At 34.9% G+C, this 72,089-nt stretch overlaps 3 protein-coding genes, 1 non-coding gene and 5 pseudogenes across 5 annotated transcripts; 4 read left to right on the top strand and 5 right to left on the bottom strand.

Moving 5' to 3' along the window:
• Positions 1-7,487: 7,487 nt before the first annotated feature.
• LOC120117568 lies at positions 7,488-9,399 on the bottom strand (annotated as a pseudogene).
• Positions 9,400-12,080: 2,681 nt separating this feature from the next.
• Positions 12,081-13,285, top strand: LOC120117566 (E3 ubiquitin-protein ligase SIRP1-like). Its single transcript, XM_039137828.1, has one exon. It carries the CDS (start codon positions 12,130-12,132, stop codon positions 13,159-13,161), a length of 1,032 nt encoding a protein of 343 aa, XP_038993759.1. The 5' UTR covers positions 12,081-12,129; the 3' UTR covers positions 13,162-13,285.
• Positions 13,286-13,433: 148 nt separating this feature from the next.
• Positions 13,434-27,009, bottom strand: LOC120117763 (annotated as a pseudogene).
• Positions 27,010-27,631: 622 nt separating this feature from the next.
• Positions 27,632-33,125, bottom strand: LOC120117567 (glucosidase 2 subunit beta-like). Its single transcript, XM_039137829.1, has 17 exons — positions 32,854-33,125; positions 32,642-32,761; positions 32,458-32,553; positions 32,103-32,341; position 31,416; positions 31,186-31,385; positions 30,987-31,085; positions 30,761-30,880; positions 29,641-29,941; positions 29,450-29,554; positions 29,259-29,360; positions 29,111-29,168; positions 28,938-29,006; positions 28,246-28,333; positions 27,978-28,039; positions 27,841-27,892; positions 27,632-27,754 (listed from the first exon to the last, which is right to left on the bottom strand). Exons 1-17 carry the CDS (start codon positions 32,957-32,959, stop codon positions 27,692-27,694), a joined length of 1,881 nt encoding a protein of 626 aa, XP_038993760.1. The 5' UTR covers positions 32,960-33,125; the 3' UTR covers positions 27,632-27,691.
• A 4,042-nt stretch (positions 33,126-37,167) lies between these two features.
• LOC120117569 (diacylglycerol kinase 4-like) lies at positions 37,168-42,361 on the top strand. 2 transcript variants are annotated; one of them, XM_039137830.1, is made up of 12 exons: positions 37,168-37,597; positions 37,686-37,808; positions 38,168-38,305; positions 38,394-38,479; positions 38,701-38,788; positions 39,231-39,306; positions 39,604-39,686; positions 40,297-40,367; positions 40,846-40,923; positions 41,196-41,283; positions 41,776-41,892; positions 42,030-42,361. In XM_039137830.1, the coding sequence occupies exons 1-12, from the start codon at positions 37,259-37,261 to the stop codon at positions 42,216-42,218; spliced, it is 1,476 nt and encodes a 491-aa protein (XP_038993761.1). In that variant the 5' UTR covers positions 37,168-37,258; the 3' UTR covers positions 42,219-42,361. The 2 variants fall into 2 exon arrangements, with proteins under 2 accessions (XP_038993761.1, XP_038993762.1); XM_039137831.1 differs by having other exon boundaries at positions 37,171-37,597; positions 42,045-42,361.
• An 8,631-nt stretch (positions 42,362-50,992) lies between these two features.
• LOC120117713 lies at positions 50,993-51,829 on the top strand (annotated as a pseudogene).
• Positions 51,830-56,703: 4,874 nt separating this feature from the next.
• Positions 56,704-56,831, bottom strand: LOC120117887. The gene has a single exon (XR_005515699.1). It is a non-coding gene; the product is annotated as a small nucleolar RNA snoR77 (small nucleolar RNA).
• A 1,404-nt stretch (positions 56,832-58,235) lies between these two features.
• Positions 58,236-58,813, bottom strand: LOC120117557 (annotated as a pseudogene).
• Positions 58,814-59,141: 328 nt separating this feature from the next.
• Positions 59,142-68,699, top strand: LOC120117764 (annotated as a pseudogene).
• Positions 68,700-72,089: the final 3,390 nt, after the last annotated feature.

Genomic DNA, 72,089 nt, shown 5'->3' on the forward strand with positions numbered 1-72,089 from the left:
AGACACCAGCTTATTTAACAGGGAAGAGAAAAGCAAGATAGTGGACACCCATCGTACAAAATTGCCAAAGAATCCTGAGCAGATCTACTAACAACAACAACAAAAATTGCCAACGACATCATCTAACCCCCTTCAATGCCCGCAGAAAACCACATTTTATTGCACTTCCAATTTGCATGTCCTACATCTTTAAATAATTTATTTGATAACTTTCCACAAGTAAAGAAGCTAGATTTGAAAAATTACAGCAAGCTTATAAAAGGCATTTTTTCAATACAGTCAAAGGAAATCACAAAAATCCGTGGATGGAATTTGTTATTCAGATCAGTCAGTCATCATATGTCTCATTGACATAGTTAAACATTATAGTTATGCCACAAGAGAATGATTATGTTTAAAAATCATTTAAGTTCAAAACCATGCATGCATAAACTAAATGAGCAACCAAATAATCAAAAACAAAATCATTTACTGTTTTTACTATTTTTCCTTGCCTTGACATTACATCATTTTCAACATTAAAAATCTGTTTTTTTGCCACTGTATTTCCATTTGCTACACCATCAGACCATCAATCCATATTCATCAACATACACTCTCCATTAACGTGACATTTGTATATCAACACTAACTATACTTAGATAGAGCAGTGCTTTGCTTTGGTTAGACTTTTATAATTTCAACCAATCCCTGAGGATACGATACTCACTCATCACTTTATTACTTGAGCGATTGTGTATACTTGCACATTATTTGCATATAATTTTATAGTACTCACAACACGCAACAAGTATCGATATTGTTCATCTAGTATCGATACCCAAACTCAAACATCACCTATATTTACTTTGAAGTATCAGTACTGTTCATACAGTACCGATACCCCTTACCTATAAATCACCTCTCCATTTTGAAATTTTACCAAACCCATCCATAACTCTTACTTTTAACCACTTTCAAACCTTTAAACCATAGCATAGTTATTAAGACTAACTTACAACTCTTTAACACACTTAAACATCCAAAATTCTCAAAGAACACTTAGAACCAAAAATCATACCAATTATTCAAATTGGTTTTTAATCCTTTCTAACCACTTAAATCTCTTATTCTAAATGATGACAAGTCAAATATGACTTTTAATTACATTTATAAACTCTCTCTCAACAATTCACTTAAAAACCCTTTATAATCAATCTCTCATAACTCATCTATCTTTGAGTTTTTAGTAACCATAAGCTTTCCTTAAATTTATGAAACACCCAAAGACCAAGAACCAAACTTAAAATTAAAGAAACAATTAACTTGTACGAAACTCACCTTTGAAATGAGCTCATGACTTAGCTAAAGGAAGAGGAAGAAGAAAATATTTCCAAATACTTCTTCTTTTCCTATTCCCTCATATATACTCCACTTAGGATATTTTCAATTCATTTTCTTATATAATGACCATTATACCCTTCCAACTTTCCTTCTTTTCTATTCAATTATGCACAAAAATATTCTAATTAAGTCCCTAAACTTTTCAATTTATCTAATTTGATAATGAAATTCTGAAATCTTGCAATTTGGTCACTAACTCGGTATTTGGGATGTTATATTAAGCTTAGAGGTTACTCATTTGTTTTCAAGTATGGCTAGAGCATTTGAATATCTTCACTTTCATCACCATTGCTCCCACACACCTACAAGAGACATTTAAGTAGATTTTGGTATCCAAATTGCTTTGGATCCATGAATGTTAGTATCAATGCCCCTTGTTCCCTTAGGAACCCATACTTGTCTAATTTTAAAATGTTTTCATTTCTTCAAAGGACAAATATGTTCTAGATGATCATGAAAATGGCAATGTGAGCATTTTGCCATTTTTAAACATAATGAGTTGCTTTTAGAAATTAATTCTTTTTCTTTTGTTAAGCTTTCAAGCTTAACTTTCAAATCAATTTTTTTTTCTAAATCATTGATTTTGACTTTTGAAAGCTCTAAATCATTTTTTAAAAATTTCATGTTGATTTTCAAAATCAACTTTTTCTTTCAAAACCAAATCATTTTTAACTTTAAGTTTTGAAATTAATTTCTTATATTTGGAATTCATGGTCTCAAATTCCAAATACAACTCATTATAAGCATCTTGTAACTCATCAAAAGAATGTGAATTTAATTAATTTGAGTTAGAAGATACCATTGAATCTTCTCTGATGGCAATGAGCATAGGTTGGCTACTTTATCTTCATCATTTGAGTCATCTTCATCACTCTAAGCTGCCACAAATGTCTTTTTCTTGCTTGATCCTTCTTCTTAAGGAGAGGACATTCATACTTGACATACCCCGTTCTTTGACAATTGAAGTACACTGAGGGACTCTTCTTCTTGGTCGATTCATGCTTCACTTCCTTAAAGTCAAATCTCTTGAACTTTTTGAAGAGCTTGGCCATCTCTTCTTCTTCTTCTTCATCATCATCTTCATCCACCTCTTCATTTGAATCTTGATAGCTCTCATTGGTGGACTTGAAGGCGATGTCTACCTCCTTTTTCTTGTTTTGTTTCTCTTCATCTTCTTCCTCTTCATTCACCATCAACTCATGAGTGAGAAGAGAACCAAACAGCTCGTCAAGAGTGAGAGACTTTAGGTTTTTAGTTTTGATAATCATCATCTTCTTCGATTGCCAAGAATTTGGAAGAGATTAGATCATCTTCCTCACAAGCATCTCATTAGGGATTACTTCTTCAAATCCCTTGAGACTGTTGACAATCACGTACAATTTATTCACCATAGCTTTGATGTCTTCATCGGGTTTCATCTTGAAATTCTTGTAGCTATGGTTGAGAAAACTTATCTTGTTTCCCTCACTTCATCGGTTCCTTCATGAGTGACTTGGAGCTTATCCCACATCTCCTTGGCATTGGAACAAGAGGAGACTCTTCCATATTCATCCGAAACTAATGCACAAAAGAGGATGTGTATAGCCTTAGCATTAAGTTGGAACTTCTTCTTATCTCCATCACTCCAATCATCCATCTCATCGGGTGGAGTGGAGTAACCCTTCATGATTGAGTTCCAAGGTCCTAGATCATTTGCTTGAATGAAGAGCACCATTTTATTCTTCTAATAGGCATAATTTGCTCCGTTGAAGTAGGGTGGCTTGTTGACCGATTGAGAATCTTCCATGTAACAAGCACCGAAGGTTGAAGCCATCTCTTTATCGGCTGTGTCGGGAATCCGCAGAGCTTCTTCGAGGATCGTCTCAAGGATCTGAAACATTCTAACTAGTTATGCTCTGATATCAATTGTTAGGATCGAAAAGGCTAAAATGAACAATCGAAAAGTGTGAAAGAGGGGTGAATAGGTAAAAATTTATTTAGGGAGTAAGGAGAATAAAAGATAGAAAAATTGACACATCGATTTATAGTGGTTCAACTTCTCAACTAAGTCTACCTCACACCTTAGCTCCTCACCAAGGATTTTCTAACAAATTCACTAATTTGTTGTTTTCTTTATACAGGATCAAGAGATAACCTTTACACTCCCTAGTTTTTCAATTGGCTAAACTAGAACCAAACCCCTTTTTACAAAAAGAAAACAAATATAAACAAGAAAACCCTTACAATGTAGGTGTTTACAATTTGAAGCTCACTAAAACACAATATTTACAAGAGAACAGAAAAATAAGAATGGAAAATTCTTTTCTTGTGTTTGATTGCTTGGATAGGTGTTATAACCCTTCTTCAAGTGTCTTGAACTTGTATTACTATGTTAGAATGAAGTTATGGTCGTTTCTAATCGTTGGGAGTCTTTTAGAGCCGTTGGGGATGTTTTCCTCTGCAAAACAAAATGCCCAGAACAGAGGGTATCAGTACTCCTATAGGGAGTATAGGTACATCATTTATATTTTTAAATAAAACTACTTGTTGGCCTAACGGTATCGATACTACTATGTAAAGTAGTATCGGTACCCCTTTGGGTATCAGTATCATTTTTGCATTATGGAATTTGACCAAAGCTGGTAGTATCAATACTACCTAGTGAGTATTGATACTTCCCTTACCTTTGATATCGATACCATATGAACAATATCGGTACTGTTAATGAGGTATCGATACTGTAAGAACAGTATCAGTACTGCTTGTCTAGAAAATTATGTTGTGCTCAATTCCAAGTTAAATGGACTTTGAATTATTTTCGAAAACTTTGAATAAATTCAATTCAAGTCCAAAAACATTTTGCTTTAATTGTTATATCAAAATATATTTCAACAAAACCTCACATCATGATTTCTAAATTATGAAGGCAATGTCAATTTATTGTGATTGGTAATGAAGCTTCCTCTTTTTCTTGGGGGTGGTCATTATTAGTCGTGGTAAATCGACATCCTTTTTTAAAATATGCATACATAGTGGATTTTAAATTAAAATAAATGTTTAAACTCAAAATTTCCAATTTCAAAATAGAGGGTAATTGACTAGGTATCAATTTTGGACGTTGTGGAGGTACTAATCCTTTCCCACATAACTGACTCTCAAACCGATTTCTGATTTCGCAGACCAAAATGTGATGTTTTTGATAAAATAAAATTGTTTTATTAAATTTACTTGATTTTAGGTGTTCTAATCTCACCTTAAAAATGATTGGTGGTGACTCCCAACTTTTCATAACTTATATTTATTTTCCAAAATGTCGAATCAGTCTTCCAGCCAAAAACTGGTTACAATACAATCGAACATTCACCCTAGTTGACAAAACAAGCTGTCAAAACAAAACGTTTCCAAGATAATAAATTTAACTATTCACTATAACCCACTCACAAATTAAATGAAAGGTTTAATATAAAAATAAGTGCTCAAATTATACCACTTTTCCTAAAGTGATTCCTAAACTTTAAGTTAATTTAGGTGTCTAACGTTACAAACGTTACCACTTTAGGTGTCTCGACCGTAACGGTCGTTGAAAAATTTTGTTACACGTTGTCGTAATTTTGATTTTTTTTAAAATAAAAAAATATTATATTAAAAAATCATAATTGTTACACGTTATCGTAATTTTGATTTTTTTTAAAATAAAAAATATTATATTAAAAAATCATAATTTCTCTTAAATTACAAAAAAACACCAAATCCCTAAAAATCCTCAATTCCTAACCCTAACCCTCCAACATCGTCCTTATCAACCGTGATCACTGCCATCAATGTCGTCCTTGACATCTCCATAGTCATGCGTCGTCATTATTGTTATCAATTGGCGGTCAAGATCACGTGGGATTACAATTTGCAACATTGGGGGTTCCGTCGATTGGGTGGCGATGGGCTCAAGTTCCATTGGGTTTTTGTGGGTTTTTTAAAAATAATTTTATTTTTTTTATTTTAAATAAAATTTTCAAAATTACCAAAACGTGACACGTGTAACTTAATGGGAGGGTTTTAACGGCTGTTACGGACAAGACACCTAAAGTGATAACGTTTGCAACGTTAGGCACCTGGATTGACCGAAAAAGTTTAGGCATCACTTAGAGAAAAATGTATAGTTTGGGCACTTGTTTTTATATTAATCCTAAATGAAAAGACAAAAACATTAAAATACAACCAAACAACCGGCCCATTGTCTCCCCTGCCCATGATGAAACACATATCGAACACTAGGGAAAACAAAAAAATCATATAGAACCTAAGAAACAAGTTCAAACGTCGTCGGCAAACCCAACTAAGAGGGATCAAACCACCCCTATCCTCCGTCGCTTGAAACATCACTCGACAATGAGCCTCTTCAACCTAAAATCGATCTTCATTTAAACAAAGATTTCTTTGCAAGAAGGTGAGCCACAATATTTCCAGTGACGGATAGATCCATTCATGTCATCATGCCCTGAAGTTAAATGGTATTTGATTTAGCTTACCCTTTTATTTAAAAAATTGACGTTAACCCTATGGAATTTTAGAGGTTCGGGCTCAATTTTAAATTTTGGGTTATTTTCTTCTTAAATAGTCTTAATTTCATACCTTGTTCAAAAAAGTCTTTAGACTTTCAGTTGAGTTTATTATATGTTATTATTATTCAATTTAATCCTATTTTAAACCGGTTCAAGCTTAACCAATCTAAAGCACTAATTAAATTTTTTTAATTTTATTCACTCACTCCCAAAATATGACAGTCCTTGGAGTGTTACATTAATAAATTTGAATCTATTGATTGTCAGATTTAATAATATATTATAATTATACCTCAAATTAAATATTTATTTGATAATATTAAATTAATTTATTCAAAATTTAATGTTTATAATCTATTGAAATAGTATATAACATGGGATTTAGAAGATATGAATTTTGATAAAGCCAATTCAATCAATGAACTCCAGTGTAGTACTTCTTGATACTTTAATTTTATTTTGAAATTAAATATTATTTACCTTTGTTACTCAATGATACTTGAACAAAATGTTAATGAAAAAATATGTAAATACTTGGGAAAAACTATATTAAAAATTATTCGGAATTTGTTAAAGTATTCTTAAATATCAAATAATACTATAAAATATTAAAATTAAATAACAAACTTGAACATACCAGATAATAATAAAAATATAATTTTTTTCATGATGGGAAAAACACACGTCAAATGATAGTAAAAGTTGAATTTTTGAATGATTTTTCTCTGATATTATTTGATTTAAAATGATTAATTATTTGATACTAATGTATTTATTTATAATGTTAAAACTTTTAACTTTAGTTGATATATAGTTATTATGTTAATTAATTAATAATTAATCTAAAATAATAATTGTATGATTTGAATGAAGAGTCGTGATTAGTGAGGGTATAATCATTGGTAATGTTTTTTCTGTGAAAGAAGTGAAAATATAAGGAAAATGAGAGAAATTATGTGTGTATTATAGACGGTATCATGTGTACGTATTTGAAGTTTTGTTCCTATATCGTGATTGACTTAGAGATTAATGTTTGGAGAATGTGAGCTCTTGGGAGGAGACTGGTAAACAGTGAAGTCTATCTAGAAGTCTTGTCTAAAATTCTAACCGGCCAAAATTATGGCAGTTTCTAAAGGTTATTATGCAAAGGCATAATAACTATAATTTAATACGGATGCATAATCCATCGTAATATATTAAAGTAGAAATTTTATGAAAAAAATAATTTGAATTAAGTATCAATCTATTCATCGTCTAATTCAGATTGAGTATTGCAGAAACAAGGGTGATCCTCCCAATCCAATTTATATCATCCACAAACGCCAGGATTTAAATCATTGACATTGTTTAAAGATTCTAGTGACTCATCCCACTAAATTAACTGGTTATTGGTAAATTTTATGCAAATTTAATAACGTAATGAAACATGAATTATATTTTCAGCGATCTAAAAAATTTTCCACTCATTTAAACATAAATTATTTGACCATAAATAAAGTTCATATAAACAACAGCATTAGCAATTACAAATGCTGTTTGGAACTCAAACCTTCCCATACTCTCTAATTCCCCCAGCTTGTATTTGAACCGAAATTAGAGATACATAAATCAGCTTAATTTAACTGCTAAATGGTGGAGGCCTTGGCATGCCTTCGACGACGCCACAAGTCATTACGTCCTCGGGCAAGTTGTACTCGTCCCTCACAGAACGATTAGGGGAAAGAAGACTAATATAAAGTTGTTGTCCAAGGTAATGTCTGTCCCATATCTCGGACCTGATGTTCCACATTCCGCAGTTGTCGAGTGATATAAGGATAGCAGCCCATGAATGTGGGAATACCTGAATGGTGTGTCTGCTCACCGCGTCTAGAAGATTGTAGTTCATCCTCTTTTCTGGACTCCATTTCCCTATCTCTACGCTGCAAACAATGATTATAAAAGCAAGTCACTATTATTCACACCAAATGACCATATTTTATTAGTTAGATTAATTAGTGGTTCCAACACTTACGCCACAGCGAAGAATGCATAGCCATCCACGTGCCAAGATTGAATGGCCGTTTCACTATTCTCAAATATAATTTCGATAAAGCTTTTTGTGTGTCATGTTGAGGACAATAGGTTCTAGAGTTACTTTTGAGATCTTAGTCGGTGGCTCATCTGGAATATTATCATACTTGAAAATCTTGTTTGCAACGCCGTAATATTCCGCAAGTTTCAACGGAGTTGTTGGCTCGACAAATGAGACTCCATTAATTGCATATCGAAGCTTTCCATCTACCTTTTCAGCGGTGTTAGCCAGCGTGATGGTACGGGTAATGTTAATGCCACCATATTTGTAGGATCCTTGAGGATTAGGCCTAGCAGCACTAGCAGTAAGGTTCCAACGGAAGGTACGAAATTGATTGAGTGACCAAGCCCATCCAACTGGTGGCTTTGGAATGTCAGATGAGGGTCCTCCCTTACCATTCTGGTAGCGGATGATGCCCATGGCTGTAGCCTCTCGTTTGGTAAAACGAGTAGAGGCAACAACATAGTAATCCCTCGGTTCCTTGTCGGCTGTGACAAGCACAGTGTAGCATTGTCCCACATGCACATCAAGCGACTCATAGTCATTCTGCACTGTGTGAGAACCTTCCATCTCAACCAGCTTCATGGGGTGGCCTTGAAACCTGAAGTTGAGAGATGTCTTTAATCCAGCATTGCAAATCCTATATCTGTAGGTTTTTCCAGCTTCCATGGTGAAGAGAGGTTCGTCTTTACCATCACCTTTGGCCACTTTGCCATTAATGTGGACACCGTCAGCTCTACCGAGGTTGCGACCACTGTCAAGAATTTTTTTGAGAGCCACATGTCCTTTGTTAAACCAATCTCCAATCATTATGGTATAGTCATCAGCAGGTGGATCGTATGGGACAGGAATTTGAGGACGGCTGTTAATACGAAGGCCGCCGAAACCACCAACGGCCTTATGCATAGAGGTGACAGGATAGTACATGTAGCTGCCAATCTGATCCTTCACCTGGAAGTGATAAGTGTAATTCGTCCCAGGTGGGATAGGACAGTTAGTTCCCAAAACACCATCTTGCCAAGAGTTCTTCCTATGTTGGATACCGTGCCTGCAACACATCCCATTCCGAAAATAACTCAATCATTGATTACAATAATCAAACGGAAAACCATCCTTTGTTCATGAATCGTAAGTTACTTACCATGTTATAAGGAATGGCTCGTCAAGGTTATTAAACACATTGACCACGACGTTATTGTTGGTGGTAGAGTTTATATTTGGTCCGGGGAATTCATTATTAATAAGAATACCTTTCACTGGAACTCCCAAAGGAGAAATAGTGCCATAAGTAACATGCCATTCGAAAAAAATATAAGGATCTCCACATTCAACCATCAATATTGATCCAGCCCAAAAACATAATAGCATCGATATGAACATCAACGGACCCATCTCTTGCTATGCAAATTATTAACGTACAACTCTTTATCCCCTGCTAAAGGAAGATATTGCTTGAGTTGGTTTCAGATTGCATATAGGATTGTCTTTTTATAGAAGAAATTTACATCTTCCACTATCATTCTTCACCATTGATAGCTTCTCTCCGTACCCGTACATTACGCTTTTCTTATATTGAACTATTCTCTTGTATCAGAACAAGAAATTTGCATATCAAGTATATGTACAGTACCATTATTTTTAGGAAAATAGTTGTTTTTTTATAATAAACAAGCATAGTTTTATTATTTTATTATAAATATTAATGACTATTAGGAAAATGTATTAAAGAGACGTTAACTTCCTTTATTCAATAATCATAGTTTTTTTAATAGTCAATAATAATAGTTAATTAGACTACACTATAACAAGACAATTGATATTATTTGTATAAATTATTTTTAATTTTTCCTAGTTACTTGAAATTAGTTAAAAGAAATAAATGAAACAAAGATGAGCAAACTTATATTTATATAATGATACATTAATCAATGTCTTTGAAAGGATTATTCATATACGCAATTAACATTCTATGTTCAGAAGCAGAAGGTGGTGAATTATTGAGCTTCTCTTGAACGGGGCTTGCATTTGTCGAATGTATTGCAACTCGATTAGTATAGTTGGATTTCTCAGTAATTTTTTTTCCTAATAATTAGTAACAGTTAGTATAGTTCGATTGAAACCGTGCGATCAAGCTATGTGACGGGAATGAGTAAGCTTAATTTATATATGAATCTCAGTTAAATTTATTGATTAGATTCAAATCCTTTTAATTTATGAGGATATTAAAGAATTAAATTTTTAAAACGTCTCTAATTGTTCGACTGACAAGAGTTAGTTGATAGGTTTTTTCCATGGTTAATTTACAATTAACGAAAACCCGAAGAAAAATAATTAAATAAACTGAGTTGTGTTAGATAAAAAGAAATTTGAAGAATACTATAAGGCGATGGAATCAGATATTGGATGATCGAAAATAGAGCAACAAACAAGTGAAATTGGACGGTCAAAACTGGAGATTGGATGACCTAATTGTAGTATAAAATGGGGGCAACATGGCAGTGTGGAAGAAGCAAAGCAAAGCATCTTCTCACATATACATAGGTTTAGGGTTTGATACATTTATTATAACAACGGCACCATCTCTCCGTTGGGAGTTCCTCAACAAGTGATTCTCATAAATGGCGAATTCCCAGGGCCCAATATTAACTCCACTACTACTAATAATAATAATATTGTGATCAATGTGTTTAACCATCTTGATGAGCCCTTCCTTTTCACATGGAGCGGAATCCAACAGAGGAAAATTTCTTGGCAAGATGGAGTGCTCGGAACTAATTGTCCGATTGCCCCACGAACCAACTTCACATATCATTTCCAGGTGAAGGACCAGATTGGTAGCTACATCTACTATCCGTCCACGGCAATGCATAGGGCAGCTGGTGGTTTTGTTGGTCTTAAGGTGCACAGTCGTGCGCTCATTCCTATCCCTTATGATGAACCTGCCGGTGATTATACTGTACCGAGAGCCACAAGGAACTGGGGGGCTTCTTAGATAGAGGTCGTCCCTTGGGCAGGCATGATGGTGTCCTTATTAACGGTAAAGCTGGCAAAGTTGAAGCCAAGCAAGAAGCATTGTTCACCATGGAGTCTGGCAAGACATACAGGTATAGGATCTGCAATGTAGGACTCAAAGCCTCCATTAACAAATCAATCATTCTTCATTAACAAATGTTATTGGAGTAATAGAATTTCGATGTTTCATGTTAAATCGATTGAATGTATTATTTTGTCAAACGAAATAATTAGTTTGGCCAACTGTTTGACTCATTTTTCTTGTGATTTTTTTCTTTTTTGCTTTCTTCCTCATTTATTTTTCCTTACATATGGTTGATTTATATACAAGTAAAATATCTTTTAATATTTTATTATAATTTGTTACATTAGTATTTCGTTAACTCAATAATAATTATTAATAATGAAATACTGATTTATTATAAATCGATAATGTCAATGATTAAATCGTTACGTTAAAAATATCAATAAAGAAAAATATATATTCAAACATAAGTGACCATTTATAGAATTTACCCTTAAAAATTTACACATTTTTACACGATGAAATTTGATATGTTTTTTACCTTCACCTACAAAGCTAGAGATTAGAGGGGAATCAAATAAAGTTAAATCTAAATATAGTAAACTAATTGTCAAAGTCAAACCCCAATTATCCATTTAAAACTAATCTAAACATTCTAAGACTTAAACTGACCCTTGATAAAATTATCCAATCCACTTAGGTTAGTTAATAATGGAGATGGATTGTCCTATATCGAGGAAGAAAAAAATTAGAGTTTCAGCCATTTCTTCCTAGTTTCTTCAACCCAGAGTTGTTCTTCTTCCCATCTTTTTGTTTCTTTCTTGTTCAATCTCTCACTGCCACCAACAATCAAGAAGAAAAAAAAACAAGACGGTAGGAGGTAAAAGAAAATCTGGGACATGTTTCTCTCTATGAAATATGTACTTCGTTTCTAACATTCTGTGGTTGTTCTGATCATAGATTTCTATTTTTTATAAGGGTTTAGAACATGAATTTAATTGTGGAATTGGTGTTCTTAACGTTATTTGGTGCTGTTGCTTATGACAGAATCCCTGAACAGGAAAGAAGAAAAAGAAATTTAAGTGAGGAAGGAGAAAGCTATGGCAGAAAATTATTGGTGTTACCAATGCTCTCAAATGGTGACTCCCGTTATGGAAATTGAGATTAAATGCCCGTTTTGTCAAGGCGGGTTTATCGAACAAATGAGTGGTGGTACAAGGGACGGTGCCGACATGGATTCCGACGTGGGATCTGACCGAGCACTTTCCTTGTGGGCACCTATCTTGTTAGGTATGATGAGCAATCCCCGCCGTCGTCGAAGATTCAATCCTATCGACATTGAAGAAGAGAATAATGGTAATGGTGAAGCTCGCAATGACGGAAATAATGATTTGAACCGTGAACTTGAATCCATCATCAGGAGGAGGAGGAGGAGGAGCTCTGCAACGATTTTACAGTTTCTTCAAGGCGTCAGAGATGGAATTGCATCTGAGGTGGAGAATTCCGAGACTGATCGGTCGGATACGAGTGCAATCAGGGATCGAGAGAGGGAACAGGAGCGAGTGATTTTGATCAATCCTTTCAATCAGACTATCATCGTCCAAGGTTCTTATGATTCCAATCAGACTGGTCTAAACTCAAACTCCAATCATACAAGGTCTTTAGGCGATTATTTTATGAGTCCTGGTCTAGACTTATTGTTGCAGCATTTGGCAGAGAATGAATCGAACAGATACGGCACTCCACCGGCACAAAAAGAGGCGATCGAAGCCTTGCCCACTGTGAAAGTCGAGGACGCATTGCAATGCTCTGTATGTTTGGATGATCTCGAGGCTGGTATGGAAGCAAAGGAAATGCCTTGTAAACACAAGTTTCACTCCCAGTGTATATTGCCATGGTTGGAGCTTCATAGTTCTTGTCCAGTCTGTCGGTATCAAATGCCTGCTGATGAATCGAAACTTGATTCGGAGAGGCCAAGGGCTAATACCAACCAAACAGAAAACGGAAACAATGTTCATGGAATCAGTGAAGGGAGTGAAAGCGATGGGAGAAGCGAGAATGGGAGAAGGTTCACAATACCATGGCCGTTCAATGGTTTGTTCTCGTCAGGGTCTCAATCCCACGGCCGTTAATGATTATGTTGTATTAGCATAGCTTCCTCCAGTTCCACCATGCTGCCTCAATATCCTGCCTTGCCTATCATGTAGATAGTTGTTTTGGATTGAATTTGAGAAACCTTGGAAGAATTTGTGCTTCTGTTGTCAGTTTTTCTGCATCTGATATATGTAATTTTCATTTTTTTGCTAAAAGAAAAATGCAATCTCCATTCATTTGTTGATATATGTAATTTGGTGTATGTTCCGATTGGACAAATTAAATAACATTCAATATGGACTAAATTTCATCAGACATGAGCATCATAGTCCATGGGCGAGGCTTTCAGAATGTTAGAAAATTACAATGTAATAAGTATTAAAAAGAAAAGAACACGGAGTTCATTACGAAAATACCCAAAAAAATACAGTTGGCAGACAAGATTTTGATTACAGATGCAGTTTCAATCCGATGCAGAGCAACAACAGAATCCCCTTGCTGGCAGAATCCCAGTGACTTGGCATGCTTTATAGCAAACCCCAAAGCTTCCTCTGTTGTCTCTTCATGAGATGCTCTTGCAGATCCGGCGTATAACACCGGGACCAAACCGCGGAATATTAAGCTGTGCCTCACTGGCGTTTCATCGCTGCACGACCAGTCGAAAGAGTCCGTCTTTACCTCTGACTACCACAGATAAAATCGGCTTCCCTGCCCTGTACTTGGCCACCAGCTTTGCCGTACTTTCCCTCGTTAACACCAATATAACGGCTGCACTTGCTGAATTCGCTGTTCTAACAGCAGTGGCAGCCAAGCTCTACAAGGGACTCATCGGCACCGGTGAGTGTTTCAAGATCCTTTTGACCACATCTTCATAATCTATCGTGCTTTCAGCTTCTAAGCATATTTTAGCCATCGTCCGGACCGTGAATTCCGGGTAAGCTCCAGCAGCAGTTTCGCCACTTAACATCACGCAGTCCGTTCCATCGAGAACTGCATTGGCAACATCGGTGGCTTCGGCTCTGGTTGGCCGGGGAGACTTTATCATGGACTCCAACATCTGCGTCGCGGTGACAACAAGTTTGCCTTGGATGTTGCACTTGTAAACCGTCACTTTCTGTGCTAGAAATATCTTTTCAATCGGAATCTCCATTCCAAGATCACCTCGAGCCACCATAAATGCATCCGAATGTGTAATGATTTCATCAAAATTCGCAACCCCTTCTTGATTTTCAACCTACCACAAATTTTCAAGGGAAAACAATATAAACAACTACACATCACATCATATATGAACTTCTTGAGACAAGCACACCTTGGACATGAGGAGAATGTTCTAAGCATGATCTTCGAGCAGCTTCCGAACCTCGATCAAATCCGAGCCTTTTCGAATGACGAAAGAGCAATCATATCAATTTTGTTGGGAACTCCCCATCCCATGATATCTTCCTTGTCTTTCTCTGTCAAGGTCGGAGGTCAACAATGACCCCTTGATACATGCATCACAAGGCTCACATCAAAGGAAGAAGTAATAACTCTTCCAAATGATCCACTCGTCCAAGCATTGGAAAAGAAGACCAGAACAATAGCAGACTTGAGACGACTTTTTGAATGGGATCCTGATCTTATTTGGTCAACATGTCTTCTGGACATACAACGTCTGTCTCTTATCTTTTCAACGATTCTTGAATCGCATCAATCCGATATCGGGAACTCAAGATATGACCATTTTACTGAAGATGGTGCATGCAGGAAATCCTATACGGAATTAATACGTTATTTTGTAAATATTACGAATTTTCAATATTTATATTGATTATTTGTAATATAATTTAATATAGGATGATTAATTATCTTTTAGGATCAGATTTATTATTTTATTAGGAATTAAGGTTGGGTTAAAACAATATTTTTAGTTATTCTTATTTTATTAGGAATTAGAGTTAAAACATGTTTAGTTTATTATTATTTTATTCTTTAGTTATTTAGGACCTTTAGAATTCAGCCCCTATATAAAGGAGGCTTCATTCAACTTTGTAATTCAGATTTCTTTGATCAATAATACAACGAGAGTTTGTTTTTGCAAGTGCTTATTTCCTTGTGCCTTCGAAGCTTCTTCTCCTGGAGTTCTTTCAAGTTCTTGTGAGGGAGATTAATCTTCACACTCCAATTTGCCTTTTCATCGCGACTAGGAGGGTTGGTTAGAGCCATATTATCGTGTTTCCTTTCCATTGTGACTAGGAGGGCTCGATAGGACACTTATCCATCTATTATCCACAAATCCATTCGCACCATCAATCATCTTTACCGTTCACCTTCATAAAGGAGATCTTCTGATTTCTTTATTATCTTATTTCATCTTTCGTTTATTTATTTTTGTTTATTTTATTCTAATCTTATTGCCTTGATTCCAACACATAAAAGAAACCCTAAAGAATCCTAGCTGCTTGCCGCCACCTTCCCCTATTCATCCCCTTTGTTCTTCATCGAGTCTAGAGCTTTCTAGGTTTGATTCTTCAACAAGAGCAACGTTCATCAACCCGCCACCGCTTCCCTATCAATTGGTATCAGAGCTGGGCCGATTCTTGGAAAGAAACAAGCAATCTTGCTTGTTCTTGCACATAAAACCGTCAAGGTACCCCAACGGAGCTAGTTCACAAAAGATTCAGCGTTTCAGATTCGGTTTAGAATCTTGTCGAATTTCTTGAAAATTTTACAGGAGGAATTTCGTGGTGAAAATTTCCAGATTGAAAATTCATATATTGAAGATCATTCAAACAAAAAATCAGAATTTTTGGAGATCAACAACACCTTCGATCAAAGCGATCAAGAAAAACATATTGTTTGAGGACTCACCATTCAACAGAGTCTACTGGATACTACTGAAGGTATTTGGTTCTGAAATTTTACAGGTGGTTTCTTGACACATCAAAAGACATTCAAGAATTTTCCAGAATTTTTTGACACCGGTAACCCCCTCAAAAACGTTGCTCAAATTGATCCAGTGTTTTCCAGGTTTCTGGGTTGGTTCTTTTTTTTCTTTGACTCTTAGTGCTTTAGGTTCTTTTGTTTTTCCTTGTTATTGTTCTTTTGCATTATCTAACACATTATCTTCATTGTGTTAGTAGGACTAAAGAGTTTGCATACTTCTTCCTTCTTCGCATTCTTGTTCTCTTGGAGTCTAACCCTTGTTTGGCCTCTTAGAACTTTTAGGTTTTTCTTATCGCCTTTGCTAGTAATCAAACTCCGATACGAACTGTGGAAGACTACTTGGTAAAGTGAGTTTTAAAGAGTACAAGATCGGCTTACTTGCCTCTCGTTGTGTTACTTTTTTTGGAGTGACTTGTGAGGTTTCTTGCTTTGTTGAATTTTCTTTCTTTTATTTTTATTTTACTTTAAAATTTTCTTTTGAGTGTTATGATTTCAGGATGGGCGACAATAACAACAAGACACTTATGGCTATCTTAGCCACACTTTCCTGACTCACGACTCAAGTTGAAAGATTTGATGAAACCGTGAGAAAACGATAAGAACCACAACTGGATCTACCAAACCAAAATCCAAGACCAAACAATGTTGAACTTTTGGTACCCAGGCGAGAACAACCACGTTTACAAGCACCCGAACTCTTTGCAAAACCAAAGTTCACGATCCCGTCTTTCAAAGGAGACAACGATCCAGACAGGTACATCGATTGGGAAGGAAAAGTTGATCTCATGTTCGCATACCATGATTGCCCCCAAGCTAAACAAGTTCACCTCATCACCATGCAATTCGAAGGATATGCTCGAACTTGGTGGATGAAGAAAAAAGATCCAGAACTTCCAAATTCCAACAATCACTTCTTGGACCGACCTCAAACAAACCATGAGGAAGCGATTCCTATCGACACATTATACACGAGAAGTTAAACTACGACTACACCAACTTCGACAAGGTAGAAGTTCAGTTGAAGACTACTACAAGGAGATGCAGTCCTTACTCAATAGGGCTAACATAACCGAAAAAGAAGAGGTAACCGTGTCAAGATTCGTCGTCGGCTTAAACTCAAACATCACTGATCTTCTTGATCTCCATGAGTACGAAAACCTCGAAGATACACTAAAGAAAGCAATGACAATCGAAACACAAATACAAAGGAGATTCCGATTCAGAGAATATTAACAAGGTATTTCATCCTCTTACCAAGGTAATCCTTCAAATCCTTCCTCATCTTCTACTCCATCTTCTCTGAAAAAGCCAAGAGATGACAAACCTGACAAGGAGAAAGAACGACCAGCAAAGAATGACACACTTCCAACCCCTAAAGATCAAATGATAATTTGTGAGGAGGTAGAGAAAGTAAAAAAAGAAAAAGCTGAGAAAGAGGCAAAAGAAAAAGAGGACACTAGTTTCAAAAACCAAAAGAATAATGACCCATGGGAGGTGAGTGAACCTAATTGTGAGAAGAAAAGAGTGACTCAAAATCTATGTGTGAGCACAAAAGAATTGAGAGAGAACCTTCTTTACAAACAACCTTCCATCCTTGTTCACTTTAGGGAATCAATTATTTCGATTTCTAACATTAACAAGGATTTGCCTAGTGTGTTTTCATCTTTGTTACAGGATTTTCTCGAGAAGTGTTAGGTGATCCACCCAACGAATTACCACCGAAAAGACGAAAACAACACCAAACCAATCTAATTCAAGGTTGCATCATACCTCGTCAAACATACAATCTCGAAGAAACCAAAGAGTTAGATTTGTTACAAAAAGGCTACATCCAGGAAAGCCTTAGTCGTGACGCCATCTTAATGACGAAACATGACTTGAAAAACTCCACATGCTTTATAGTTCATGCACAGAGAATCCATGTAAATGATGAGAAAGTAAAAGCAACACGAGACTGGACCACACCATCTTCCATCGCCAAGAGTTGTCGAATAGTGCTAGGTGACCCTCCTGACGGGTTACCACCTGAAAGCCCTAATCACTATGCCATATCAATTAAGAGTCACGATTTACGGGAGTCCAAAGACTGAGGTAAGCAAAACACAATAGACGATACACTACCATGAAGGTATACTCTTACCTATCAAACGCATACTACTATTCCGAGAATTGAACATATCAAAGATGTATATCACAATAACTCAGATATTTCTGATAATTCTACCCATACTTTTAAAAGTGCTTCTAATGAGCTTTATCTTGTATATGAGTTTCCTTGCCAACTAAACAGGTTTTACAGTCCACAAATCTCCTCCCGAGAATTCTTAATTCATGAACCACACTTAGGACTTAAGGGATTACTTTAACAAACCAGTTAACATGGTTTTTAAACACTCATTCTCGCCACACAAGAATAAAACCATGGAGAAATTATCTGAAGCAATCATACAGAAAGCCAACAGAGGTCGACGCCATGTTGAATTTCAACCAAAACATCATATTACAAGACTTGTATGCAAAAGAGGATTTCAAGACTACAAGAAATCAGTTCCTATAAAGAAGAAACCTCGACTAAAAAGCATAAAGACGTATCATATTGATCCTGGTAAATGTTTCATAAGTTTTCCGTTCAACACATCTAATTCTTTTTCTTTTGGATTTTCATATTCGAGGACGAATCCTTTTGAGGAGTGGGGGAATGATACATGCACCAGAGTCCAGAATACATGCTTATTTGGACTAATGTTTCTACTCGAACCTATTAGAAGAACAAAGTCTCGAAGATTCAAAGCATATCTATTCGGTAAGAATAATGTGAATGAATCATTAAACGATTCTAATGTTGCTCCCTTTAATGTTTCAGATTCGAGGTCGAATCTTTTTGAAGAAAGGGAGGATGATACATGCATCACAAGGCTCACATCAAAGGAAGAAGTAATAACTCTTCCAAATGATCCACTCGTCCAAGCATTAGAAAAGAAGACCAGAACAATAGCAGACTTGAGACGACTTTTTGAATGGGATCCTGATATTATTTGGTCAACATGTCTATGGAAATACAACCTTCTGTCTCTTATTTTTTTCAACGATTCTTGAATCGCATCAATCCGATATCGGGAACTCAAGATATGACCATTTTACTGAAGATGGTGCATGCAGGAAATCCTATAGGGATTAATACGTTATTTTGTAAATATTACGAATTTTCAATATTTATATTGATTATTTGTAATATAATTTAATATAGGATGATTAATTATCTTTTAGGATCAGATTTATTATTTTATTAGGAATTAAGGTTGGGTTAAAACAATTTTTAGTTATTATTATTTATTAGGAATTAGAGTTAAAACATGTTTAGTTTATTATTATTTTATTCTTTAGTTATTTAGGACCTTTAGAATTCAGCCTCTGTATAAAGGAGGCTTCATTCAACTTTGTAATTCATATTTCTTTGATCAATAATATAACGAGAGTTTGTTTTTGCAAGTGCTGATTGCCTTGTGCCTTCGAAGCTTCTTCTCCTGGAGTTCTTTCAAGTTCTTGTGAGGGAGATTAATCTTCACACTCCAATTTGCCTTTTCATCACGACTAGGAGGGTTGGTTAGAGCCATATTATCGTGTTTGCCTTTTCATTGCGACTAGGAGGGCTCGATAGGACACTTATCTATCTATTATCCATAAATCCATTCGCACCATCAATCATCTTTACCGTTCACCTTCATAAGGGAGATCTTCTGATTTCTTTATTATCTTATTTCATCTTTCGTTTATTTATATTTTGTTTATTTTATTCTAATCTTATTGCCTTGATTCCAGCACATAAAAGAAACCCTAAAGAATCCTAGCTGCTGCCGCCACCTTCCCCTATTCATCCCCTTTGTTCTTCATTGAGTCTAGAGCTTTCTAGGTTTGATTCTTCAACAAGAGAAACGTTCATCAACCCGCCACCGCTTCCCTATCACCCCTGGGAGATTAACATTCTTCCTCTCACCAAGAACCGTGGAGTTTTCGCATCGACAGTGGACCAAACCTTGTCTGTGTCGCAAGACAAGACCGTGAACGAGATTGTCCCATCCAAACAGAGTATGACCATCCCGGGTTTCACGTCATGGGCCAGCTTTTTGTAACTCATGCTTATTAGTTTCGCATCACCTTTGATTTCATAGTCGGTGGTGATGGTGATTTCTTCGCCCTATTTCAGCTAAACTTTACCATGTTGGTCAAAGCAGCACATGGGCTGCAAAATTATTAGCAGCCGGCGGCTGCTTGAAAATAATAATAATAGGGGGCTAAATTTTTTATTATTTTGTAATAGGATAATTACAAATTTGAGTCATTGAACTTTAGGTATTTACAAAGATTAGTCCCTAAGTTTCAACTATAAATACCCTAGCTCATTTAGCTTCAAAATCATCCCAAAACATTTCTTTCTTCCTATACTAGAGAGTTTTCTTGTGAGTAGTGAGTGTTTTGTAAATACCTGTAAATTTTCTCTCTTAGTAAAAGATCTGCAGCAGCCGGAGAAGTAAGCACAATTGGTTGAACTCCGTTATCAATTTTCGGGTATTATTTTCCGCTTTTATTTCACATTCTCACTAATCTGGTTATAGGGAAATTACTTGTACTCAGTTTATTTCCTAATAACTGGTATCAGAGCTTTTGGTTGTGAATTTTGTCAATTTTTCTGCAAGATTACTATTCATTAATATTCACGTGAATAGTGAATTTCATGAATAGTAAAATTTGGTCAGCGATACGAGTTTGTCGACGGTGGTGTTATAATACACGGTGGTTCGCAAGAATTGTCAGAAACGATCCAAAAGAAGCCAGATTCGAGAGGAAGCGATGGCTGCAGACGAAGGGAAGGTGAAAATTGAAAAGTTCGATGGTACGGACTTTGGCTTTTGGAAGATGCAGATTGAAGATTTTCTGTACCAGAAAAATCTTTATCAACCTCTCTCAGGAAAGCAACCAGAGGGCATGAAGAATGAAGACTGGGCTCTTCTCGACCGACAAGCCCTCGGAGTCATCCGACTGACGTTGTCCCGAAATGTTGCTTTCAACATAGCAAAGGAAAAGACCACGGCGGGTCTTATGACGGCTCTCTCCAGTATGTATGAGAAGCCATCGGCCTCAAACAAAGTTCATTTGATGAGGCGATTATTCAATTTACGGATGACGGAAGGGGCATCGGTGGCACAACACCTAAATGAACTCAACACAATCACAACCTAGTTGAGTTCAGTGGAAATTGAATTCGATGATGAAGTTCGAGCTTTAATTCTCTTATCATCTCTACCAGACAGTTGGAATGCTACTGTTACAGCAGTCAGCAGTTCTTCGGGAAACAGCAAATTAAAATTCGACGATGTTCGTGACCTAGTATTGAGTGAAGAAATTCGAAGGAGAGAATGGGGTGATGCATCAACCTCCTCAGCCTTGCACACGGAGTCTAGAGGGAGAACTTCATAAAGAAATTCAAATCGTGGCAGATCGAAATCCAGAAGGGAAAAATCAAGAACAGAAATAAAGATTTTACCTGTTATAATTGCGGTAAGAAGGGTCACTTCAAAAGAGATTATCGAGCACTGAAGAAAAATACCGGCGTACAAGAATCTACCAACATGACAGAGGAGACAGGTGCTGCCATGATTCTAAGTGTCAATAGTCCGATTGAATCATGGATCTTGGATTCAGGAGCATCTTTCCACTCCACCCCGTGCCAAGAAATCATGGAGAACTATGTCAGTGGAGATTTTGGGAAGGTTCATCTAGCTGATGATGAAACCTTGAAGATCGTGGAAAAGGAGACATTCGACTAAAGTTGCCAAACCAGACCACCTGGAAGCTGACAGGAGTGAGACATATTCCTGGCCTCAAAAGAAATCTGATTTCTGTTGGACAGCTTGATGGAGAAGGATACAGTACAACTTTTTCAGGCTGTGAATGGAAGATTACCAAAGGAGCACTCGTCATTGCTCATGGTAAGAAGACTGGTACTCTCTATGTAACCTCAAATTTAGAGAATATCATTGCAGTATCATATGTTGATGGAAAATCAAACCTATGGCACCAAAGGCTTGGCCATATGAGCGAGAAAGGGATGAAGACACTTTTGTCAAAAGGAAAGCTGCCGGATCTAAAGAATGTAGATGTCGGACTATGCGAGGATTGCATCTTTGGCAAACAAAAGAAAGTCAATTTTGCAAAGATTGGCAAGACACCCAAGGCAGAAAGGTTAGAATTGGTTCATACTGATGTATGGGGACCATCTCTAGTTCTATCTCTTGCAGGCTCACTATATTATGTCACCTTCATCGACGATTCAACAAGGAAGGTGTGGGTTTATTTTCTGAAAAGAAATCAGAAGTCTTTGATACCTTCAGAAAATGGAAGGCCATGGTGGAAAATGAGACTGATTTGAAAGTCAAGCAGTTGAGGTCTGACAATGGAGGAGAGTACAGAGATAATAGATTCAGAGATTTCTGCGCAAACAATGGGATCAAGATGGAGACAACAGTTCCCAAGACACCGCAACAAAATGGAGTAGCAGAGCGCATGAACAGAACTCTGAATGAACGTGCCAAAAGCATGATGATACATGCCGGATTGCCCAAATTTCTATGGGTTGAAGCTATCAACACTGCAGCTTACCTGATCAAACGTGGGCCCTCAGTTCCTTTGGATGGTCGAATACCAGAGGAAGCTTGGAGCAAGAAAGAAATAAACCTTTCACACTTAAGAGTGTTTGGTTGTATTTCTTACGTACACATAAACTCTGCTGAAAGAAGTAAACTTAATGCCAAGTCCAACAAATGCGTCTTTGTTGGTTACGGTGGTGATGAATTCGGTTACCGGTTTTGGGACTACGAAAATCGAAAGATCATCAGAAGCAGAGACGTTATTTTCAATGAAAATGTGATGTACAAAGACAGATCAACCGCAGAATCAAGTAATACCGAAGCTGAAACAAAGAAATTTGCTGAGTTCGAGGAGATTTTTGGAAATGATGTTCAGATCAGTCCTGAAGCAGTTCAAGAGGAAGAACCAGGCACACCAGAACTGAGACACTCCTCCAGAATTCCTAAACCAACCCAACGGTATTCGCCTTCTTTGCACTACTTGTTGCTGACTGACAATGGTGAACCAGAGTGCTATGATGAAGCGATGCAGGTGGATGATTCAGTCAAGTGAGAGTCTTCCATGAAAGATGAGATGGACTCGCTTATGTCAAATCAGACGTGGGAATTAGCTGAATTACCACCAGGCAAGAGAGCGCTCCATAACAAGTGGATTTACAAGATCAAAGAAGAGCACGATGAGAGCAAACGCTACAAAGCAAGATTGGTAGTCAAAGGTTTTCAGCAAAAAGAAGGTATTGACTACAATGAAATTTTCTCTCCAGTCGTGAAACTGTCTATAATCAGACTGGTGTTGAAAATTGTAGCTGTAGAAAATTTACATCTTGAACATTTAGATGTAAAGACAGCTTTCCTTCATGGTGATTTGGAGTAAGAAATCTATATGAGGCAGCCAGAAGGTTTCATAGAGGCAGGCAAGAAAAACCTGGTATGCAGGTTGAAGAAGAGCTTGTATGGTTTAAAACAAGCTCCCAGACAGTGGTACAAGAAGTTCGATAGCTTCATGGGTAGCAGTGGTTTTACCAGATGCCAAGCAGATCATTGTTGCTACATCAAGAGGTTCGACAACAGCTTCATTATTTTATTGTTGTACGTTGATGACATGCTCGTTGCAGGTTCAGACATGCAAGAGATTATAAACTTGAAGCAAAAATTGTCGAAGCAGTTTGCTATGAAGGATCTGGGTGCTGCAAAGCAGATTCTTGGGATGAGGATCAAGAGAGACACAAAGTCGGGGACTTTGATGTTATCACTGGCTGAGTACATCAACAAAGTACTCTCCAGGTTCAACATGCAAGATGCTAAATCAGTAAGTACACCTTTAGGTGTTCATTTCAGACTCTCCAAAGACCAATCACCAAAGACGGAGGAAGAACGTGCACACATGGTGAAGGTGCCGTATGCCTCAGCAATTGGAAGTCTGATGTATGCCATGGTTTGTACCAGACCAGATATTGCTCATGCAGTGGGAGTTGTTAGCAGGTACATGAATAATCCGGGCAAGGTACACTGGGAAGCAGTCAAATGGATCCTCAGATATCTGCGGGGTACCACAGACAAAGCACTTTGTTTCAAAGGTGGAGATACAATACTGACAGGCTATGTAGATGCTGACTTAGCCGGAAATGTTGACATCAGAAGGAGAACTACAGGTATGTCTATACTCTAGGAGGAACTGCAGTGAGTTGGGTTTCTCAACTACAGAAGATAGTTGCTCTCTCCACAACTGAAGCAGAATATGTCACTATTACGGAAGCCAGCAAGGAGATGGTTTGGCTCCAAAGTTTCTTGGAAGAGTTAGGCAAGAAACAAGAAAACAATATCTTGTATTGCGATAGTCAAAGTGCTATCCATCTAGCAAAGAATCCGTCTTTTCATTCCAGGACGAAGCATATACAATTGCGATATCATTTTATCCGGTCTCTTCTGGAAGATGGGATTTTGAAACTTGAAAAGATCAGTGGAGCTCAAAATCCAGCAGACATGTTAACAAAGACGGTGACTACGGACAAACTGAAGTTGTGTTCACTTCATTGGCATGCTAGAATAAAAGACCAGAAATACTGCTGCATCGATCGAGGTGTGAAGACATATTAAAATAAGTCTTCAAGTGGGAGATTGTTGGTCAAAGCAGCACATGGGCTGCAAAATTATTAGTAGCTGGCGGCTGCTTGAAAATAATAATAATAGGGGGCTAAATTTTTTATTATTTTGTAATAGGGATAATTACAAAATTGAGTCATTGAACTTTAGGGTATTTACAAAGATTAGTCCCTAAGTTTCAACTATAAATACCCTAGCTCATTTAGCTTCAAAATCATCCCAAAACATTTCTTTCTTCTTATACAGAGAGTTTTCTTGTGAGTGGTGAGTGTTTTGTAAACACCTGTAAATTTTCTCTCTTAGTAAAAGATCTGCAGCAGCCGGAGACGTAAGCACAATTGGCTGAACTCCGTTATCAATTTTCGTGTATTATTTTTTCGCTTTTATTTCGCATTCTCACTAATCTGGTTATAGGGGAATTACTTGTACTCGGTTTATTTCCTAATATACCATCCTTGAGAAAACCTGTTCGAATCTCAGGACCCTGGGTGGAGTTTTCACGTATGAATAAATAGTTGGGTTCTATCAGCTCAGCTTTATACCAGTGAAGAAGAATATTACGTAACTAGCATCAAATCAAGTTTATATAACATACGAGTTACGAAGATTTTTACGTTTCAGCCATTGCTGGTTCTATAACACAAACATACAGTAGCTATACAACGGTAGATCCAGAAATATTTTTAAGGTGAACACACATGTTAAAAATATAAAATTTTTAAATAAGTGGGCAAATAAAATTCAGGTGTACACCATCAGTAAAATATGTAATTTATCAAAAAATTCAATTACAAATAAGCACGTGCCCACCTTCTGGAAGCTCTAATCCCCACCACTGTGTATATATCAGCATATATCTCCTCTTTCTTCTACTCAAGGATGGATTGAAGAGGGAAAGTAGGGGCAGTATCTCTGAAAATTTAAAATTATGATATATTTTAAATTTTTTATGAATTTTAATTAAAAATATTTTTATTCCTTAAAATTTATAAATACATTTTCTCCTAAAATTTTAAAAATTCTTCCACAAACATAAAATTATTCATCCCTTCTCTCTATCAACCCTCCGGCCATGCTTAAGTCACTCTAATCAACTAACGGTACTCGCTCCATTAAGTGAACCACTCAAAACCACCTCATCTCACTTTGTTCATTAATATTACTAATTTAATTGATTCGAACTAAGGATGATGAGAATGATGTTAGGATAACAATTAAATTTTCAATCAAATTATAATTTCGGTCCCTTTACTATGCTTAAATGCAGTATTTAGTTCTCCGCACATTATTATTTTTTTGAACAGCAGTTCTCTATACATTAATCTAAAATAATCTGGTCCTTTTATATTTATTTTTGTTCAGAATTCATTCTATTTTATAATATCATTAATTAATTCAAATAATTAATTGCTTTGACTATTTTGATTAAAAAGATTTTCTTAAAGCACCTCTCCCGACACGCACAAAAATACTTGTTAATATGATGAGTTGAGTGTCTTTAATAAAATATCCATGTTAACATTTCAATAGGAATAATTAATATAATTAATTATTTGAATTAACTAATGGTCTAGTAACATTATAAAAGTGTGCCCCAAAGGTTAAATGGTATTGGTATCGTCTTATCAAGGTTTGAACTCTTCACCTCCCCCAATGATCAAATTATGCCAAATTATAATAAAAGGGCTCAATTTTAAATTCAAATATAGTAAGAGGATCGAAACTAAAATTTGACCGAGATATACTACGTATATGCTAGTAATCTGAAATGTAGGAGATAGAAGATTAGGGAAGGAACATATTTCTTGAAAGTTCTGATTGTTCAAAATTATTAATACGTAATGCTAAAACACTACGATTTGGATCTGATTAATGTTGATGTTGAAAGACAAAAAAGAGAGATTAATTAGAAGCGGATAAAAGTTGAAAAGATGATATCGGAAATACGTACGCACCTTGGTATCGAGCATGACGGCGCAGATGATACCGGTACTGATCATGGCAGCCCTGAGATTATCAAGAGTCTCTTGATGGTAGGCGTGAGATCCATGAGAGAAATTGAAACGAGCGACGTTCAACCCAGCTCTCAACAGCTTCTCGATCATAGGGACGGACCTGCATGAAGGCCCCAGCGTGCATACGATCTTCGTCTTCGGCTTGTTCTCCATTCCAGGTCCTGTACTTGCAGTATTATTCATTTTTCTTCTCCTTTTTTTGTATTTATTTAATTATTTTTATATTGAAGCAAAGTATAAGTATTTGTATGAGGAAATCAAAACTGAAGCAGACCCCGTTTTCGTCTCCCTATTTCCCGGTGTAGAACTACTAGCACAAGTGTAGAACAAATCAAATGAAGTTTGATCTTTCCTCCAGGAATTCAGTTTATACACGAAAGGACGACCACTTGATTTATCTATTTATTTGTAAAATAATATATATGTAATATGACGAAGTAATTATGGATTAATTGAAACTATCATCTTTATTTTTTATTTACGTTTTTTGTTATGATGATAAACAATTGACGAGAGAGAATTTTATTATATTAAAATCCTATTCGTTTAGATTAATTTATACTTAAATCATTAAATATATTTTAAAATTTCCAATGAGGTTGTGTTTTCAATCATAAATAAAATTGTCCCATTCACAGTAAATCATATATGCTCATTTCACTTTTAAAAATAACAAATATTTGATTTGAGTTTAACTCGATTTAGCATTGTTGTTGATGTAATGTATAAGAGGACATGAAATCGATCATGTTTAATCGTTCAATATCCATAATGCTTGAGATCCTTTACTCTACCAGTTCAAAAAAAGGCAACATTTCGCATTTCCTCAACATCTTCTATCCGAGCGGATGGCATGTCAAAATTAGTATCGAGGCTGGTCAAAGTTCATCATGTCCCTGAGATTGTTCTTGGTTCATCACATCTAGTTTATGTTGCAACTCCTAACACAAATAAGATTTGCCGACCTTTTTAGAAATTACAGAGCAGAACTGACATCAATAAATTCATTGTCGTATCGGCAGATTACCTTTAGCTTATCTTCCACGCAAACAGCCGGGGTAGACAGTGAAGCTACGTATCTGCCGTACAAACCAAGTGTTAGGACGAAGACACGACCATGCATGCACGGGCAACAGAGAGAGAGAGAGAGAGAGAGAATCTTACTCGCAACGGCTGGGTTCATTGACATTAGTTATCTCATTTTTCAAACCGCATCTCAATTTCACCTGGAAGGATGAAGAACGTGTGTAGAATAACAATATTATTCATTATTTTTGTTTAACCCAAAACTCACTCCGGCAGAAGTCTACAATAAAATTTAAAGACAACCATTTCGAAATTGAACAGCCCACTTAGTCGAAGAAATACTTGTGGAGATGAGTTCCTCTAGTAACAACAAACCAGGACATGAAATCACATAACGCAACAGTACCTTCATACTTCTATCAGGGCCATTCCAGCACCCATCTCCATTAGAAAATACCATCATCCTGTATGAGTTCTCGAATTTGTCCCAACTCCTAGTAATAACATATGGATAGGAAAATTATAAATATTCAGTTTGAAGAAAATCCACATGCTCAAAGGCTTAAAAACCTACAAGCCTCCATCCATGAATGCAACAAAGAAGCATATTACTCCTTGATTATATAGTCCTATGTAACTCAAGTTCAAAGGCAGAGACGGATGCAGGATTTTATGTTAGGGGCGAAAGCATATTACAATAGAAAATACAAAGAAAATATCTAAAATATACGAGGATGTTCAATACGTGCCCGATACAGATAAGTTCATCTTTCTTTTTTTCCATATATCTCAAAGGGGATGGACCACCACTCCCATGTTTATTACATGTTGGACATGTGTTCTCCAAAGCATATACAACAAACATGGACGAATAGTCCAAAGTTTCTCCAAATAATGGTTGATTGGAAAGCTAAGATATCCAACTCTAAACAATTTTCCATCGGCAAGAATTAAATAATTGTTGATCTCAAAATTAAGAAAGATTTCAGGTAACATATCCTATCCCCATTATCATTCAAATGACATCACAAGTTTTCACTGTGCAGAAAGGACAAGAAGGATCCAATCAAAGAGAGAACATAACTGCAATAAACCTACCCCAAACGAGTTGTTGTGTAGCCCTCTTCCTGAGAAGCTTGTTTGTATGGACAAACTTTGTAAACATACCTGAAGCCAAAAGTCTTAAGTCGTTAAAGGTGAAACAAATGGAAATACAATCTATATTACAGAGTAAGTAATAACTAAACAAACTACTACAACAAGATCGCAACTTATTCTGCTTGATCTCAAAACAGTGACCATAGAATGCATAGAACTCCTTCTCAGGTCCTGTAATTTTAAACCGAAGTTCAGTTTCTAGAGGCCAAAGCAACAAATTCAATGTTCACTGCTTAGACATTGAAACAATATATTACATACCAAAATCATGTTTTAGCTTTTGTGTCAAACTTGATATCCTTGATTGTATTTTAGATAACTTGGCACTGGATTCATCGTATTCCTTGCATACACTAGCAGCCTCTGAACAAGACAGAATGGCTTTCTCATTTCATACACTCACTTAAATTTTCAGTAAACAGCAGTAGGAGTTCAGATTCTTCAGAATATACCTGATATGTTCACTGGAGTTTGAAACAAATTAAAGGTCTTTAGAATGTTCCAAAATGTTTGCTGTATCTTCTCCAACCAAGATGAGTTATACGAGGAAGTTGTATCTAACAACATAAATAAAAGTAATTAAGCCTAGGGATTGAATTTGCCCAGCTTAAAATGAAATATCGACTGGAAAAGAACAGCACACCTGACAAGTCAGGTTCATCATAGTTGTATGGAGTCGTGTCATCATGACTCTCCTCTTCATAACTTTCATCTAGTTCATCATCTATATTATCATATTTTCCGGTGGCTTCATCAGCATCGGAAGCATAGTGATCATATTGCTCATCATGTGTGTCCTTGGGCATCTCTTCATGGCTGTCATTGGCTTGATCTTTTTTGCTACCTTGATTCTCGGTACTATCCCCAGTCCAACGGGAAGCAACAATGCGACCTAGCTCTTCCCTCGACAATCCCTCAGAAATTTCAGATGATGCTTCACTCTCCTGCAATAATATAGACAAACAAAGATGAGATACAAGAAACTTATCAAGCCACGCATGACAAAATATTTGTGCTGTTTCTTGTTCATAAAAATATACCCAAATGGAGTAGAATGTAATAAAGTAAAAGCTTCATACATTTAAAGCTGCAAATAGAATACAACCAAAGGTTCCTTTTTCCCTTTCATTTACATACCCTTTCTTATACCTCATAACAGAAAATTACTGAAGTTGTTCCAAGAGAATACAAAACCAGAAAAGAGATAGCTTTACGTCAATGCAGGATAAAGTTTGATAATTAAAACCAAAAGCACCAGCTTAACCTCTTTCCATAAACCTTTCTTTGAAGAACCAGGCTACTTGCCCCACCAGTTTTGTCTCAAATAATTGTACTCCATGACACGGCAGATAGTTACTGGACAAATTCAACTGTGGGATCTATAAATTCATTGGCAAGTCACAAAAAGATTATTGCCACATCAGGAGTGATGAAGGAGAGGGACAAAGTATTTTTCCTTTGTTAAAACCTTACTTCATGATTTGATCTCTTTCTTCTTTCTAAGCTATTCATGAGACCTTAATTTCTTTATTATAATACATTTTGTTATATTTTTTAATCAGTGTAACCATGATCATTGGGTTAAATTAGCTATTCTACCAAACTTGTCCAGCAACATTTTTCAACATCTTATTTCCAAAGAGCAACTTAATGGAGCTTATCTCCCTAGTCCAATTTGATAACAATTTCTTTATCAAATTATAGCATGGCATCATATAGAAGCTTCTTCAGAACAGGGAAATATGGTGAGTAAAGAAACTTACTGCTTTCTTGTCTCCATCAGGTGATATTTTGCTTCCAGCATCATGAGCAATTTCACTTGCAACAGAAGAAACATCTGTGTGTGTTGGTGAAGCAATTTCATGCTTATTTTCCAAGACATGCTACATAAGAAAGTTCAATTGCGTCATGGTCCAGCATAGAACTATGGTAGACAAACATTTGGAGATTCTATGAGGAAGAATAGGCCATTATAATGTCTCAGCTTACCTCCTCTACCATACCAACTGGAGCGACTTCAATTTTGGAAGAAGAACTATTTTCAACTTCTGCTGCCAGATCAGCATCACTGTGTTCTCCTTTGACAGCCTGCCAAAGGGATGATAGTGACAGACAATAAAATCACAACCAGAAGAAACAAAATGTTCAATGTGACACCTAAAGGGACAATTAAAACAACCAGTCTGACCTCATTTGAAGAAGAATCCTCCACATTACCAATTATATCATCAAGTTTACTTTCTGTGGGTTTGTTTTCACTGCTAGTTTCTTCCTCATCAGCTTTCCCTTTTTCCTTTGACGCTTCCTCTGCTTCTCTTTTTTCTTTTTCTTCCTTCTCTTTCTGCAACCTTGCTTTCTCCTCTGCTTTCTCTATCTGTTCTTTACGTTCTGCACAAGTAAAAGATAAAGAAAATGGACCCTTAGGTCAATCTTTATAACAACATTGGATGAAAATTTGATCATTTGAAGCCCATGTATACGCAATATGGGTACTATACGGAAAAATAAAATATCTAATGCTGAAAATTGTATTGTGAATTCTTGATACCTGGCTTAGAATTAAGTTCAATAAAATTCTACTTGGCTTTATGCCAAAGGGATACTTCATTTCTATATAGAGAGTAATCACAACAAATCAAATAACAAAGCATAGAAGAAACTTTAGTGTGTACAATAAACTAGCCAATAGTGAAAATGAATAATAAATCATAATGAAGAAAGAAAATCTCCTAAACATTTTTCTTTTCAATGCATTAGCACCATATTTGTAACGAAAAATAACAAAGAAGGGGGGGAAATCACATATAAAGAATGGATAATGTATTTTGAACAAAGGAATTTGTCATAAAATGGAAGGGCAAAGAGACTATAAGTTAGTCAGCCGCTTTCTTCTTTTTATTCTTTTTAAAAAAACAAATCCATTGGTCAGTTTATGAAACAAAATGGGAAGTCTTTTTCTGCTACACCTGCATAATGACTAGATTAGATAACAACAGTGCTTTGAAGTCATAACAAATACCTATTGAGTTAGATGAAAGTACAACATTGGTACAATCACAATGAAAATAGGATGAACATCACGTAATCTTCAGAATAAAGTGTTACCTTTAAGCTCTTTACACGGCCCTTCAATATCTTCTCCTCATTTTTAAGCTTTGTTAGTTCAGCTGCATCTTTGGCTATGGTTAATTTAGCCTTTTCAATTTCCACCTTTCGCAGAGTAGCCCCTTCCTTATATATAGCAATTTTCTTGACCAACCTATCTCTAGCCACTTTGCCATCTTCCCAACACGTATTGGGGCACTTCACTTTACCATCATACTCGTCACTCCCATCACAACAATCTGGGTATTCGAAACCAGTGAAGAGCAGTTCAATATAAACAGAGAGTATGCGAGGATCAAATACCCGCCATTTCCATGGAAATGCAGTGAGGTTAGAACAGAGTAAGAACACTTACCACAAACACCATCATTCACTCTCGAAGAAAACAAGAGTTGCGGAATGTGTCCAGCGTTTTTACAATAGAACTTTGCAGCCGGGCAGGCCGATGTACCTAAGACATCAAATGAGAGTTAATAACGAGATGCCCCATAGCATAAATACCCATTAAAACAAAAAGGAAAACCGAAGGGAGAGAATACCAGGCTCATCGGTGCCGTCATGGCAGTCGCAGAAATCATCATTGAGCTGAGATTTGGAGAATTTCTTGGATCCATCTTTGCAGCTAATTCTATCCGATGATGACTTGTAGTACTTCTCATCTAAATATCATTGGTAACAGATAGTGTCAACTCAGAGCATAATTACAAGAATCAACAAATTGATTTGAATATTGAAAGAAAGATGGAAAGACCTTGGGGAGAAATTCCGAGAAATGGGTCTTTGGGAGCAGAAGAAGATGATGGAAGAACTAAAGCAATGAAGAAGAGAATAAGAATGAAAATGAAATGTACTCTCATCTTCTACAATCCGATCGAATCGAAACCTAAACAAAATCACTCAGAGAGAGGCAGCGAGATACAAGCCTGCAACTGGGTCTGGACTCTGGAAGGAACGAGCGAGGCCGGAGCAGGCGTTTCGGGACTTCAATCAAAACGACTTGCCGATTTCTTAACATAGAAACGGCGTCGTTCGCGGTCGTTTGGCTTCAACTCTCTCTGCAAACTGAAATCTTTCTTGAATGGAAAATAAAATGGGCTCCAGATGCCCTCAAATTTTCGAAATAAAATGATTCTAAAACTTTTAGCACTTAATTAAATCTTTAGATTTTATTTTAACAATAACAAATCAATTTAATTAATCAATTTAATGGAATATATTAGAATTATAACGTATTTAAAAATATAGAGAAAATGAAACAGTAATTACTAAAAATATTAAACATAAATGTATAAAGAGAAACAAAACATTCCCCTAAGAATAATGTCTTTTATTTAAAGAGTTGATTAACTTTTATAAAAAACTCTTTGTTTCTATCGAATGAAATATTTTATGAAGTGATAAAATAATGGTAACCAAACTAAATTATCAGGTATATTTTTTTGACTACACAATTCTGATTATATCAACAAATAACTTTTTATCATGGATCATCGAAAAACAATTAGAAACTAAATATTGTGACGGTCTTTATTCGATTACCAAAACAACTGTGCTACAAGAGCAGGAAAAAAACGTGTCACGAAAATAAAGATTCTTATTCAAATTTTTTATTAAAAAAATCAATAACAAAAAAGAAAACAAAAAACATAGTATTAAAAATAAAAAATAAAAATAATCACTTACGATCGACAACTACTATTAAAATTAATATATCATTAATTAAACAAAAATTAATATATCATTAATTAAACAAAAATTAAAATAAATAAGGCGACACAGAATAAGTGAAAAAAAACTTAGGTTAAAGAAAACCCTAATCGAGAAAGGCAAGTGATATAATGATCAATATAACATGTTCTTTTTAATTTCACTTAAGTTATCTAAAAAATTAAATTAAATAAAAATGGTCAAAAGATTGTATTGACTCGTGAGATTGTGAGTTGGGCAGAGTCGGGGGCGTCCCAAATGGGAAAATTGTGCTTTAATCCCCTTACAATTTTGAAGTTACAATTTAATACAATTGCACCCCACAAAACTGAGTGAAAAAAAAGGTTTTCTAAATGGATAGGGAATAGGCAACAAAATTATTCACCACCAGTACATTAAATAATAATTATTAGATTTATTATAATAATTGAGTTCGTTGACATGATATGTTTTTATTTTGATGCAAATAACTAGTTTAATTTAATTTTCTAAAATAAAAAAAGAATAGTGATTCTACTTGAGATGGAGGTAAGTGGGCTGGGACTTTACGTAAAATGCAGGTCCATTGTAATAAATTTATAGTTGATAGTTGGCATTCAAAGTTCACAGGTTCTCCTTTGAGATAGGTTATATTTATATTTTTTTGTCATTTCGATTCTAAGATTTTGTTTTGATTAATTCAGATCGATTCGTGTCTTACACTTGATTTTAGTAGGTGAATCTCCCAGCAAGTATTTTCTGCATACACAATAACTCGAACTCGATATCTTACTTAAGTTATATCAAATTACTTACCACTTAAATTAATATATATTGGTAGATAATTTATAATTAAAACGTGAACAAAACAATTTAAATCCCATACTTCACAACCCGTATAAGAATGGACGAAATCAAAAGTATTAGTAGGGACAGACATAGAATTAAAAATTGGAAGGATTAATATATATATTTGAAGAATGATATTTTATTAAATATTAATTTTAAAAGTTATGAAAAATAAAATTGTATTTAATTAATATTAAATTAAAAATAATTTAAATATCACTATACTTAAAAGATTTTAATAGGTTATAATCTCTGTCATTTTTAGTGATTTTGTGTCGTTTTCCCATGTAGTGTGTTTAAACTTTGGTTTTAACTGAAATGATCAATTCAGTCAAAGTTTTTTTTGGTTAATTGATGAGTTAATTTTAGATTTTATCGATTAATGATTAATAATTTTTTAAACTTCAATTATCGATTAATTATGTTATGAGTTAAATAATTAACAAAATTAATCGATTAACCAAAAATATTAAATATTTATTACATTATTTGTATATTATTTAGTCTCATGGATGTTCAAACGTTGGTTTTAATCGTATTGTCTGACCAAATTAACTAAAAATATTTAATATATAATATATATTATTTATAAATTTTGATTAATTTAAAAATCAATCGAATTAACTAAGCTTTATTTGTTTCGGTTAAATTTTTCAAAGAAAGATTAGTTCAATTAACTATTAAAGAAAAAAATCAATTAATAAATTTTAGATTATTTGATTCAATCCGTTAACCAACATTCCTAATTAAACACCCCTAATCCCTTGTATTAGTTTACTCAAATATATATCACATTTTAAATAATAATTGACTTTTTAGACATGTATATTTTTTATTTTTTTGTATAACCACGTGTATTTGATCTATTAATCGACTAATCCGGATTGGTACTACAGAAGCGATGACAACCCTCCCAACTCAGTTTGCTCCATTCGCAAACATCAAGATTCGAACCCCTAACCTTACTTAAGGAATCTAGGACATCATCCCACTAGACAAGTCAGTTGGTTATACATGTATAATTTAATGTTTGTGTATATATATTTATTAAAATTAGAGTTAATTACATCATACATCCTTTAAACTGCAATTTTCTTTTTAAATTAGTTTATAAACTTCTAAATATTTAAATTCCATCCCTAAATTATGATTATCATTCTAATGTTCATCCCAAAACTAACATTTTAGCTTCATCCCCAAATTATATCCTTCATTTTAAACTAGTCCCCAAACTTTTTCAACATTTCATTTTTCATCTTAAATTATATGTATATACTAATCACATTCCATGTTAATAAAATCAGTAGGTCAAACTATATTATTATATGTTTGAAAAAAAGTTTAGATTAAATTATGATTAAAACCAATTACATATTTGGATGAATTTGGAGATGAAATTGTAATATTTAAAAGTTTGAGGACCAATTTAGAATGAAGGTTATAGGTTGAGGATGAAATTGGAATATTTAAAAGTTTAAAGATTAATTTAGAATAAGAATCATAGATTGAGAATGAAATTAGAATATTCAAAAGTTTAGAGATTAATTTAAAATGAAAAATATAATTTGAATATATATGATGTAATTAACTCTTAAAATTATTATATAATAAAAATAGATGGAAGCGTGTTTCTTTTTATTTCCTAAGACATTAATGGAAGTAGTTGTGACCGGAAGGACGGTGAGGTATAAATGGGATGTCAACTGTCTCATTAAATCCTTTTTATCAAGTAGAGATGTTAGTGTCAAGGACCACGAGCCCACAACCAAAGTCTAACACAACATTAATCATGTGGTACGAAATTCAAATTTCAGAATAAATTTGATATTATAATTCCCATGTGCTAAATGGTCGGACATGTACGTAAAATATTAAGAAATTTATAAAGAAAATAATTCAAAATCACACATTTCGATTATTTAAATTTATGTTATGTTTTAAATTCTGTGGATTTTGATTCAAGTTTAAATTTAACTCAAAATTTAAATAATTTTTGTTGTTTTGAATCTAAATTAATTCACAATGCACTTAAAACATTAAACAAAATTTTATTTAAAATAGCATTTCCATCAAAGTTTTTTGCTATAAATATCTTTTAGTTATTATTTTTCTCATATGCAAGTAGTGATAATAGTATTTTTTTGTTGAAATTTTTGTAACAAAAAATAATATATATTTTAAAAATTACTTTATATTAAATGATAAAAGGATGCACAATGCTGGCAAACTGGCAATAGGATTTTGTGTATGTTTCTCCCAATTTTTGTAACAAATAAAAATTATCAGTCAAATGGACAGAAGTTATGTAAGTGCCGGACTGCCGGCACTTATAAACATACTTTCCTCGGAACAAATTCAACTTAGACCGTAGAAAATACAACAAAAGTTAAAAAGTTTAAAACGTGCAGGGACTGAAAGAGAAATTAAACCGTAGAAAAGACTAAACTGAAAAACCAACCTCTTTTCTCCTTCCTTACATTCGCTCACTGTATTTTATACTCCTTAAATATAGATAGAATATTAGTATACTCCTCCGCCTTTACTCACATACATGCTTTTCTCTTTCTTTCTTTTTTTGATTTGATAAACAAACATTACAGTAAAAGAAGATTCTGGAAAATATGGATTCGCCGACGTCGGCAGGGAATTCATCGACGACGCGGATCGTGGCTCTTTCCTCGATGATGGACTGGATAAGAGCTTGCGGTTTGGCCGGTGTTAGAATCGATAAAGAAGAGCTCAGACGGAGGCTCTTGATGCCTCAGTATCTACGCCTCGCGATGCTAGATTCCATTAGGAAAAAAGACGCCGACGGCGGTGATCACCATTTCCGTTCGCGTTCCTCTGACGGTGCTCCTATTCCTGAATCCCCTATGGTCGTTTTTATTAACTCCCATAGCGGTGGCCGTCACGGACCGGTCCTTATAGAGCGTCTCCAGGAATTAATCAGCGAAGAGCAGGTAATTGTTCTTTAAGTATATATTATTTATTTATTTAAAGACATTTATGTAAATTAGTTATAAAAAAATCATAATTGTGTAAATGTAGGTGTTTGACCTCCTCGATGTGAAACCGCATGAATTTGTGAGGTATGGACTAGCTTGCCTTGAGAAGTGGGCCAACAACGGAGATATCTGTGCAAAGGAGACACGACGGAACATTAGAGCTATAGTATGTTTCTACCAACTTCTTACAACTTGTAAACTTGCCTTCCCTATACATTTTTTTTAAAAAATGGGTTCTTTATAATGTTCCTAAGAGGATTTGGGATGTTCCCGCGTTAGTTACTCTTACATTCTGTAAGATTCAAAAAGTGATTTTTTTTCTAGCTTTAAAAGTAAATGATAATTTTTCAAAGTATTAAATTAAAAAAATAAAGCTTTTTCTCGCCCTGAGGGTTGACGTCCGTGATTTTACTTTTATGCATAACCTTTGGGTTAAAATTGGGGGTTTAATTGTATATTACTCATTGGTTTGATGTTATTCAAGCATTGCAAGCTGATGTCAGACGACTCTGTATGAATGAGCAGGTTGCAGGAGGTGATGGTACAGTTGGTTGGGTACTTGGATGTCTTGGAGAACTTCACCAAAAGGGCCGGGATCCGGTTCCTCCTGTAGCCATCATTCCACTAGGTACCGGCAATGACTTGTCTAGAAGCTATGGTTGGGTAAGATACTTTTAAATTTTAAGTTTTGATTTTGTTTGCTGGTTTATTTCTCTTGCTTTGTTGCCTCATGCTCTGAATGTTACTGCAGGGCGGTTCATTTCCTTTTGCTTGGAGATCGGCAATGAAAAAAACCCTGCACAAAGCTACTACCGGTCCAATTTGCCGCTTAGATAGGTTAGTATACATTTATCACATGATGATTTGTACTCTGTTTTAATGTTGCATACTGTTGGTTTTTGGGTGATCGAAATTTACTTCTACATTTGGTAATCTGCTATTGAGGAATCCGTGTATGTATCAGTTTCTTATGATAAGTAATGGGTTTGCATCAGACATTATTGTTATATAAATTTTACTTTGCTGCTATATCTGTGATTACTTCTTTGATGATACAGTTGGCATCTTGTGGTGCAAATGCCTGGCGGAGAAGTTATTGATCCTCCCCATTCTTTGAAGGCTACTGAAGAGTGTCATCTTGATCAGGTAGTAACCTCTGTTCTACTTTCATGGCCGTTTTTGAATCCTTTGAAGAAGATTAATAAAGATGTATCTGTTTGAGTTTGTAGAGATTGATTATTAAGTTATACGAGTTCACCAAATATAATTTGTGTTTAACACATTGTATGATATGTAAAAATGTGTTACGTCTATTTTTGCTTGTTACTATAAAACATATAAACAAGTTTCGGGAAAGAAAATACTACTTTTGAGGTCATAGATCAATATATGCTTTAATGATTTGATCCAATATATTGTACATTATCGAATGTAATGTGAATTATATAACTAAAACTTATTCCCAAACCTGGTTTAATATGGTTACTTAGAGATGAATTTTAGTGATTTTTTAATCGATTTTCTCTTGATTGTGATTTTATGATGTGAAATTTCAAATTCAAATGAAAATTTATGTCTGTGACTGTAGACTTTGGAGATTGAGGGTAACGTTCCTGACAAAATGAACTGCTATGAAGGAGTATTCTATAATTACTTTAGCATAGGTATAGTATATTGGTTTAATTTCATGCATGTGTAAATTCAGTTGCTGAGGAGCTGTACCTTCATGTAGAAACTAGATAATCTTAATATCGGTATGTTAGCTGCTACTTTATTTTAGAAGAAACAGAATAGAGTTATAGCATTTTTCCGTTTGGTTAAAACGTTAACATACCAAAATTAAGATTATTGAAAATGGCATTTGGTGGGGGACCATATTACTCCTACAACTTAGGACAACTCATTGAATCCTTGCTTATGATGTGTTTCTGTTCATTGTTGTTATTATCATTTTAACTCAGGAATGGATGCACAAGTTGCTTACGGGTTCCATCATTTACGTAATGAGAAACCTTTCCTTGCGCAAGGTCCTATTTCAAATAAGGTAACATTTTTTACTTATTGACCGTGTGTTGAATAATGTTTTGTTGTGATCTCTGGATGCTATAGTGTCAACCAAGAATATATATATATATATTGGAGTTGCTTAATGGTTATGGCCTTATAGGGCCATCTGCCAAACATATAGGTATATAAATTAAAGTTTTTCCTCAATTTAATTCTTTTTGTGACTAAATTTTTTGCACTTCAGTCCTGTTACCTACATTTTAATATTTTCTTTTCATAATACTTTGACATGGGATGAGGGGGATGCATGAAAAGCTGTTAGTAAAAATTAATCTACAACATAAAACTGGTAGGAAAGTCTTTTATGTATATTTCATTTTGTCTCAGTTTTAACCTTCTGATTTTCTGGTAATTAGAAGAGGAAGGAGTTCTTCTGTAGAATTATCCAATATTAGGATAGGCATACACTCAGATGTTTGAACTTAATTTTTCTTCTATGAATTATTATAAACAGCTTAAATATAACATGGCTTAGGCAGTGTCTTTTATTGTTTCTGCCATTATTTTTGCTTGGATTTGCAAAAAAATATATTAATTTTGCTAAAGTTGAGTTATATTAAGTTGTACTTGTCCAACTTTTGTTTCAGATTATCTACTCCAGTTACAGTTGCACTCAGGGTTGGTTTCTCACACCTTGCATGAGTGATCCAAGTTTAAGGTTAGATATTATGATAGTTGTTTATGTGTATATCTATCCATGCTTTGTTGGGATGTGTGTCTGTGTCTGTATAATAAGCACTTGTTGGGTTTGACTATTGCATAAACAGTATAGGCCTTGGCGCTTAGGCAAGGCACAAGAAATGAACTGCTTTTTATGTAACAGTCAGCTAGCTAAAATTTGATTCTCACAAAGACAGACAGTGATGAAAAAAGGGAACCTTGTCTGATGATTGAACCGGTTCAGCTGGAAATCAGTGGTCCAGTTTATCTCCAAGAATTGGTAAACCGATGAATCGGTAGGAATCCTGGTCGACCAGTAAAAAAACTGGGATTATACTACTAACTATTTTGTTTGGTTGAGAAGAAGCATTCCATGAATTATGGAAGAAGAGCCTCTATTTCTTGTTAATTGCCTTTTGGAATAAACGAACTTCCTTTTTGATGTGAATATATTTAAAATATATTTCTAAATGCAGGGGACTCAAGAATATTTTAAGGATATATATAAAAAAGGTCAGGTGCTCAGAGTGGGAGCAGATACCTGTCCCTAAAAGGTACATTTCGAAGTATTTACCTCTACCATGTGATACATGACCATCTTGATTTTTCTAGGATCTGGCAGTCAGTCTTGTTACTTTTTAACTGTTAGCTTTCATGATTCTTATGTAACCTTATAATGTTTTTAAGATATATTTACATCTGTAGTATTTCTTTTATTGAACCATATGCTTGACAAGCTATGTTGCCAAATTTACAATGAAAAGCATTTCCTCCCTAAATGGCTTACGATTTAATCACTCTCTAATATTATGCTACTTTATTTTAGTGTGAGGGCAATTGTTGCTTTAAATCTTCATAATTATGGAAGTGGGCGAAATCCATGGGGTAACCTAAAACCAGATTATTTGGAGAAGGTATGATGCATTTCAAGTTGTCTAATTTTTCTTTCAGCATATTGAATGTCTGTTCAAGTTAAAACTTGGTCACAAGGAATTGCTGATATTGTGTGGGCGGGAGGGGGGGCAGTGAGAAAGGGGGAACACTGTTCTGCCAATCGATATTGCAAAACGAGAAAAAGAGAAGAGAGTATTCAAATGTTTCTTTCATAATTTTCCATTTGGATGATATGAATTCCAAGGGGAATAAATGAAATGAGCATTTAACTTTTGGTTAGATGCAATAACATAAATTTAGCCTTTAGATCTGTGCGGTTGGCTTTGTTCCTTGATTATGTAAATTTATTTGCTTTATTATGGCTCGTGCTTATGATGTTAGATCAATATCTTAGCTATGATTGTTAGTTGGATGTCAGTCTGTCTTTATGTGTAAAGTTGAGCTTGTTGACAGCATTGATCGAATTCCATGTTTAAACTGTTTTCCTTCAATTTCCTTTATCCGTGTTCCAGAGAGGCTTTGTTGAGGCCCATGCCGATGATGGTCTCCTAGAAATTTTCGGCTTAAAGCAAGGATGGCATGCATCGTTTGTAATGGTTGAACTCATAACTGCTAAACATATTGCTCAGGTAGTGTAACTTGTAATTTCCATCCTAACAAATTGAAGGTTGGTTAAACAGTCATGGTGTTCACAGATGTTTTTTGTATGCCCCAATCATTTTGCACTGTTTCTTACGAGGATGGTTCCTAGTGTGTTCTGAAAATGCGGTATGTTCTGCAGGCTTCATCAATTAGACTGGAGATTAGGGGTGGAGAGTGGAAAGATGTATTTATGCAGATGGATGGGGAACCGTGGAAACAGCCGATGAGTCGGGAGCATTCGACATTTGTAGAAATTAAGAGGGTGCCTTACCAGTCATTAATGATCAGCAAAGAGAGATTGGCGAATCCGTAAGCCGGCATCAATGTAGAGCGTGTACATTATATTTGTTTTCCCCCGGTGCCAAGGGAACATTGGCACTGAGAAAGAGACAAATACCGAATCTGTTGTATCAAATTCATTTGCAGAGTCGATGACTTATTTATTGCATAAATATATAATATTGTCGCCACAGTTTAGGCCTTATTGGTATAATTAGACTGGACTTTAATCAAAGTTCTGGAAAGAAGTCGGACCATCTGTTGAAAAGAGTAGGGCATGTTGCTTGTAAAAATTCACAAATTTGATCGGATGCGGTTCATATCCAATCATTGAAAGCAATTGTCATCATTCATGGGTACGATTAGACGTGCATGTCACATGCTACTTTAAGTTAATGGAAATTGGTCTTCATAGCTAATTTGCATTGGGTGTCTCTAAAAGAATAAAAAAATCTATCATTTTAAAGATTTTTTTCCCATTACTTGTTAAAATTTTATAAAACGACAGCAAAGGGCAACAGTTCCGAAAAGAAACCCGGTACGTGCGTGCAGCATGGAACTCAATCATAGAGGTTTTGGATAAAAGCTGAGGTGGCAATAGAGGCTTGGTTTAGTTTATTTTATGTTAGTGGGCGTGTCATTACATTAGCACCAATAAAGAAGAAAGAAGCACATCAAATAAAGTTTTCTTTTTTTATTTTGAATATTTTTATAGCATCGTGTTATAATAATATAAAGATATTATCTTCTAAAAACATCTTATGTTCTAAAAAAAGGTTAAAGACGTGTCTTAATCAAATAATATTCATACAAGTTTTGATTATTTAACTTTTGATTGGATGAGTTAACATAAATGAAGTAGGTGGTCTCATGTGTACCAAACCCTTATTTGGCTAGATAATGAAATCAGTTTGATTGAAAATGGTTCAAATCCAATTAACGTTCATGAATCGTGCGGCGGGAAATTCGTTTATGTTTATTTATTTATTAAATAAACGAACATGAACAAGATTTTGCATTCGTTTAATTAAATAAATGAACACGAACATAGGGCTCGTTCGTTCATTTACGTTCGTGAACGTTCGATTATATGTTGTTTATATTCGTTCATTTATGTTCGAACAGAGGGCAAGTTTAATATGTTACGAAGATTATTGAAGTTGTTTGGATTTCAAGAAGATTGTTTTGTTGAACAAATTAACTTTAAGACTTTATTATGTTCATATAGCTTATTTATGATTTATGTATATTTTTTTCGTATTCGAACAAATTAACTCTAAAGTTACAGGTTATATTAAAGAATTTTAAGTTGTTATTCTTGTTGTTTACTTTTTTTTACATTCATTTGTTGTGTTCGAATAAGTTTGCTTTTTGTGTTTGTGTTGTTCGTTTATGTTCATTTATTATGTTCGTTTATGTTCGTTCGTTTGTGTTCGTTTACATTCGTTTATCATTTAAATGAACGGACATGAACAAACTATATTACTTAATGAACGAACATGAACAAAAAAAATTTTTGTATGTTCGTTTATTTATTAAATGAACGAACATGAACATAAATCCGTTCGTGTTCGTTCGGTTCGTTTACATGCCTACCATGAATGATCAACCTTCACGGGCACTGTTAGACGTGCATGGCACGTGCTCCTTTCAAGTAATAGAGAAATTGATCATTACTGGAAACGATAGTTAATTTGCTCACGGATCTCTCTTAAAGAGGAAAAGATCCATCATCTTTCCCGTGCAATTTTTTCTACTTCATTCTTCTCAAACGTTTTGGATTCTTGAAACTAAAGTCACATCATTGTATTTCTTTTTGTTTATATTTTACTATGTATAGATTCTGATTTAATATATTTTCATTTAAGTTTTATTATAAGTAGATCATATTCAAATAAATTTCAATCTTTAATTCGGTCGTGTTTTGTAATTATACTTATATTTTTAAAAAAAATGAGATAAAGAAATAGATTTTAATTATTGTATAATATAATTTAATGAATATATATAAATAAATATATAATATTTTTTCAACCGTTTGTTTATTAAATATTTGTTTATAATATTAATTTTAAGAATATATATATATATATATATTCATAATACAATAAAAGCAAATTCTACAATCAACGTCATCATCATTTTTCAGGGTTTTCTTTATATTGTTGCCTTTAATAATTCAAAACCTAATCTCTTTTGGAAACGACACCATTTTCCCAGCATCATCAAACAAGTAGTCGTTAAACGGTTGGTGATTACTTGATTTAATTATTCTTCAGTTGTGTATTATCCCCCACCGTCTCTCCTTTTATTTAATCATGTTTAAATTCTAAAAATAAATTATGAAACCAATAATCATAAATGATTTATAGTTGTCGATAGTGACAAAGTCAGAATCAGATAATGAAAGAAAAAATCAACTAATTTTGAAAGTTAATATATATCTAATAAGATTATTTTATTCAATACTTTTGACATATATAGTTTATGTAAATCAAATATTAAATTTGATATTTTTTATAAAAAAAATATGGAATATAGTATCATAAAATTATTATGGTAGTATGTATGTATAAATAAATAAAGGCTAAGAGGTAAAGGGGTTAGAAAATTGGGAAAAATTATAGAGAAAATGTGAATCGTGGCATTGGTCGTGGATCCATCAGCCACCAAACAACTTTATTAAGGTGTTAGGTTGCTGGGTGCTTTCAAGTTCTCTGTTGTTTGCTCTTTTCTTTTATGTATTTGAGGGTTGTGGACATTAATTTTATTGTGCTTTGGGGTTTTATTACCTGTGGGTCTTAATTAACCTCTATCGGGATTAATCCAAATTCTTTAATTAATTATTCTTTTAAGCGGGACTTTTCTCTTCTTATTAGTATCCCTCTTTAAGGGTTCTCAATAGGTCCCCCAACTTTATATTCTATTTATTAAATTATGAATCATTATGCCCTTATTACGCTTTTTTCGACTTAATCAAGATATACTTCTCTTATATATCTATGCTTAGATTCTTAATGAAATTTTTCTTTATATAATTAATATACTAGTCATCTCTTTATATGGCTTCCATATCAAATTAATTTCTTATATTTTTTATGGAATACACATAAATTATTTATTTTATCACCTCAAATCTCTAAATCGAAAGATAATGTGCACTCCAAATTAAATCATAGACCCATATATCTATTTAAAAAAATGAATGCCACAATATAAGATCGTCATATTTTCATCCACATATGAATTTTGTTTTTTTAGGTGGATGAAGTAAGGATTAAATTACGAGGAAAATTAAGTTCCTAACTTAAGGAATCTAGTGTCTCATCCCATTAAATCAACTTATGTTGGTAAATGTAATTAAACTATTAAAATTAACATCATATGAGACGGTCTTAATTTTAGGTAACTTTAGATTCCCACATTATCCACTCAAGCAACATAGAATTACTTAAATTTATAAGTGTGTATGATGAGTACATTAACTCACTGTAATATTGCTGGCCCCATGATTTAAATCTCTTGCACTTAGTGCACTCAAAGTAAACTTATCCAATGCTGTCTTCTACTATGTGTTAATTAATTAATCATGTTTAATGAACCAGCAAGAGAAATAAGAGAAGAGCCCCAAAGCAATCATGGTTTTTTTGGTGGCACTCCCACTTCAATTAATTACTACCAAGGTTCCATGAAACATAAGAGGAAATTCCATGCTTAATCCAATGTATACAAATACTATATAATTAATTTGATTCCATTTGTAATAACTAATAAATTAGTGAGCTTATCTCTTGAGCTAACGCAAGCGAATCAATGTGCGTTCATGCAAATTAAAATTACATTCTTTTCCATCATCTTGTCCAAGGAATTAAGATCAATCAATCAACTCTCAACTTAAAAGGTAAACTTTTATCTATGTAGATAATTTCTAAGTAAATGGTTAAATTTTTTTGATTGATACATTCTCTTCTCCTTTAGGGTTAGTCTCACTTCGATCTTATTAGTTTGGGGTGAACACAAGAAGTAATATTTGTTCAAAGACATTAATCATTTGACAATAAACGCTCATATCTCTACATTCAAAGTGCTCGAACCCGAAATCTTAAGGGGTAACAACAATGTATTAACCACCAAGATAAATTGATTCATGTGTCTCACTTTATTTTTTTGCTATTTAGATTAAAATATAAGTATTCAATATTACAGTAAAAGAATATTTTAGAAAAAATAAAATATTTATTTTAAACATAATGTTATAAAGTATGTATTTAAATTATATTTATTAAGAGAGATATTGTTGTAAATGTAGCACGTCAACTGGCGTCCTCGCAGCTTGATATGTTTATTATTGGATTCCATATGGTAAAAGTTCGATCATTATTTCAGGTCCGTCGACACATTCGTTTCATCGCTATCAGTTGATCCCCTAATATTATTCCACATGTATTAGCTCATTTTGTTTTATCTATTTCTTATGTCTATGATCCGCCTACTTATATCTCAAAATCTCAATAATCAATATCGATATATTGTTTCAATTTTAATACAATTAAATTAATTCCCTCTCTAATACTCTGATTTAACTTATGAATGGATTGAATTTACCATTAACCATTCCATTTAATACCCTAATTAAGGTGCGTAGCAACTTTTTTATTTTCTTGTAGAGATAAAAACAAGTTTACAAACATTTTTGCAAAATAAGAATGATTTATAGCTCAAGTGTGATATCTTTTTTCCCATATTTCAAATCGATGATATCATGACAGTGAAAATGAAAAAAAAAACATGACAAGACATAAAATAAGTAAAATATTCCAACCTTGGAGGCGTTTTTCCCGATATATCACCTATATATTATATATTTCCCTATTAGACACCTTTCAGATTATTTTTCTCGATCTAACATCTTTTACAGTAAGACGCGCCCCCTGCAGCGTGCTTTACGCTGATATGACGTCACGTGGGGTAAGACGCACCTCATGCAGCGCGCTTTATGCTGAGTTGGATACACGTGGCTATAGCGCGGCCCCTGGGGCGCGTCTTACTCCACGTAGGGCTATAGCGTGGTGCAGGGGCCGTGCTTTTCAATTATCACATGCTCAATTATCAGACATGCATAATGCAAGGCACTGCAGGACCGCGCCTTGCATAATTTACCGAATTTCTCGGCTTTAAAGCATCATCTCTTAGCTATAAATAGCCTTCTCCCCGTAAACTCTCTCACCAACAATCCTTTCAACCAGTAAATAACACCTGACAATCTTCTTATATTTGATTCAAAAGTTCGTTCGATCTTTCGTTATAAGGTAATTTTGTTATATTATTTTTTTTATAATTATATATGATTATTTGAAAAAAATATTATATTAATTGTTTTCAATTAATTTCTGTGTTTGTAAAATTGGAAAGCGAGACCATACGTCGAAATATTTGTACTATGTAGGATTGGGTCGAGTGCTAAAAAATTGAGTTGAGTGAAATCTCTCTAAATTTGATTCGAGTGACTGATAGAAGATATAAAATTTGACCTGACTCGACCAACATCCATTTTTACTTAGCATACATCACTCATGTATGAATTTATAAATCAAAAAATAACATGAAAGATAATTAATATTTTAATTAATTATTTTACATTCATTAATAATATGTCATGTGTGATGTTTTTAAGTAATTTTTATTTCAATTAAACTAGGACGAAAATTATACTCATGTACCAAAATGAATCAAACAAGCTCTAGATACCCAATAAAATGAATGAATATATTTGGAGGGCCAAGTTGTACATTAAACCTTTTTATGATGTATTGTGATTGTTTTTGTGTATTTTATTTACGTTACCAAGTTCACGTTCGAAACGGAATATGCAACTGAACTCAACGTGTAAATTGAGCGATGGAAGCTGATAACGTAAGTGGATCCCACAAATTAATACGGAATGCATAATTGGAATATTGATAGGTTAAAGTATTTTTGAAAGGTGTGAATATTGATAAATTAAAAAATATATATTATGAATCAAATGTAACTTTTTAAAATATGATAAATGAAAATAAAATACTAATATACGTGGATAAGTAAACTGATATCGTTTAAGTAAGTTTCGAGTTTAAGTCTTTAAGTATGTAGAAAATTTCAATTGGGTGACTCACCCATTGAAGTCAGGTGCGTGATCTGGATCGGTCTGAATTAGTGAAGACAAAACATTGAGAACCGGAATGACAAAAAAATATATATGAATAAAAAATTATGGATTGGCAATAAATTTTACTCTAAAGAAAACATATACAAATACATAGGCGAATAAATGGTTTTCTAAGGTTTAATTCAATAATTGTTTCTCAAATTATATTTTTAATTAAATATTTAAATCTTTTATTAGATACTTAAATTATATCTATTTTGAGTTAGATTTATAAATTTAATCAATAATCATTTATGTCTCACAACATTATCTTCATATTTAAGATGATGTGACACAAATATAATGTAGTTTTTATTAAATTTTGACGTTTAAATAATATCAAGGAACAAATGACGTTTATTAATAGAATAAATTGAGATTAGAGTGTATTTCATATTAAACCTTTGTAATATTTGATTTAAATTAATCAATTAATATATCGAATATCGATGATTATATTAAAAAAACTAGGTGAAATTAGTTACTTGATTCATTCATTCATTATCATGAACTTTAACTTTAAAAAGAGGACTGTTGAGTTAAAATTAGTTCAATAATTTCAACTAGTTTTCATCGTTGGATGATATGAGCCTTCAAAAATGGGATATCACTTGATCATTATAATGCAATTTCCAATCATATTGCAAACCAATGACCATTTTCTTTGCATTTTCAATAAGCTAACTAGGAAACTTCATTTATTCACACTATCTAAATTTGTCAGCTAATTAGGTTTTACGTATATAGATATACTATATTATTCCATAAATCATTTTGAAAAATAAATATATAATTACAATTAATTTAGTTTATAGTTATATATATATTTAAAATAAACTAAAATTTTATCATTTTAAAAGTCAAAAATTAATTTGTTATTGATTTGATTTTATGATTTTAAAGGGATTAAACACTATAGTTCTTATACTGTAATAGTAATTAAGTATAAAAATAATAAATATTAATAATTAAAAGGAAAACTAGACGTATATATATATATATGATTAAAAATAAGAACATGAAAATTAATACCATGGGCGGTTGTTACCACAAAACAGAAAATAGCATAATTTCTCAATCATTAATATTAATAAATTATCTTTATCACATTATGTATATGACAATGAATGTAACAATCGTGAAGTAGACCGTCACTTATAATTTTGGGAGGTGCATTCCACGTATGCCTCGGCGGACTCGAAACTCCAACGTCTACGTGTTTTCTGGTTTCCTGACTCAACCTCACGACATTTCATTAGCCAAATTATCAGCTTTGTATACCAATTTTATATAATAAACCTTTATTTATTTCAATATTTATTTGATTAAAATAACATTATACTTTAAAAAAATTTCATTAAAAAAAACAAGAATAAAATACACAAATGGTCTCATAACTATAAGTGATTACTTTGTTAAGTACTATTAAAAGTTATAAAATAGTAATTCGACTATTCATATATTACAAACTCATCATTTTTTATTAAAAAATAGTTGTCGTTTCAGCTAGACGTAAACATGTTGATTGAGATATGATAAAATATGATATCAAAATCGTTTGAGCTTTATTTTATGGATCGACTCTCCGTTTATGTTATAACATCGAGTCAATGCTTGAAATATTACCCGTTGAGCCAGTTATTGAAAGCAATTATGGTGCCAGTAGACATCATTAAAATATCATTTCATCATATCGCAGTTAGTAGTTTAACATTCAGCTCATACAGTCATCAATTTTTTATCAAAAAAAGACGAGTTTTGAATATAATAGTCAGGTGATCATTTTATAACGTTTAATAGTCAAAGGATTCAACGAAATAATATCTTATAATTAAAGAATAATTTTATAATTTTTAATAATCTAATGACTTAACAAAACACCTATAATCGGTGATCATTTATGTTTTATTAAAAAAGGGTAAAGTACACAAGTTGTCCTTCGACTATAGGATATTATTTTTAGTCCTTCAACTATTAAAAGTTACAAAATGGTTCTTCAATTATAAGATATTGCTTTATTGAGTCCCTCGACTATTAAAAGTTACAAAATGATCACTTGACTATTCATTTTGTTCCAAACTCGTTCTTTTTTGTTAAAAAATTGACAACAATTTAAGTTGGACGTTAAGATGCTGACTGAGATATGATAGCCATTTAAGATTATGAAATCATATTTGATCATATCTCAATCATCAATTTTTTAACGAAAAAGAACTCGTTTGGAACATAACGATTAGTCGGAGGATCATTTTAAAATTTTTAATAGTCGGGGGACTCAACAAAGCAATGCCTTATAATTTAGGGACCATTTTATAACTTTTAATATTCAGATGACTCAACAAGACAGCGCACTATAATCAGGGACTATTTATGTAATTTATTCAAAAGAAAATAACCTGAAACAATTTATCCGAATTAAGTATTTTGCAAGTGCGCGTTTCCCTATATTGTTTCGTTTAGAAATTCCAAGAGAACTCCCAGGGGACCCCACTTTCTGGACCCCATTCGGTATTTAGTACAAAATTGACTCCATAAATCACTTTAAAACTAAAATCCTATTAGTTTATTTTCCTCGATAAATACCTTCCCAAGTTACAAACAATCTCAAAGCTCACCGAAAATCCAAAAACACAAGACCACCAAAGCTTCCTGTTTTCAATTATTTCCTTTGAGAACTGCAAAAATGGCAGCAAGAGCACCGTATAATGCAACGGCAAGGACACATTCGGAAGTGGACAGTAGTATTCACCCATCGCCGTGGCATTCACCGGTGCCGTACTTGTTCGGTGGGTTGGCTGCCATGCTGGGTCTCATAGCGTTTGCGCTTCTCATCCTCGCATGTTCTTATTGGAAGCTTTCGGGTTATTTGGAGGAAGAGGAGTCATCGGTAGAAGCCGAGAGGGACTTGGAAGGTGGGGAAGGTAAAGGGGGAGACGATGCTCGGCTTCGGCCAGTTTTGGAACCAGAGGTTCTTGTTATAATGCGGGAGAAGTGAAGCCAACGTTCTTGGCCACCCCCATTGTTTCTTCTACCTGGTCCTTCTCCTTTGGTGACAACAGTGAGAAGAGATGTTTCTGTAATGATAAGGGAGACGAACTGGTCGGCGATGGCGCTGGTGGTGATCGTCGTGAGAGCACGGAGACACAGCGATCATCATCAAGGCAGGACCTTTGATGATTGAATTTTGTTTTTTATTAAAAAGGAAAATGGAAATTCAGGGTGCTGGGGTGTTGAGCTTTTCAAGGCGGGTTTTTTTTTCCCGAAGGTGTCTGTATATCAGCTTTTGAGCTTGCAATTGCATGCTCCATTGATGCTAGCTCTAGCTTTTTTTTTCTGTTTTCCTTCGTTTTTTTTCTTCTGTTATTTGGGGGTATTCTCTCTTTCTCTTTCTTACGGTTTCGGGAAATGTAAATTTTAATGAGATGGAACGCAGACAAGGATTTCACTTTCCTCTTCTTGTCCAAGTTTTTCACATTAATTTATTAAATCTTCTTTGAAATTTAATCTATTTTAATTAATTATATAAATATATATTAATATTTTATATTAAATCATAAATTTATATATATATAAATTTCTTTATTTTCTTCTGACCTATTTTACACAATCAATAAATTATATTTATAATAATAGTAATAATTTACAAGCCATGAACTCGAATCCTTTATAACAGGCTTTGTAAAGATTATATATAAACAAACGTAGGCCCAAGTCAAGAACATGAGACCACTACCATAAAGTCCTTTTAACATATATGATCATACGAAATAAAAGTTTAAAATTGATTTCAATTAGATTCGAATATTTGCGAGTTTAAAATTGTTAAGTTTAATTTGAAAGCTCATGGGTTTAAAATTTTCAAGCTCGGCTTGAAATCGAAATAAAAAATTAAAGTTTGTCTCAAGCTCAAAAAAAATTAAATTCGAAATATTCTATGACTTAGTTCGATTGAAACTCAAACTCAAACTTAAACCTTAAGTGCATAACAATTTCATCTTATATTTTATAAAAATAACGTATAAATATTAATATTATTAATAGTTTAATTTAAAATATAAAATTTTAATATATTATTTTTGTGAAGTTGTTCGCTAGTTTTTCGAATTAGATATAAAATAATTAATTTTGGCTCATTAAGAATCGAGTCAAATTTAACGTTTAGTCGGATCCATTCGATTTAAATGTTAACTGAATTTTGACCAAATTAAAACTCAAATAAACCATTATCTCGTTTATATTCCTAATTAAAGGCTTTGACCCATATAGGGAATATAATTAAATTAGCATCCTCAAAACAAATTTTATATATCCATAATAAATAAATAAATTTTCCACCTTGGCTTCTACTTGTCGTTTCCTAATCTTTTTCTAAATGGTTGGTATATATAAATATATAGGGTAAACTACTGAAATGGTCACTTACCTTTCATATTTATATACTTTTACTCGTAAAAAAGGGTTAAATTTAGTCACTTAAGTTATCGTTTTATTGAGTTTTGGTCATTGGGAGGTTGAAGTTCTTTAAGTTGATGACGTTTCATGTTAGTAAAAAGGTTTAATTTTTATATATGTCTCTAGACTTTAGATAAATTACTAATTATATGCCTTTTTGTAAATCCAAAATAGTTTAGGGATAAATTATGTGTCTTCTTCTCCACCACCAAGTCCATGAAGAAACCCTGGATGTTGCTAGTTTGTTCCATCTCACTTTGTAACTACTCATGATTTCTAAGGCACCATAGCAACAATATTGGTCTCAACATTCCCTGGCAACCAGGAGCCTGGAAGTAGCTGTGACTGATCCTACCAGAAACATAAATATATAATTTGGTTTTGTATTACGAAATTGTAGAAATGATGAGAAGCACCAAATGTTCTGTGTTGGAACTTATTACGAAACTAGATGTTAACAGTAAAGGTTCTAAATCAAGCAAGGCTGGAAGCAAATGTTATAGCACATGGGGAGATAAAGTACCAAAAGAAATGGCCAAGTCCTTTTGCAATAGCTTGTGGGTTGATGCTTTTTGATATCCCTTTTCAAGTATTTGTACCGTCCTTTGCAATGGGCAGCTGTGGCAGCGGTGGTGGTTGTCATCTGCCCAATTCTTTTCAAGGGCTACGCGAGCTGTGACGAATATTAATAGTAGTTTAGAAATCGTGAGTAGTTGTAAAGTTGAGATGGAGCAAACCAGCAATATTCAGGGTTTCAGCATGGGCTTGTTGGTGAAGAACGACCAAGAGTAAAGGGTAAATTGATAATTTATACCTAAAGTATTTTGGTTTACAAAAGGCCCATATTAGCAACTTATTTAAAGCTCAAGAGATAAATAAAAATTAAACTATTTTACTAACGTATCAACTTAATGGCATCCATACGTTAATTATCAAAACTTAATAAAACGATAACATAATAATCAAAACTTAACTTTTTTAAATTTCGGGAGTAAAAGTGTATAAATATGAAAGATAAGTGATATTCCTGTAGTTTACCATATTTATTAACGGTAAATAATTTTTAAAATAATGATTTTATAGATGATATAAAATTTAATTAGAAAGTAAATAAGCTACAATTATTTTTCTTTAAAAAAATTGAATGCAAATAATAAATAAACATAATATATAAAAAACGCTAATTATATTGAACCAAGCCAAACATTACTAAGAGAATCACAGAATAACCCTCTCAAGAAAAAGGCGAAAGGGATTATACATTGTTTTTTTTTCTTACTTACAGGGCAGCAAGCAAATCTCTGTTCTCAGATTATGAGTGAAAACTCAACATTTGCTGCCCTGATGATCAACGGCTAACAAAACTCAGCCGATACACTAATTTTACATCAATATCCATAATTAAAACACTGGACATCTGGTTTGATTTGTCTTCCCTTAATAAATTATTGGACTTGGGGTTATTCTCCTTCCTGGATAATAGTTATTATCATCGGCCCTTAAAGTAAGGGACGACGCCGTAGGGCGCGTGGGACGTAAAAGCCGCCGCCGCCGCCGAGTTATACATGTGATCAACTTGGGTTCTTTTGACGAAACGGCCTTTGATTCTTGGCCTTGTCTCAGCGTAGGCCTTCCGTGAGGCGTATCGAACTGTTTTCTCGAATTTTCTCTTCTTTCTCTTCTCTCTGTATCTCAAAACACTAGCTTCCGATCCATTCCACTGATTGAGCTACTTGGCCATTGCTGGTTTCTGCCGAATGGCTATGCTCGGATCAATCATGGCTCCTCCCAATGGGTACGACATATCTGACAGGGAATTCCCATCTGAAACTACTCCAACTCAAGCGAACACGACGGTGAAACCTGAAATGGTTTGTATTCGAATCAACAGTGATCGGTTACAAGTTTATTTAAAAAATAAAATCGGGGTTGAAAGTACGTACACTATGGCTGAGAGACTGAGATTGGCAGCTGAAAGTTGGGAGCTTGTGCGGAGAAAAGTCAACGTGGAAATAATTTTCGATTTCACTGTTGAGCAATGGAATTGTTGTTGTTGCTGGTTTGATCGGAACTGGAACTACGCTGTCCATAGCTTGTTGTTGAAGCTGAAATGGATTGAGGTCCTCGAAATCTGTAAAACGGATCCGTTTGGGAGAAGCAAGCAAATCCCTCTTTTGATCTGACTAGTTTCCAAGGTGAGTTCAGGCAACACCCATGTACCGAGCACATCTCTTGTTGACAATTTGAAGCGTTAAGAAAAGGGTCGACGGGGACACGGTGGTGGCGACGAGCCAGATGGTTAGCGGAGTGGATATCGGCGTCGCAAGCGACGCAAAGGGCGGCGGCGTCTGCCTTGCAAGTGAATGCAACCTGGGCTTGTTCGCACCCTCGCACATCCATAACCCCTCGGTTTCCATATCGCAACTCAAAAGGATTTTTTTTTTAATTTTCTGGTTTCTTTTTCTGGGAAGAAACGTGGAGTTCTGGACGGGCTGTTTTGATTTGGTTTTTAGGGATTTGCTTGTTGGCTTTTGTATCTAGTTGGTGAGTAGACTAGAGGGCGGGAAATTAGGGCTGACGAGTGGGGGAAGGACACGTGGAACGATATACACATTAACAAAGTAAATGCGATTAGGACAAAGCATTGTGGGATATTTTAAATGTTTTAGAGGGGAAGAAGATGTCGTGTGTCTGTGCCGACCTGGACCCCATGATTGGAGTCTCTTGACGGGAAATATGAAGTTTAATCAAACTTTCTTTATGTATTGTGTTTTTAATTTAATATATTTTTTTCTGTTAATAAAAAGAATATGTTCATGTTTAATTTAAATGTTTTTATTTTTATATATAAATATATAAAAGTATAAATGTTTTTGACGAATTGGTAACAGTAATAATCAGAAGAAAAGGACGCCATACGATAAAATATAATAAATATGGGCGGTCATATGGAAAAAGAAATTGAAAAGACTGAACGATTGAATTAAACCTAAGGGCAAGGGCAAGTTGCAAAAGCCAATTGGTCAGCTTTGTCCATTGATTATACTCTACTTGTTTATTACATATTATTGCAAACCTGATATAATAATATTTTATGTGTACTTTGATAAAGAAATACATTTTTATAATGTTATATTTATAAAGCCCTCATATTTTTATATGTGAAAATTATATGCGATTCTTAATTCGTATTTTATTTTAATTATATGTGTGTATAATTGTGTGTTTATATTCATTTTTTTTATGATTTTTTTTAAAAAACTTTAGGTGATAAGATAACATTATTTTTATTTCTTAATCTATTAACAACAAATACACATTATACCAAACACCTATATAATCCAATTACTATAAGAGAATAATTTCTTTCATCAGTAATTTAAATTAATAAATAAATAACATACATTTTTTACACTCGTTTATTTAAAAAACAAACATAATTTTTTAAGTAAATAATATATAACTGATTCACAGGTATAATTGTTTCGACCCCTCAACTACCAGCGACGAGGGAACAAAGAGAAAATATAAAGGGCCGGGCTCGGTGCTTTTTCGGTACACGGGGTTTTAGCCTGATGGATAGCATCAAATGGGCCACTATAAGATGGAATTTGAAATTCTGCCCAACATTATTCTTTTTTTTTTTTGGAAAAATGAGTCCAATAACAGAAAAAGAAAACTCCAAAGTTATAATGATGTTCGTTGATGGTATATGCGAGTGTTTGGTCAATAGTATGTGTGTGATTTGAATTCCTTACAAAATAATGATAGTATAAAATGATCTTATTAGTTTACCATACAAAATTTGAAATATCAAATTACGAGGAAATTAGGTTTCACAATACCAAATATCTACGAGGTAGACGAGAAATTGAAAGGGAATGTGCTTAGGCTTACTAGACCAGCTTCAAGGGATAATCTCAGCAAGTCTGAAGAGCAAAAAGCATTGTTTTATTTCCGAGCAGTTAAACACCTTCATTTGCCATGGTTAGGGCAAGCAGGCTGAATCACTGCTCACATACCAAGAATCATTCATAAAAGTCTTTAAAAGAGGATGTACCAGCTTTGTCAAAGAAATCCGCTAGAATTATTAGATCGATGGACGACCGTAGCGAATTTGGCGACAAAGGTGAAGGGGTTTGATATTGGGAGCAGTATTCATCTCCATGACAGGGGTTTGTAATTTAGCCAAAGAGCCAAACTCCTCGTCCGTTTTGTAAAAATCAAATCATACAAGCGTAGGGGGGCGGGGCTTGGCGAAAACAGAGAAATTGAAAAAGCAAGGAGAATGAGAGAGGAAGTAGAGCGGCTCTGGTAATAAAGAGAAGGGAGACTCGTGGATTCTAGGGTTTTAAAAATCAGATAATTTATTATTTTTCTCCATATTTTTTAAATATTGATTTAGACGGTCCAACATAAATTTGAGCCGAAGTAGACAACATGCAGCCCAAAATAGACAACATGCAGCCCAAAATTCATGTTATACTCATAATTTAATAAAAAAACATCTCATTAAATTATTTAAAGTTAATATTCAATTAAATTAAGTAAAAATTTTAAACTAATTGAGTTTGTAAATATCTTTTATTAATTATAGGAGTTAATAGAATTTATGAAATTCGAGTAAAATTGAATCAAATATATTTATTTGATTTTTGTTAATAAATTATTTATAATATTATGATTTATTATAATCATTTCAGACTAATCAAACAATATTATGGTATCAATTGATTTTAATTTAAACAACTTTTTTAATCATATATATATATATAACATTTTTTACATGTATAAGTAAGATTTATAATATTATGAATCTATTGAGTGACACGAGTAATTAGAGAGAGTATTGTTCTCTCTTAAAGTATTGATTTCTAACAACTGTATCTGTAGGGTGTGTGTTGCCAATAGTTGGAAAATATTGTAAATTGATACTATTTTTTAATCATATTAAATTATTCAAAACAAGATTTATACATTTAATAAATTAATACTATTTAAAATTATAAAATATGTTACAATACTATATTTTAAAGAAATAATTTTGAGGACTACATTTGATGAAAGTATAGATGAGAAATTAATGAGATAAAAGAATTTATAAATATTTATAATGGGATGATCAAATTAAATAGTATATAAATAGATTAATTCAAAAGAATAAAATTTTAAAGGTAAAATGGTTCATTGGTACTGTGCACCCAATATACTTTTTTTTATTATACAGTTATCGGCATTAATGGTTCTTGATTAAACTTTTGATGTGAATGGATTTCTAAAACAATGACATTTCATAGAAACATTGGTGAATCAGACTAATGACGCAAATAAGGGTATTTGATGAGTAGATTGGTGTGGTTTTGCCCTTAATTCGAAATAAAATAAAAATGGCTCCTAAAAGGCTAAAACCTTACAATATTTTTAAGCATTTCCAAAAATTTAGTAAGGCCTCTCCAATATAATTCCAGGAGGATCATAGTTGCAAATCATGAAAACGCCACGCCCTCCGTCGCAAACCACCTTGGCGCACCCCACTCTTTTGGTCCTGCTCCACACAATCTGTGTATACTGCCCGCATTCCTCCCCCTCTGGCGCATGAATTCGTCCGGTAATCGTACCATTTTCTCTCCAAACCCAAACCGCCCACTGCCTGAGCCGGCTTCCACCCATAGCCACTGCCCCAAAAGATATTTTCCCGTACGGTCCGTTTGAGTGCCTCAAAGCGCAGTCTTTACGCTTTGGTTGGCATACCGTCGAGCGTAACTCGCCAACCTCACGTTCCACACACCAATGGTCGCAGTCAATGGCAGCACGAACTGTATTTTGAGGGGTCATGAACTGGTTCCAATGGCAGCACGAACTGTATTTTGAGGGGTCATGAACTGGTTAATTAGGCTCCGGTGGGTGCTGGCTTGAGGGGTTGAGAGAAGCAGAAGGAAAATGATGACTGCGCTATTGCAGACTCTCACTCCAGAAATTTCCATTTCGGACTGTTGCCTAGGCGGGCCAATGTGTCTGTACAACAATAATTTTCAAAACATTACACGAATAAATTATTTATCTATAATTAATTTTAAAAAAATACAATTACACTTGCAAATATCATACTTTAATAACTTTAAATAAATTATTACAATTATAAATTAAATTAATAAATAAAATATATTAAATTTGAAATTAAAATAAATTTAAATCAAATCTGCAATAACACACTTGAATAACTATTTTTATTTCTTATTGATTTTAGAAACGGGTAAGTTAAATGATGATTAAATTTATATACGATAAAGAGGAAAGAGCCAAATCCTCCTACTTAGCTGGACTGGAATGCTCACCATCCTTTACCCTCCAATTCTCAAACACTACCCTCCACTCTTTCCACCATGCTTCTCGCCGTCCTCACCGCCTCCGTCTTTCCTCCTCTTCCACCACCACCACCATGCGAAGTCATTTTCCTCTCTCACCATCGTACTCTCCCACCCAACCTATATCGTTTGGTCCTCCAACACCTCCTCGGCAAAACCCTAGTTTCCACCGGCCTTTCCTCCTCCTCCTCCTCTCCCCTTCCACTTCCAACAACAAAAAATTTCTCTATCTCAAACCTCTCCAAACTGGCTTCCCATCTGACTCTCCCGCTTCCTCTTCCAAAAACTCTCCTCTCTTCTCTCCGCCGCAAGCTCCCCCTCTTCTCCTACCATTCCATACTTCTCTCTTCCCTCCCAGCTTCAATCATTTAAACCGAACGATTCTCTCTTAATGTGACACAGGAGATGTGTGAATTGGGTTTTATGAGGAGAGGAAGGTTCGGAGGAGGGAAATGTAGCTCCAGAGCTTGTTTCGGAGACTCTGTACGCTTGGGAGGGCGCCTGTCTCCGCATTTGGCTGCGGAAAGGGAAGGTGGAGTGGTGGGGGATTCTGATTTGGGTAAGAAAGTGGAGAGAAGTTTGAAGGAAGGATTATTGGAAGATGCTGTTGAGAGGGGAAGGTTGGATGGTTTTTGTGTGGTGGAGACTGCCGGTGGGGTTGCGAGTCCCGGATCCTCGGGGACGCTTCAATGCGATCTTTATCGGTATCTGCTCTATTCTTCTCTGACGTTTCTTGTTCATTTCCTTTTACCCTGTCTGCTCCGTGCTCTCATTCTTTAGGTAGTTTTTTGCTTTAATGTAATTAGTCCTTCAGGTTCTATCTGGTTGGAATAAAACAATTTAACGGCTTTTAGAATTATTTTGTGAATTTGAAAATTACTATTGCGGATTTATATTTTATTGTGAATTTAAGAATCATCTGCTGTAAGTTGTAAACCACGTTCACGTTGATTGCGAATTATTATTTTTTGTCTTGTTGGAAAATTGGATTATAATTATATTGATGGCTACAAATGTTAACTTCTTACACATATGGGTTATCTTCATGCATTTCTTGTTAAATGTGTAATCAGGCCCCTACGCTTTCTGGTGTTCTTGTTGGATGGGCGGCTGGGTGGTATATCTGGAACTGTTTCAGCTTATGAGAGTTTGAAACTACGAGGTTATGATGTTATTGCTATTGTTATTGAAGATCATGGCCTTGCAAATAAATACCATTATGTCATATTTGCGTACGAGGTAGTTAAAGTTCTTTAACTTTGTTTTTTTCTCTTCATTTGAACTTCGACTCCGATCCTTTACTTTTTCTGTGTACGCCACTAGAAGTAGTCAAAAGTTGAGGCAATATCAGCCTTGGTCATGCTATGTAATGGGTTATTAACTTATATTCTTTTTTCTTTCTGGAGTGCCTGTGTTTGTGCTGCCACCCATTCTACAAGACCCATCAAATGACCTAATGGAATGGTATGATGAATCTTGCAATGTATTTAATTCTTTGAAAGATATAATGTTGGAAGCTTATTTAGAAAGAATACGGAGACTTAATGAGATGCCGAGAAGAGCTGGAGATGTTTTCTGGTGGCCATTCACTCAGCACAAACTTACCACCTAATGTTACAGTCATTGATTCACGCTGTGGTGAAAACTTTCAGTGTACAAGGTTTGTGCATTTCATATAATATAAGACGGCCAGTAGCTCAACTCACTTCTATTTTCCGTGTATACTCTACTTTTCCACTTTAGCATACAATTTTTTTTGGTTTTTCTTTCTGAAGTTAATTGTCAGGTTCTGATATAAAAAATAAATCCTCGCTTTTCATTTGTACATTAAATTACAGGTTCGGAACAAAGAGTACATAACACAACAATTGATGCATGTGCTAGTTGGTGGAGTGAAGGACCTGATGCTACTTTACAGGTCATCTTTATGTTTTCTTCTCTCTTTGTATCCCTCTCTTTTCTCTGATGGTGTGTTTTGTCCCCTTAGTCTAGTATCTCTCACTTTTCCTAATATGAGGCCTCTGTTAACATTTTGCCCTATTATTTGTTTGCTTGTAAAGATTGTTCGAGAAAAGCAAATGTGAAACGTAAGTTTAGATTAGGGAACAGAGTTTCTTACTCTCTGCCAGTGGGTTAATTGCTATTTAGATGCCCTTGCATATTCATCTCGATATAGAATGCTCAAAAGTAGGCATTATGTATGAAAATATGACTTTTGAAGTAAATTGAAAAACTCATATTGATCATATCCATAATGAATACTTAAAGCTATTATCAGCTTGTTTTGTGATATGGGATATGACCCTTCAAGGATCCTCCAGTTACATGAAAAACTTAGAAAGATTGAACACAACGGTCTAGACACATACTTGAATCCAATACTCACACTTTGAGTAACATAGCTTAATTCCTTCCCAGACATGAGGTGTAATCTACTTTATCTACTTTGCAGCTGTCACTTGTCTGAAAATTTTCTTTAATGCGGTATTTCATTTAGGTGGTTTCAGACTGAACTTGCAAGAGATATGGGTTATGCTGCTGCAAGATTTGGGCATGTAATGTTCCCTGAGAATGTGTATGAGCCAGCTTTGGAATGCGCAGAGCTTTTGCTTGATGGTGTGGGGAACGGTACATACTCTGTTTCTCTTAGATATTATTGGCTCACTTCTCTCATCTTATAAATTGTTGGTTCATCTGAGAACATCGCCTATCACTTTCCACATTTTTTTCTTTGAAAAATGTAAATAAAATAAAGGAAAGGAAAAGGTCTAATAACAATGTGGCGTTAAAGGGTCAGAAGGTATTTGTGGTGAAGGAAAAGGTCATCCGAACTAGATTTGTGGCGTTAAAGGGTTGGTTGGATGGTATGCCAAACTATTGTTGTTTCATAAATGTCTATGGTCCAAGTGTGGAGGCTGATAAAGAGCCATTTTTCAGGGATTTTTTCCTTTCTGGAACAGGTGGACTGCCCAGTTTGTTTAGGTGGGGATTTCAATGCCTTTTGACGAAGGAAGAGAAAAGGGGTGGTGATGTGAATTGATGTCGATGAATATTTTTCGAGATTTGTCTCTAAGGCAAATCTAATCGATTTGCCTTTATTGGGAGGTCAGTTCACGTGGTGTAATAATAGGGAAGTTCCCACTTTGCAATTCCCAAAGATCATCAAAATCTGCAGCCTAGGTCCATTTCTGATCACAATATTATTCTGCTGGAGAATAGGGAGTGCAATTGGGGGCCGAAACCGTTTAGATTGTTTAATTATATGTTGGAGGAGGAAGGGTTTAGTGAACTGTTGACCAAAGAACTGTTCAATCTGGGTACACAGGAAAACTCGATACCCATTTCCAGAATTCTTAACCGGGTGAAGGATGTCGCAAAAAATTGGGTGGTAAGGGTTTCTCCAATTACCAGGCAGAATCAGAACCTGGAGTCGGTGATACAGGATATGGAAATGAAATTGCAACAAGGGTCTTCTTTGGTGTCAATGAATTCTATGTTGAAGCAAAGAGAGAATTATGGAGTTACAAAAGAAGGAAGAATCAATTTGGATGCAAAGTCTAGATTGAAATGGAGATTGGAGGGGGTAAGAACACAGGTTTTTCCATCATAGTGCAGCAATTAGAGGGAGGATAAACTACATAAAAGCTATCAAAGTTGATGGTGAAGTTGTTGAAGACCTAGGTCAGTTAAAGTTTCAGTGGTGGAGTTTTTCAGAGGTTGTATAATCAAACAAACACCCTGGAGGCAGAGGAATTAAATCTGGATTTTCTCAAGTTGTCCGAAGGTCAGTGTTTAGCTTTGGAGAAGCCTTTTTCTGAAGAGGAAGTTTGGGAAGCTATGCTCATTCGGATATCAACAAGCTCCGGGTCCGGATGGTCTGAACTTAGGGTTCTTTAAGAAGTTCTGGCCTAAATTGAAGGATGATATGATGAGGTTTTTTTAGGGATTTCTATGTGGGGAAGGTTTGGGAGCCGGAGGTTAACTTTTCCTTCATTTCTCTTATTCCAAAGAAGGCAAATCCGGAGGGATCGGAAGAGTTTAGGCCAATTAGCCTAGTGGGAGGTCTTTATAAAGTCATCTCTAAGGTCTTAGCTAGAAGATTGAGTTTGTATCTCAATGATATTATAAGTCAGTCCCAATTTGCTTTTATTCCGGGGAGGAATATCTTGGATTGCTCTTTTATTGCAAATGAGAGTATTAATTTTTGGAGAAAGAGAGGGCTGAATGGAGTAGTTTTCAAGGTGGATTTTATGAGAGCTTATGATTCGGTAGATTGGAAAATTTTGTTTCAAATTATGAGCAAAATGGGGTTTGGTGAAAAGTGGAGGTCGTGGATGTTCCAGTGCATGTCAACTGCTGAGATTTCGGTCTTGTTAAATGGATCTCCAACGGAGAAATTTCATATTTCCAGAGGTTTGAGACAGGGTTGTTCACTTTCACCTATGCTTTTTCAATTTGGCTACGGAGTTGTTGCATTTACTGTTAACTAAAGCGTGGATATGGGATTGTTTTCGGGGTTTGATTTAGGACTGCAGGACCGAGCATTCAGCTGTCACACCTTCAATTTGCGGATGATCTATAATTTTCAGTAAAGGTTCCATTCGTGAGTTGAGGAATTAGAAGAGTGTTACTGATTATGAACTTCTGGTGGGGCTGAAGTTAATCTAGGCAAAAGCAGGATTTTTGGAATTAATGTTGAAGAAGGGAGCTATCTATTGGGTTGAAGTTATTGGCTGCTCGGTTGGATATCTTCCATCTGAATATTTAGGTCTGCCTCTGGGGTACAAGAGGAATTCGGCTGCTATGTGGGATCCGATAGTGCGAGATTTAATGCTAAATTGAGTGGTTGGATAGCTAATTCTCTGTCGATAGCAGGAAGAGTGGTTTTGGTCAAATCGGTGCTATGCTCTCTTCCGGTCTATTTATGTCTATGTTCAGAATCCCAGCTACTGTGATACTCAAACTTAACTCTATCATGGCTTCATTTCTGGGGGGATTCGATTGATAAGAAAAATCCATTGGGTCAACTGGAAGTCGGTCTCTAAACCAAGAAATCTGGGGGGTCTAGGGGTCCCTAATCTAGCACTTTGAACCGAGCGCTTTAGGAAAATGGTTTGGAAGTTTTCTTCTGAAAGAAATCTTGGTGGAAGAAAGTGATTTGTGCCGTCTACAATTTGGATCCCAGTCCATTATTTTGGAGAATTCGATGCCAGCTCGTGCATCGTGGATTTAAAGGTGTGGTGAAAAACTTCTTCAACAGTGATGATTTTGGAGAGTGTCTTAAAGGATATGCGTTTGAAGGCGGGGAAAGGGGAAGATGTGCAGTTCTGGAATGATGTAGGTTGGGTGAGTTCCCCTGAAATCGTTGTTTCCTAGACTTTATGTCTCTCAATTAATAAATCGGGTAAAGTGAAAGAGTTTTGGGGTAAATAATGCTTCGGGTTGGGTGTGGGACATCCAAATGAGAAGGAATTTGGCTGATTGGGAAGTAGAACAGTGGATGCAGTTGATTTCCTATGTTGAATAATACCTCTCCTTTTCCTACTGAAGATGATGTTGGATTTGGTTAGGGAATGGTGAAGGAAATTTTACAGCTAAATCTTGTATAAACGCTTTTTATGTACAACTGGTTCTGAGCAAAATCAAGTGAATTGGGATAAGACTATTTGGTCTGGTTTAGCTCCTCCAAGGGTGGAATTGTTTGTTTGGCATCTAGTGCACATAGAGTACGGTTAAAGAGGAGTTAGCAAAGAGAGGTGTTGCAGAGATTGTTGACCAACGTTGTGTTCTGTGTGGTAGGGAGGTGGAATCAGTTTCTCATCTGTTTCTGCATTGCAGGGTTGTGTGGGTCTGTGGTCCTCTTTCTTGAAAATGTGGGATGTCATTGGTGACTCCAAGTGTACCATGGAATTTCTAATTTGTGGGATGATTTTATGACTAACTCTTTGGTTTGGAGATTCATTCCTAGGGCAATGATGTGGTCAGTATGGAAGTGTAGAAATGAGATTATCTTTCAGAAGGGAAAGCTGGATTTGGTCAGATTATCTTTCATTGTTAGATTTAGAGTGGCTTCCTGGTTTAGTGCTCATTTCAAGGATGTGGGTATTCCTCTAGACTCTCTAGTAGGTGATTTGAAAATTGCTGATTGGTGGTCTGTTTCGAGATAGCAGAGGTCTATTGCTTCAGTGGTTTTCTGAAGCAGTAGGGGGTGGTCCTCCTATTTTGGCAGAGCTGTTGGCTATCAAAGAGGGATTTGTCTTATGGAGGAGTTGGATTTTGTCGCAAATCAGAGAGTTATCTTGGAATCAGACTCTTCTAACGCTCTGAAGTGGATTCAGAATCCGGGTTTAACCCCTCCTTTGCATCTATCCTTGGTGAAGGATATAGTTTCGCTTTTGATTGGAAATGATATTTTTTAGGCATATTTCAAGGGCGGCAAACTGGGAAGCTGATAAACTTGCTAAATGGGATAGGGTGATTTTGGTTATTGTGTGTTGTTTAACAGGAATTGTTCCTCCCTGTTTTTGTTGGATGTTTGTGTTAAGTTTTATGTTCTTCCGTTGGAAGTGTAGGAGTTTGTTCAATCTTGTAATCTGGTTCTTGTGAATAAAAGTTTTCTTGGCTCTCCTTTCCTCCTTCGTTGTTCCTTCATGTTACTCTCATAACATGGGGATTGAAGGAGGATTTTAATGAGGCCCTTTCTATCAAAAAAAAATATATATATTTACCTATAAATGGTTGTAAAGAGCTCATATTTGTTGATTTCTTTTCTTTGGTTTGATAAAGGTATGAGAATTTGGTGCATGGGTGTTTTCTACCTTTTTAATTATGTTTGAATATTATTTTTTTAAAATTTAATTGCAATAAATTCATAGGAGTTAGGATTCTTTTCTGTAGGTTGGGCCACTCGGGTGTACTTTTCAGATAATGGTTCTACAGCAATTGAAATTGCTCTGAAGATGGCATTTCGAAAATTTTCTTCTGATCATGGAATTTTTCCAGAGCTATTGAAGAGTAGCCCAACTGAAAGTTGTCACGAGCTAATGGTGGGTTTTTCTATATTTTGGTGCTTTGACTATGTATATCATTTTTTCCAATAGCTAATGTTTGAATGGCTTTAAGTTATATGTAGAGTGAAGCGATTCTGCTGAATATATTAGTGCATGCCTGGAACATTCTCCCCATTCGCTTTCCTAATCTAAATCATATATTTTTTTAGTTTTCTTTTGGTTTGCTGCTGACAGTGTCTCCTATTAATACTTAAATAATTTAAACAAAATTTGAGGTGCATGTTGGGGGCTGGAGAGGGTTATTTGGTTAATTTTAAGCACCAAGGCGGGTGAATTTGTTTGTTATAAAAGTGAGTATTCAATGTGGTTGTGTTCCTTTTTATTTTGTTTTTTGAACTCTTAAGTAATGTCTTTTTGCGTGGATGTTCACAGGATATGTGTCCATGCATGAGTTTATGCATCTGGTCTGTATCTGTTGTATGTGTTACACGCATGTGTCATCTATATAAGTGCCTGTTTGTGTTTGGCAATCATTTGGCCAAAACTGTGGCTATATTATTCTTCAGTGCAGTTGTATCTGAATTCTTGCTCGTGACACTGAAACTTTTGCTAACAAGAGCAAGGAAAATGTTAGGAGCACTTCTTAATCTTTTCTAAGTGTTTCATGTAGCCTGATGGTAATTCTTTTGGCATTACTTACATTCTGTATATATATAAAATAAAGCTTTTCCACCACACGGAGCCAGTTATATCAATCACACTACATTGTTGTGTTCTATTTAGGATTATATCCAAAAAAATAATCCGCATCTTCTTCATGTAAAAGTACAAGAGTGTTCTTTTTATTTTCTGTTGCAGAAATATTAACTGAAACGGCCACTTTATTTCAGGTCCTAGCTCTTAAGGGATCTTATCATGGTGATACTTTAGGTTCAATGGAAGCACAGGCACCATCATCTTCTACTGGATTCCTGCAGCAGCCATGTGCTTTTTTTCTGTAGAAGCATGTTTGACATAGTTTTTCATATTTATGGGTATTCCATAATGGCAGCATTTCCATTTCCTGGATCTTTAACCAAAAATCATTTGCCTATTTTGGTATGATTTTCAATGTGTTTCTTTTCATGCTTCAAAAGCATCGCTATCCATGCAGGAAAGAATTTGGAACTCGGTACAAAATATTATATATTCCATATGCAATAGAATTATGGCTAATGTTTAAGAAATATTCTTAATTCAACAGGTATACGGGAAGAGGGATTTTTCTAGATCCTCCAACTGTGTTTATGCACAATGGCAAATGGACCCTTTCACTTCCTGAAGTGTTTCATTCTGGAACTCTCGAACCAGAAGATATTAGTAAGTGGATTTGGTCTCGACACCCCTTTCCCCTCCCTTACCCAAAAAAGAGAAGAAGCTGGAGGTGGGAGGTATTATTTTCTAATATATTGTGGTTGTGGCAGCCTTCAGATCGTGATGAAATATTCCTTAAGAGCAGGGACAACTCAAATCTTGCTGGTTTGTATTCATCGTATATTTCTCAGCAATTATCTCAGTATTCAACATTATCTGGGACTAAGCTAATATGAGCCTTAATTATAGAGCCAGGCAAGAAATATATTTCTTTAATTCTACTGTTTGATATTATTTTTTGTTAAAGGACTAGTTTTTTCTTCTTCTCATCATTTGGAAATTTATGGTTCCATTTTTATCTTTACAACTACTGTTTTGATTCATAGCAAGAGTTTTTGTCTACTCTTACCTAATCCACAATTTTCTATTTATGCAATGTTTAACCTCACAAAATGACTGGATTATTCTATAGTTATCCAAGGTGCTGGAGGAATGCATATGATTGATCCACTTTTCCAGAGGATGCTTGTGAATGAGTGTCGGCACTGTAGAATTCCAGTAATCTTCGATGAGGTCTTTACGGGTTTCTGGCGATTAGGAGTAGAGGTTTGTCACTTTTAATTGGATTTTTTTTTATTTCTGTTTTGTTGGAAAATCATGTTGCTGAGATTTATTGGAAGTTCGTTAATCATTATTTCATGGCAGGCTGCAGCAGAACTGCTTGGTTGTGTACCAGATATAGTGCTTTGCTAAGCTCATGACAGGGGGGATCATCCCTTTAGCTGCCACACTAGCAACTGATGCTGTTTTCATTCATTACTGGAGATTCAAAGGTATTATATTTTTTAATGTTTTCAGAAATATTGCTTCAAGGTTTCACCTAATAACCAAAGAAATTATGCTTTGTCAATAGTGTTAATTTAGCATTTAATTAGGAACTAAAATATAGGACATTGATAAAGACAGCATTTCAGGGGAAATTAGTAGCATGTCAATGAAAAACTGGTAGAGGAAGTTGAATATTAGAAACTTACTTTGTTTACTTTGTGCATCCAAGCACCTAAGGAACTGAAACTATTGGTGATTTCCTGGTTAATACTAATTTCAGTATTTGGAGTGGTGTAGGTAGCTTTTACGGATTTGTTTAATAATTAAAGAAAGGTGCATTATGTTTTTTTTTTTTTTTTGATAAGATTAGAAGGCCTCATTAAAAACCTCCTTCATGATTAATGGATCTTGAGAGCTCCTTAATCATTGGAAGGAGGAAAAGAGCGCCTTAGATTTCATTAAAGAAAATAAGATTACAACCTCGATAACTCTCCTCGAAATAACCCTTACAACATTACAAAAACCCCACCCGAACAGGAATCAACAGCTAAACTGAAACAGCAAACAACATAAAAATTAGCCTATTCCAGCCTTTGCTAAAGCATCGGCGTCCATATTAGCTGACCTAGCAACCCAATTTATAACCCCCCCAAAGCTCTAAGATTGTCAACAATGTCCCTAACAACGAACGCATAAACGCCTGGGCATGAATTAACATTGTTAATCCAGTCTACTGCAACTCTGCTATCACTCTCAACAATCAGCCTATCTTTGACCCTCCCTTGAGCAGAAGCATATAATAAAATACCCCTCTGAATAGCTTTAAGTTCAATCAAAGTCGGAGGTCCCGGACCAGCTGGCTCATGAAAAGATCCTAGGACTGAACCTGAATGATCCCTCCAAATACCTCCAATACCCGATTTCTTCCAGTCACTACTAACGGCTGCGTCCACATTCAATTTTAAAAAACCTGAAGGGGGAGGTCCCCAAGGAAGTGAGGAAGACTTCATAGAGCAGTAGGGCGAGTAGGAATCTGCTAATGAAGGATCCATAATCAAGGAATCCTTATGAATAGAACCGTCCTTGTGCTTAGCTAGAAACCAAGAAGCCAATCTAACCCGTGATAAGAAAAATAACTCTAATGATCAAGTTTTCCTTTTTCAAAGACAATAAAATTCCTGGCCTTCCAAATGGTCCAAATGATAGCCCCAGAATGAAAGCCCAAATAGAAGATTTGAATTCAACTCATCCCAAGCGGTGAGAAGGTTTTTGCATCAGCAGGAAGCACAGAACTAAATCTCCAAAAATTATAAAACTTGTACCACAAAGCCATGCAACCGAACATGTAAAGAATAAGTGCATGGAAGTTTCCTCAACCAACTTACAAAGAGGGCACAAATCATCTTCGATACCTTGAACCCCTCTTTTGATCAGTTCGGATTTAACAGCTAGCTTGCCAAGCACAACCTGCCACATTAAAGATTCAACTCTAGGGGGTACCAAACCTCTCCAAATAATGTTATTCCAGAAGCAACCATCGTCTGATCCAAGAGCACACCTTTTAATACAAGAAACTGACTGAAAAAACACCATCCCCATTGCCTTTCCAAATTAAAACATCACTAGAATCTTTAGACAGAGAATAGGGAGATTAAAGCTCATCAAGTTACACCATTGTTCAACCTCCCAATCATTTAAATTTCTTCTAATTTGAACATCCCAAACCCAGCCAGAAGGATAGAATTCCCCAAACTCCAAAGTTTACTGATCTATTAGAAGAAACCGAAACAATCTAGGAAAAAAACTGAAGCGGATAATCTGCAGCCCAATTATCTTGCCAAAAACGAATAAGCTTACCGTTTCAACATAAAAACTACACAAACTTCGAAACTTAGAGCCAAAGGAGTCTTGTTTATAATAATTGTTAACCACCGATCTCCAAAGCCACGAAGATTGAGTAGGAACCTTGCTATCAAACAGTAACCTTGAAGAATCAATGTTGTATTTGCTACAGATAAAATTCCTCCAAACAAGTGTCTCTCATTTGCAAATCTCCAACACCATTTCCCTAGCAATGCTCTATTCATACTAGTCAGATTCCGGACTCCCAGACCACCCTCGTTCTTAGGTTTACATACATCATCCCATTTAACCCAGTGAATCTTCTTCGAACCATTCCCCCTCCCCTCCCCATAAAAATTAGACATGATCGAATTTAGAGTCTTAAGGATTGAAACTGGAATCTTGAACATAGACAAGAAGTATGTAGGCAGTGAGGACAGAACCGATTTGATCAAAACCAGTCTCCCTGCTAATGAAAGTGTAGCAGCCTTCCAACCCGCTAATTTAGTATGAAAATTCGGCACCACTGGTTCCCAAATAGCCGATGCATTCTTTGTTGCCCCTAATGGGAGACCTAGGTAATTAGAGGGGAAACTCCCCACCGAACAACCAATAGAGGCTGCCCAGGTCTGAACCTCCTCTTGGGATATATTAATCCCAAACAAACGCTTTTCTTTAGATTTAGTTGCAGCCCTGACATAACCTCAAAAACTCTGAGTACCCTCTTCACATTCATTATCTGTGTTTTCGAAGCTCCACAGAAGATAATTAAATCATCAGCAAACTGTAAATGTGTGAGCTTGAAAGACCCTTCCTCCTTACCAACTGTCAAACCAGAAAATAGTCCTTCGGAAACAGCCCTCAGTATTAATAAATTCAGCAACTCCCCTACTAGATTGAATAACAAAGGTGAAAGTGAACCCCCTGTCTTAGTCCCTTGGCCATCGAAATTCCTCGGTTGGAGACCCATTGACTAACACTGAAATGGAGGCAGTAGAGACATTTCCTGATCCAACTAATCCAAGTCGAACCAAAATCCCATCTTTTCCATCACCTTGAATAAGATAGCCATCAACCGTGTCATAAGCCTTTTTGAAATCTACTTTAAAAACACCCTTCAGCCCTTTCTTCCTCCAATAATCAATGCCCTCGTTAGCAATGAGAGAGCAATCCAAAATTTGCCGACCGGGTATAAAAGCAAATTGTGATTGACTGATGATCTCTCCCATACAGCTTCTAATCCTCCTTGACAGACACTTGGAAAGAATCTTGTATACACCTCCTACTAGACTGATCGGTCTATAATCATCTAAACTTCCAATATTAGAACCCTTAGGAATAAGGGTAATAAAGGTGTGGTTAATACCATGTTCCCAATTTTTCCCCCTGTGGAATCTGTGAAAAAAATTGCATGATGTTACCTTTAAGTTCAGACCAAAACTTCTTAAAAAATCCCAAGTTCAATCCGTCTGGCCCCGGAGCCTTATTACTATCACAAGACTTTAAAGTCTCCCAAACCTCTTCCTCCGAAAATGCCTTCTCCAAAAAAATGTTTTGATCCATGGAAATTCTAGGAAACGTCAACCCAATGTCTTCCACTTCCAAAGTAGACCGATTATTGAAAAATGTTAAAAAAGTGCTCTTTAACAGTGGCCTTAATTACTGCTGGATCATGAGTAATATTCCCCTCAATTAACAAGGCATTCAACGCATTCCGTTTTCTTCTCACTGAAGCGCAAGTATGGAAGAATCTAGTGTTTCGGTCCCCATCGTTAATCCACTTCTTTCTGGAATTTTGAACCAAATTTGTTCCTCAATTCTCAGAAATTTCCACAACTCTGATCTACAATTACGTAACTCCTCGATTT

Source organism: Hibiscus syriacus, unplaced genomic scaffold (assembly GCF_006381635.1).
Source record: "Hibiscus syriacus cultivar Baekdansim isolate YM2019G1 unplaced genomic scaffold, ASM638163v2 tig00110321_pilon, whole genome shotgun sequence".
NCBI classification, from domain to species: domain Eukaryota; kingdom Viridiplantae; phylum Streptophyta; class Magnoliopsida; order Malvales; family Malvaceae; genus Hibiscus; species Hibiscus syriacus.

Coding starts and splice junctions, on each gene's coding strand:
- LOC120117566 (XM_039137828.1), top strand. CDS start 12,130: ATGGCAGAAAATTATTGGTGTTACCAATGCTCTCAAATGGTGACTCCC.
- LOC120117567 (XM_039137829.1), bottom strand. CDS start 32,959: ATGAGAGTACATTTCATTTTCATTCTTATTCTCTTCTTCATTGCTTTA. Junction 29,361..29,449: donor AACTCCAGTGAACATATCAG/GTATATTCTGAA, acceptor TGTCTTGTTCAG/AGGCTGCTAGTGTATGCAAG. Junction 27,893..27,977: donor AATGAACCCAGCCGTTGCGA/GTAAGATTCTCT, acceptor TTTGTACGGCAG/ATACGTAGCTTCACTGTCTA.
- LOC120117569 (XM_039137830.1), top strand. CDS start 37,259: ATGGATTCGCCGACGTCGGCAGGGAATTCATCGACGACGCGGATCGTG. Junction 38,789..39,230: donor AAGAGTGTCATCTTGATCAG/GTAGTAACCTCT, acceptor CTGTGACTGTAG/ACTTTGGAGATTGAGGGTAA. Junction 39,307..39,603: donor CTATAATTACTTTAGCATAG/GTATAGTATATT, acceptor ATTTTAACTCAG/GAATGGATGCACAAGTTGCT.